Raw genomic sequence first — 60,948 nt, 5'->3', positions numbered from 1 at the left:
GGTTATGCAGTCAACATTACTGATAGCCTTCAGGACTGGGTTAGATACCTGTCTATGAAGAAGGACGAAGGTATTTAAGATACTTGCCTGAGGACCATTTCAGCCCTATGAGTGAAAGATTTGCTTTTGATGTGAAGAGAAAATAAAAAATTAAGCGGGTTTTAATTATGCATAGACTTGTAAAAAAATTCTTACTAGATGAACCCCATCTAGATTTACGATGTATCCCAGATCTTCTAATGACATTTCTTTTCTCTGTAAATGAAAGCTGAATACAGACTCAGCTCCCTGCTTGGGATATTCTTGGACTATGACAAAGTACTGAACTGAACTATGTAGCTGAAATATTATTATTGATAAATTATCCAATTTTCACAGTGTGATGAACCAAAATACAGATGTTTTTAACTCATTGCTGCTTAACAGGTAGCAATTTTGAATATTGTAACAATTATCTAAGAAACTGTGAAATATATTTAATACAGCATACGATTTCTCATTCTTCAGTTGTTAAAGCCTTGTATATTTTCTTTGTAACATAATATGCTATACAGTTGCCATCTCTGGCTACTGTAAAGGAATTTCTCAAAGCACTGCGCAAAATGGTATGATTTAGATTAAAAGTCAGTCCATAAAACTGACTTCAGAAGGACTTGTATCTTTCTTCTCAACAAAAAGAACGTTTGTTTGCAGCAGAACTGCACCATGTAGCTGTTGTGTTTGTTCAGAAGTTTGGCAGTCATTTGATATTGCTTTTTGTTGTATCTATGTCTAAAAGTGTTGACAGGTAGGATCTAGCAAATGAGTTGTGCCAGGTTACAAAGTTAGTACTGACAGCACTTTTCTTTAGAACCTCATGGAGATTCCTGCTTGTACAGCAGAGTTGGCAGCTCTCTGCAAGACCACCAGACTTTGCACTGAAGTCAGTCTCGTTCAGGCGCACGTTTTGTTTAACTTGGTCTGTTGTGGCACAGCAACCTCTGACAGAAGCGTAGTGCTAAACAGGTAGGAACTTAGATGTGACAAAGGCTTGAAACTCTGGAGTTAAAAAAAATTCAAAAGTAAGTATATGGGAACTGGCCTGCAGGAAATACGGTACTTAGCAGCTTACGGCTACTGGTTTAAGTCTCATCTAAGAAAAAAGAAAAGAGGCCTGAAAGGTGCTGCCTTGATCTAAATAGGGGAAGAGCAAGCTGTCTATCTCTGCTGGGTTTCTTTGGTCAGATGTCCACGTCAGAAAGAAAAGACAACCCCCCGGTGATTATTCTTCTGAAATGCCTGCCCACAGCTGAATATAGCTGGGAGCGTTTCCTTTGGCAGTGGCAGATGAGGTCCTTCTGCTCCGCAACACATCTTAAATAACCTGAGGACGACTTCGGTGAACCGCGTGTGAAACGTTTCCGTTACGGACCGAGACCCCGAGTCCCCAGGAGTGACTTCATGATGCCGTTCAGCGGCCTCTACTTTCCATTTTCCACATTACACTGAAAGCCAAACTGCCGTGCAGCCTTGCATCGGCAGTATATTACTTTACCTACGCGGTTTCTGTAGGTGAGTGCGTATAACTGAGCCCCGGGTGCGTTCCCGCTTCAGCACCCCTCTCCTGAGGGGAAGGCCTCCCTCCCCGCCTACGGCGGCTGCGGCGGGACCGCTCCGCCCTCTGCCGGCGGCTCCTCGCGCTGCGCGGCCGACCCCGCCGCGCTTCGGCCATTTCCGCCGGCCACGAAACCACCGCCCAACCCCACGCGCCCGCCTCGGCGCCCGGCCCCGCCCCCTCGGCGGCCTCCCGCCCCGCGTGCCCCTCTCCCTTCCCGCACGCAGGCGCGGCAGAGGCGGCGCCCCGCCCCGCCCCGGGAGGGAGGGGACACAGGACTACACTTCCCAGCATGCACGTTCGGCGCGGGGCAGGGCGGGAAGGGCGGGCGCGGGGCGTAGGAGGGGGAGCGCGGCATGGAGGCGGGCGCGGGGGGCTCGCGCGCCCACCTGGCCGCCCTGGTGCTGGCCCGCGGCGGCAGCAAGGGCATCCGGCTGAAGAACATCAAGCTGCTGGCGGGGGTGCCGCTCATCGGCTGGGTGCTGCGCGCCGCCGTCGACGCCGGCGTCTTCCACAGGTGCGCATGCGCCGCGGAGGGGCTGGGCCGGGCGCCTGTGGCGGCGGGGGGGGGGGACGCGCAAGCCCGGGGCGGGGGGTCCCAGCCCGGGACGGCGGTGCCGAGGGGCGGCCCTGCCTTCCCAGCCGGCTTCTCCGTGACGGGCTCCGAGGCCCGGCGGCGGAGTCCCGGCTGAAGTGCAGCGGGGCGGCTGGTCTCCCCCGGGGCCGCCCGGTGGCCTCGCTGAAACCGCTCCTTCGGGGTCGCGAATGGGGCGGGGGTGTAGTAGGAGAGCCCTGCTGAGGGCGGGGGGGGGGCGGTTAACGTGGCGGCAGGCTGTGGAGCAGGGCCGGGCGTGGTGCCGGGCAGGCGGCGCCCACCCGTGGCTCCGCTCTCCCTTCGTGGGGAGGGTGAGCCGCGGAGAAGGGAAGGAATCGAAGGCTTACGGCAGTTTGAAATTAAAGTTGTTCCCATTCGTGGTTGCGAGCCGCTAGTTGGTGGCGTTTGCCAGTAAGCGTTGACATTTTTACTTAATGAAGTAAAAGGTGGCTGCGTTAAAGGAAACCGCCAGGCTGCAGGAGGTAATCTGCAGAGCATCACCGAATCACTGGGTGACTCGGGCTGTGGTCATCTGGTCCCACCCACTGCGCAAATCTGGGGTCGTTAGGCTTGATCGGGACCGCGGGCATCTCCAAGGATGGAAACCCCGCAGCCTTTCCGGGCACTGGTTCCAGTGACTGATAGCCCTCGTGGTTGAAAAACGTCTTGTGATTCTTCTAATTGGCACTTAGGTTCTTGTGGTATGTGTCTGTGTCCTCTTACTGCGCTCATCCGGGAAAAGTTTCTCTGTTTTTTCTCTACCTGCCCACCAGGTGCTTGAAGACAGCAGTAAAGTCGCCGTCTTGCCTCCTCTTGCTAAGACTGAATCAAGATGGCTCTTTCAGCATCTCCTGGCACGCATGTGCTCCCAGTTCCCAGCCATTGTGCTGGCTCTGTGCTGGCCTTGCTCCAGTTTTTCTTTCTTGTATCGAGGAGCCCACAGCTGGACACAGCACGTGGGAGGCAGTCTCGTAACTGTCAATGGAAGGAAATAATCGCGTGTGCCCATGTGACACAGAACAGAAGCTCAGTTTGTGGCACAGTGCACGAAACTTTGGTAGCAATGATTAGAGCTAGATGGAAACAAATGTGTTTGTGTTAAGAATATGGGCATTACAAATTTCTTTTTTTTCTGCCAGAGCAAAACTGAGAATTTTCCACACACGTACTGATAAACTTAATTAAAACCATTGCGTGGTTAGGATGCACTTGGTATGTGCCATACCTAGGTGCAGGTTCCCAATGCAAACCTACTGTATTATGTTCAGAGCAGGGACTTGATGTAGTCAAGTGGAAATGTAGCCCAGCTAGATTCAGAGGTGGAAGTAAGTGTGAATCTTCTGTAACTCATAGCTGCTGTACCATTATCTATTCTGGAAAATCTTTTTCACTGTATCTGAAAAGTGGAGAAAGCATCGCTGACTTGGTTTTATTTTTAGTAAAGAAGCAGTCAGAAGTGTTTCTTACCTAGATTACTGATAATTACTTAATGCATGTGAATCCATGTTGCTTCATGACCTGTGGTGGACGTGGTGGTTTGAGCAACCTCCTCATTTTGTTTCTGGCATCTGCATTTGCACAACAGGAAGCCAGTTAGGATTATGTAGCCTAACTTTGAGGCATAACAGGTGCATTAGATGGAAGTGTGCTAGGTTTTCTAGTCACCTTTGAAACAGCTGTGCTGACAGGGTAAACATTACACAACAAAACTCTGTTAGTTGAATGGGGAGTGTATATTTAAGCTAACCAGCCTGAAGCAGTTTATGGAAAATACCTCTTTGGCCTTTGTTCACGTGGGTGTGACTTGATGTTGCTGTCGCTGTCATACATATTTTTATTCTGATGATCCCATGATGTCTTTGGATGAAAAAACTTAACTAAAGCACCATTTGCTATGTACAGTGCATTGAGAATGGCAGTGTTACTGAGGAAGAAGAGTTATTTTTCATAGTTTTTGTTTTTATATCTCACATGCTTTTTTGTCACAATGATGGCAGTAACGGCCTCACAATGCTTAGTCAGTGTCTATCATCACATAATATTCAGACTTAGCCCTTTCTTTTGTGTTTATTATCCCTGAACAATCACAATCTTGCTTTACCAGTATTGAAGGTTTTCTGTGCCAAAACATATGTGATTGTAACTTGGAACAGCTCTTTCCCTGGGACTGTATGGAGCCTAATTAACACATTTTAAAACACTTGCAGAATAAGCTAATCTTTTAACTGTGCGGCAATTTTACTTGTTGTCAGTCTTGTTTCTGAATTCTTAAATGATTTTGAATGCCTCATTCAACCCATTCACAATTCATTGGTCTGTTAGCATGCCTAATAAACTGTGATGTGCTGACACTGTATTTTTCTGTTAACACTTCTGAATTTTATGTTGCTTAAGCTTCCTACATGGAAAGTAGATCAAGCACCCTACAGTCTTAAACTGAAATGCAACCCAAGCTTGAGATTTTACAATCTAGTGAATGTGTGTGTTTTATCCCTATTGTTAAAAGTTGCTTGTTGGACTGACAGGGATAGTTTTACTAATGGGAACATAAGAACTAGTTCCTCTCATTGCAAGGTGTAGTACATACATAAGCCAGGGTGTTGTTCAGGTTAGGTTATGGCAGGCAAGTCAGCAATGCTGAGATTTATTCTTTATATTAATTTCTGTCACTGTCTACGAACAGCATATGGGTTTCTACAGACCATGATGAAATTGAGAAGGTTGCAAAGCAGTTTGGTGCTCAAGTTCATCGCAGAAGCCCTGAAGTTTCTCAAGACTCCTCAACTTCTCTAGAAGCTATCAAAGAATTTCTTCATCATCATCATGGTAAATCAGTAATGAAATATGCTGAACGTTTATGTTGTAGCCCCAGAGGGATGATGCACTTATTATTTAGAAAAATAAGTAAAGCCTTTAGTAATTAAAAGCTAAGAAGTTTTTCGGGTTTTTTTGTGGCATCCACTTGTATGACACTTTGCAGTTGTGTGTATTAAAAATGCAAATTGTTTCATAAATGTTTCTCTGTTTTTCTTTAGAGGTTGATATTGTGGGAAATATTCAAGCAACATCTCCCTGTTTACATCCCAGTGATCTTATAAAAGTGGCAGATCTGATCCAGAGGGAGGGGTTTGATTCTGTCTTCTCTGTTGTGAGACGGCATCAATTTAGATGGAGCGAGGTAAAAAAAGGAGGTAATATTTAGCTGTTTCTGGTTACAGTTATACTTAATTTTTTTTTCAAATGGTTTATTTTCATACTCATGGTATTTACATTAGGAAGTGATATCAGAGACAGGGGCTGAGTTCTTTGGAGAGGCATGAGATGGCTTAGAAATTTCTTTTAAGTAGTGCTGTTTTGATATTACTGATCATTGCTCAGCCTTTCTGTAATTGTTTTGTAGAAGTGATAAGGTATTGAAAATTAAAATATTATTAACTTGTCTAGGCTCAAAATAAAGCTCACAAAAACTTTACATGTAAACTTCGGCGTGGTGGGTATTCATGTGTGTAGACATGACACTGAGGCCCTGTCTTAACTAGGAAAGTGTTTGTTCTTACTATGCAGTAGCTAACAAATGACAAATAATGTGAGGTGAAGTCTTACTGAAGATGGGGTGGCAACCTCTTAGCCTGGAGACTTGGGGTTTCTTTCAGCCTGCTAATTTGGCTGCCAACTTATGTCAAATTACAAACCGCCTTTGAGTCAGGAGGACTGAACTCATGTTAATTAGCTCATACAGAAGAATATGACTATTATTCCCAGAGAAAATATGCCTCTCGGCTACAGTTGCTAAGATGACTAAAGACTGAACTCTTTACTCACAAATAAAGATTGTACTTTGTTGTAGCTTTAGAAATACCTTTTGTCCTTGTACAAAGAACTATTCCACACATTATCTGTGTTGGTTTTGTTTCTGTGATTAAAGCAGAAATGTTTGCTGCTTTTTCTAAAACTGGTTAGTTCAGATACTGTCACAACATTATTTTTATTTTTTAAAAGTCAACATGTTACTCGGACATTATGATTATTCTGTTGAGATATAAATTGCTTTGGATGAAAAATTTTTTTATGACTTTACAAAGCATCGTGCTGTAAAAGAGCATGTGAAATAAATGAAGCTTGGTATTAGAGATAAGTTGGAATAAAAGTTAAGCCTTTGTTTAGAATAAACAGATAACTTGAACATGCTCATTTTTCCTCATAAGAGGAGAAGTAACATGACACAGTTTGTTCGTAAAGTATAAGAAGATTATCAAAATCATGGATGGCAGTTTAGGATTCTGTGGATTGCACTTTAGGCAACCAAGTGAAAGTCCACTTCACATCATGAGATGCTAGAATGGACATTTGTGAAAGGTTAAATCTCATTTGGATGTACCATGTGGCTTTCTGAAGTGACTGTGTGCCATCTAGTCTCCATAGGTAGATTATTAAAATAAAAAAGCCTCAAGGCCTACCTAAAAGAGCAAATAATTTATTAGTATAAAATGACATCTGAAGTCTTTTAATGTGGTGAGAGAGAAAGAATCATTCACGAGGAGAATGAGGAACACATTGTGCAAACATTAGCAGCTTTAGGGTAAAAGCAAATGGCCTTTCAGGAGTGTGGTGTTCCAGGTGACAGTGATTCACAGGAGCATTATACAGTTTAGTATTGTACTCCTTTTTTTTTTTTCTTTTTCCTTTTTTTCTTCCAGATGGCTTTGAAGTACTGATTATGTTAAAAGACTTTTATATCTCTTCCTGTGTATTTCTGTTGTTCCTTCTGCATTAAGTTTTAATATTGATGCATCCTGAAAGAGAAAGGTGTCTCTCAATGATTGGAAATGTTTACTTCATTGAGGACAAAGCTCTGGTGTATTTATGAAATGCAAGGTGTGTGTATATATACTAAAGCCTCAGGAGGTTTTGGGTGTTTGAGAATGCCCTCTAACTTCTTCATGGTTACTAGATCATGAGACCTGGTGAATTTTAGCTGCTTTGCACATGTGAATTTGGGTGGTGTAAGGCCAGAAGTCTCTGGTCCCTAGTTCAGTTTCTGCTGCATGCACTACTGGCATTGATAACAATATAGGATCTTACGGGATCATGTTTGTTGAAAGACATTTGTTTGTTTTGTTTGTGGACACTGATTAAACCACTTGTAAAAAGTTCACATAATGCGTATCCTTAAATAGGAAGTATTTTGGGGAAGTGCCAAGATGTTTTCACAGGCAAAATTTCTTCTCGTATGCTCTTTTTTCACCTTCCGGATTTCAGGTTGGTCGTTTCAGCTCTCAGGAGTTCATTCAGGGCATTCCTGGTTTTAGGCGTAGGTAGCTGAATGTTTTTTTCCTGCATTTACCCTCACTGCGAGTCAAACCCCTTTCTGTTGTGTACTAAGAGATAGGGTACGGAAAGAGTATAGTATTTCTTTCACATTGGCAAGGACAGTCTAGAAGAATGTCCCCCCCTACTCCTTTTAGTAAACAGTTTTGGAGCTGACGACTTCTCAGGGGTTTTTTGTTTGGGTTTTTTTTTAAGTTGGAATGAAAAAAATTTCTTTTTCCTCTGCTAGAAATGCAGGGCAGTCCTCCAGTTATTGACAGTCCAAGAAAAAGAAGCGATTCAGTGATTCTTTATAAAGCTAAGCAATGATAGGCAATAACAAAAGAAGTTGGTGACTGATTTGTGTTTTTAATTTTTCAGCAGAAAGCTATTTAAAGGAAGTTAAGTGACTCTGAACAGGGATTCTGGAAAACTTATTTTGTCATTTTTCTCTGTAACAGAAAACAAAATGACAGAGCCCCAAAACCTGAATCCAGCAAAACGGTACCGGAGGCAAGATTGGCCTGGGGAGCTGTATGAAAATGGCTCATTTTATTTTGCCAAGAGACATTTGATTGAGAAGGGCTATTTGCAGGTTAGTGCTTCTGTTTTTCATGCTCTTTAGAATAATGCATCTTTTACTCTTGTTATAGAGTGTTCTAAATTCAATAATGTATTTCTGATGTAGTCAGTATGAAGTAACAGCACTTTGAGCTCAGGACAGTTTGCTTATTTCTAATTTCACAGGGCTAGCTGTAGCTAGGGCGGTTCCAGTAACAACATCCTCCACAGCAAACAAATTTATACAAATAATATTAAGCAGTATATAGCTATGAGCCTAAAACAATACAATATTGAGTTTCACATCAGTTTGCCAGAATGTAAGTGCATATCTTATAATTCATTTTAGTGTTAGTAAGGGTGTGAAACTGACCTTCATGCAGTGTCATAGGCTTCTCATCTAATCTATAAACTTGTATTCTTGGCCAGTTTAGTCTTATGCCAGTTTTGTACTGTAACTTAAACAGTCTTTTTCCCTTTCCTGATGTTTATGTCCCAGTGTAGTAATGCAGAACAAATGTATTTACTTTGGCTTTCACTTTGTTTGTCTACAAGTATAGTCTCTTACTTTTCTCGTGCAAGACAAGTTCTCCATCTTACAGATCATTTCCAGTATTTGTCAGCAGAACTGAAAAAAAAGCCCAGTGTAGATATTTCCATATTTCTAAGGTATGCTAAGTGAATACTGTACTAGGTATGTCAAGAATACCAGGTTCTTACTTCTGTCTTTTCCAGATACCTCACTAATGCAGAGATACTAACTTTAGGTTTCTATGATTTGCACAGACCCATGCAGTGCCAGCTAGTGCTGTATGGACTTGCAAGCATTGATTTGGATAGCACAGTTGTGTTGAATTATACATTTCATGAAGGTTGGGCCACTAACTCTCTGAGGATCAGGGCTTTTAGGTTTTTTTAATTACATTGGGGTATGGTGGATATTTTTCCAATTGAAATTAAGTCTTTGTATAGATAGCAAACAAAAAATAAGCACACTATTACTAAGTAAATGCTAAAGGTATTACTATTTTACTGTATTAAAAGACCTAGTGAAATTAATGTGACGTAATGACTATAATGCATAACGTCTTTCTTACACACTTTCTCTAGCTGTAAAATGAAAATACTTATTAACCATTGCCTATAGAAAGTTCCTTCAAGTGCTTGGTTCTGTGACACTGGCAAAAACATCATTATTGACAGTTCACTTTATATAAAGTTACTGTGACCGCTGCTTAACCAGATACTTAACTTTCATTACATTGTACTAAATTGTACAGGTTTTTATTTGTATTAACCCAAGCAGAAAATTTTAATGGGTTCTATTTCATTTAGGGTGGTAAAATGGCCTACTATGAAATGCGGGCAGAGCACAGTGTGGATATTGATATAGACATTGATTGGCCTATTGCAGAGCAGAGAGTATTGAGGTAAAAGCACTTTTTATTCCTTTATTTCTTTGATATCGCTTATTGTTTCAGAGTACAGTCATGTGAATTCATAATGTATCTAATGTAAGTAATCAGGATCAAAGACAATTGGACAACTTTATTTCCGCCCATCTTTTTTTTCCTATCTCTGTTGAAATCATTTGAATTATCTTTGCTGTATGGTTTTTTTGGTTTTGGGTTGTGTTTTTTTTAAAGTTCAGCTTGTGGAAAAGTGTAAGCCCCACTATACCATAGCAATGTGTTAGCAACATCTCTGGCTTTTCCAGCTGAGTTGTCCTAGGCTTCCATTGTCTGGACCACATTTACTGATGCACATGACTGAGAGTGTTCATGTAGAAGGCATGAACTGATTACATCTTGCTGGCTGCCTTTTCTTTGCAGCTGCTTTGCACCTCTCTAAGGAAATAATGGGTGGGAATGGAATATGTTTTCTGTGCCTTTCTCATCCTTCAGTCCATTTTGGTTTTGTCCCAGATAAATGCTACAGAACATAACCTCTTATCCTAAGGAAATAAATCTCATCCTAATTTTTAAATGGACAACATAACTGAGCTGTCTTTTGGATTGTTCTGGTTTTTTTCTTTGAAGAGGGAGAATATAGTTGGAGAGTGACGATGAGGAGAAAAGACATTAGAAAAAAAGAATTTCAAAGCTGATTCTTCTGTCTGAAGATCACAATTGTATTAGAAATACTTGGTTTTGGAGTGTGCAAAAACCTCCATCCTAAAAAGATAACTTCTTTGTCTAGCTTTGGATATTTCGGCAAAGAGCCATTAAAAGAAGTGAAGCTATTGGTTTGCAGTATTGATGGATGCCTGACAAATGGTCGCATTTATGTGACAGAAGATCAGAAGGAAATGGTCTCCTACGATTATAGAGATATTGTTGGTATTGATCTATTAAAGAAAAAAGGAATCCAGGTAAGTGTTGCTCTGAAATGTGAGGCTTTATATCTGTTGTAATCTGAACACTAAAAGATTCTAAAACTCTGCCGCATGTAAGTTGAAGTTTCTTCAGACTACTTGTGATCAAGCAGCATAAAACATTGGTTCAGGGTTGGGACAAAGGTTGCTCTTGGATCCCTGAGAGGAAAATAAAAGTGGTTTGAGAAAGTTCTCAATCATTCACAGTAGCTATAGCATCTTTCTTTTTTTGTCCTGGAAAAATATGGGAAGAAATTTTTATAGTGTTTTGCTAGCACCAATCATATTGTTCTGTGTACTCTAGACACTCATTATTTAGAAGTCAGCTTTACCAAGTAGGGATATGTTGTAGGGATATGCACCTCTTGGCTATAGAAGAGGAAGAAATAACCAGGCAAATTAGTTGGTTCATCCTAGCTCACCCATGATTGTTACAAAGAGGTGAAGTCAAACCCCAAACACTTTTGTCTGCATAGTTGTTTTAACCATAACTTATGTGCTTTGAAGTTGTAAGAATTCAGTGTAAATGAAAGACTGAAACAACACAGACTGTAACATGGCTACTTTCATTATTAGCATTATTGATTATTATTACTGCTAGTAAATTCTGCTGATCTGAATCTTTGCCTGCATTTATGTAAAATTAACCTTGTGGCTATTTTCTGTTTGTGCTGCCACCTTTGATACAGCTAGAAGAATTTTTGGGGGGGTAAGGACTAAGTACAGATTTAGGCTGCCTTCAAAGAGCCTTAACTCAATTCTGTTACAAATAGAGATAGGCACGGGTAAGGCAAAGGTAGCTATACCCCAGGTAGACTTCTCCAGGTACGTTTTTGGAGTCTCTATTGTAGGACTTTTTTATAACAGGTTAGATGAGACATTTATGACATACTTTGATGCAACTGTTGCTGCCTTGGGGCAGCGAAATGGAGTACATGCGTTTTCAAAACTCCCTCAGCTTCATTTTCTGTAAGCCAAAAGGGGGAGGAAGCTTGTAATAATTGTTTTCTTGCCTGTGGGATCTCATTTCCATACTTGCTGTGACTTGGAATCTTTCATTAAAAACCTCCTGGTCTTTGTGCTGCACTTCAAGTATTTCTAATATATGTTGCTGATGTACTCTTGCTTTGTGCACCACTCCTATTAATTCTGTATTTAAAATCAGTGCCAAGTATTTGTCAGTATTTAAAAGCAGTTAGGGAGGATAAGCTTGTCTACAGCTTGGACAGAAAACTTGGAGGGGTTGTGTCTGAGATTTTTAAAAATCCTGCTGCAATAATCTGGTTTTAGCTTACGTTGTACATGATTTCTGAAATTTCAAATTTGGAATTAACTTCCAAAGATCAATGTGCTGTGCTATTTCAGTCTGTTTAGTATTCTGTTGATGCTCTGAAGTCCTACTGTAAATACAAATGATGTTATTAGGTAGAGGAGTCAAGGAAAATACTTCATAATAATCTACTGCTACAAATACTTCAGAAATCTTCCTTGGGAATTCTCTTATTCCCTACTGTGGCTTAATGAGATGATATTGCACTAGATAGTCAGCATGCCACTGTACTGTGATATCCAGTATTTTATTTGGTACATGTTGCATTTAAAAAGACAAATGTAAATTTCTTTTTCTGAAGCTCAGGGAAGCCTACAGAATGGTGTTTCACTTTCCCAAAGCAACTTGAAGACTGTAATGGGGTTTCAGATGCTAATCACTTCTGCTCTGAGTTTTGATTGAAGAAACCAGTTATTCAATGCTTTTCTGACATCTGTGAGAGCTTCTATGAGCAAAACTTGTATTGTTTTTTTAATAAATCAACTTACATGTCATATTTCTTTGTGTGTAGAATTTACTCTGACTTGACTATATTTTAATAGGTTCGACTGATCTCTGAAAGAGATTGTTCAAAAACACTGTCAGCCATGCAGCTGGGATGTATAGCAAAAGTTAGCGCAACAAATAAATTACAAGTCCTGGAGGACTGGCAAAAAGACATGGGTTTGAGCTGGAAAGAAGTCGCTTACTTAGGTCTGTTCTTTTTTTTTTTTTTCCTTTGGTAGTAAAATTTCATATAGTATACACAAATACAAACTTCATAATGCTGTTCAGCTCCAAAACACTTTGCTCTTTGTTAATACACTAAACTTAATGGGGTTGACGTGCAAATTACAGCACACAATCACCAAAAGCAGCTACATATTTTAAGGCTTGTTAGGGTACAGTCTAAATATTGAAGGCATTGATGAATCGGTGTCTAATTTGATAAGGGAAGTCTTAGCTATTTTTATAATGAGATTTAGGAAAGCTTTTGGTATTGCATAAGCACACAGTTACAGCTCACAATTCTGAACTGATTCAAGTTCATTTCAGATGAATATTGTGTAGATTCCATTTCAGAATGTAAACAAGAAATGGACAGAATTAAAACTGAAAGCCATATGATCCTGTCCAAAACTGTATTTCAGTGACAGCTTAAGTATATAGTCCTGCAAATGCTTATTCAGTTGCTCAAATAATTTTATTACTCTTAAAAGTACTATTCTCTTGCCTGAAGAGTGTGACATGTGATCAGTGTTTACATGTGTCATTAAGATTTTCCAAGAACCAACTCACATGCGCAAAGTGCTGCTGAGCTGCTGAGATGAAAATTGTGGCCAGAATACAAATTTAAAAAAAATAGATTAACATGTACGCAGAAAAATACTGAGTTTGCTCAGTTTTTCCCCTCTGTGATATTTTGCCTTGTCTGTCATCTTTCTCAATAGGAAATGAAGAGTCTGATGTGGAATGCCTGAAGAAAGCTGGCATGAGTGGTGTGCCTGCTGATGCTTGTGCACTTGCTCAGAAGGCTGCTGGTTATATTTGTAAAAGCAATGGTGGCTGTGGAGCTGTCCGGGAGTTTGCGGAACACATATTCCTGTTGTTAGAAAAAGTGAACTCTGCAAGAAAGCAAAAGGAAGAAATTAGTTCAGCAGGAAAGGAAATGGGGGGGAAATGAGAACAGCGGGAGAGGAAGTAAGGGACTAATGAAAAAAAGAGTAACACAGCTGGTCAATCCTGCTTTTCTTCTTCTCCTCTTCCTCTCTCAGTAAGTGTCCCAAAGGATGGCTTATCTTTCAAGTTTTACATTGCAGTAGCGTTAAAAAGATGTTTCTAATTAAAGTCCCACTTTGATTAAGTGCTGATATTCACAATCATATGCTGATAATGATGATCATATTCATGATTATTTTAAAAGCCATTTAAGTGCAATGGAAGGAATTCTACAAAAGGTAGTGTCGCGTAAATCTACTCTTCCTACAGGAATGATGTGTCTTTTATTTCATAATCTGAATATTTTCAGGGATCAATGATTTTGCACAACTTGAGGTTTTAAAAAAAAAAAAAATGCTGTCAGTTTTGCTTATTTGTTTTCTATTTCCTCTATGAAATGTCAACATGATGGTGTAGTTGTGTGTTTGCTTTTTACAGGATTCATCCTTAGTAAGGAAAAGATTTAGCACATGCTGGAGAGGTCAGGTGTAAAATAACTATCAAACTTCTTCCTATAGTTTTAAAAGACAGTGCAGTTACTGTAAAACCAGTTAATATTAGTTAAGAAAAGCACTTAAGCATGTGTTCAGTTTTAAGGTCATAAATATTTAAATGGCATTTGGAATTGTGCCTCTTATCTTTGAATCTGTTTATATTGGGTTTTATTACAGTGCTTAAATTAACATACTCAAATGCTTAGCCAATCAATTTCCCGTTAACTTTGAGATCTTCTCTTTGCAGAAACTCGGTTTCTTTCTATGAAGGCTTTATTACAACCACTAATGAGTGGGAAAAAAAAAACACCACAAAACCAAAAACGCCTTTCATGTTTATTGTATGGAAAAGTACTGCTGTTTAAAAAAAAAAAAAAGTTGTTGTTGATTGTGGGTTTATATAATATATATACAGTCTATTTTTAGCATGTTAATTTAAAGTTGGTGTATATGTATGCTTGTATTTATGGAAAATACAATTTTTACCATGTCTTGATTTAAAGAACTCAGTATCTGTAAAAACTTGTAGAACTGACACTAAAAATATGCATCAGTTTTCAATCCTAGTATTTATCTGTGAGTAAAGTTCTGCCTTGGGTTACACTTAAAAAATAAAAAATACCGGTGGTACACAGGCATTTACTACTGAGGTGAATAATAATGGCTTGTCATTTTGTTTTGTGTTTCTGCTAAATGTACACTCCCAATATAATATCAGCTGATATATTGGCCTCTGATTAACTTTGTGTTTACATCCTTTTACAAAGCAAATGAAATTTTTTTACTACCTATCTACAGCAGCAAGGTTAACAGGTGAATAATTTACTGATCAGCTCTAAGTTATCATTTAAGTATTTCCTTTCAGTGAGGTTTTAGGGTTCTGTGCTGGATAACAGGGGCGCCACATTTTGGACAGAACTATGGACTTTGGTATAGGTAGGTGAGTTATTTTAGTTGTATAGACTATGTGGTAAAGCTTCAGAAGTCCAGATTGGATGAACAATTCAGGTTTGATAATGTCATATAGAATCGGCCAAGTGTTTAGTTACCTCACCTTGTCATCGTCAAGTAACTTGCTGACTTTGATTTCAAGAACAGTTTCCTGTGAATAGATAGCTTTAAACAAGGTGACTGTGATTAACTTGATTCCCATTCCTTTTATGTTAGAGAAAGCAAAAATATGAGTAAGTGCAATTATAATAGAAATATGTGTGACAGTACTGTTTGTAGCTTACTGTTTGAATTAAGAACTCTTCTAATGTTTCAGCTGCTTGCTGAATGTGCTGCATATACCTTGGGTCTCTACCCAAAATTTCTACATCTATCAAAAATAAATGTAGAAACACTTTTGTATGAGTGTTGGTAATGATCAGGAAAAAATGGTAGTTGATATATAAGTGTTTTCACTTTGACAAATTCTTGTTTAGAAAAATGTGCTATAATCTTATATTGGGCATATAGGAAGAATATGAAGAAGAGCAGCCCTAGAGAGTATTTACAATCCCCTGTTTGACGATATGGAAGATCCATGATCCTCTGCCTGAAAGGTTCAGATTTGTGTTGCCCACATTGCAAGGGAAAGTCTTAACTATAAACTAGAGTAGCATGAGGAATATTTTAATTACTCCTCTTGATTTGATAGAAGATTCTCAATCATACAAAGGATTTAGGGGTCACAGAGACAAAGATAGTGATGATAACCCTAACAGTCACCTCAAAGGGGAAATTCCAGGTCCTGGACAAGTTTCAAAAGTATAGCATCTTTTGCCAATGCCTGCTGTTGCAGTACATATCCTGGCACTGTGACTGCTTTTCATTAGAGATGTGTTGTTCATTCAGACTAGATTTAAGTGGTCATTTTTGTTATAGTGGACTAATTTTGGAATAATCTCTTTTGGTCATGTGAGCACTTGCTTTTTACTTTAAATTGCCTAGTACGTTCCAAAAAAGATCTTGGATAATGTGGGCTGCTTTAACACAATTTTGTGAAACTGAAAAAAGTAAACTGTGTAACAATTTGTAATAAGCTATTATGAAAAAATAGCTGGTTACCTGAAATTTGAAATAAACAATTTTCTTTTTAGTCTTTTGAGTAGAGAATGGTTATGGAGTGATTTATGATGAATTTGTGTGCTGTAAATCATACACTTCCAAGTTCATGTGCCACACAAATGGATTATACCTGATGAAGGCAGACAAATTTAATGCCCAAATTAATCACATGCACACACAGTCAGTTACTCCAAATCTTCATCTTGAACTGGTCTTGGAAGCAAATCTTGAGTGTTTTGTGTGTGTGGTTATACGCTCTTACATAAACTTTTTGACTTGCCTGTGTTACATGTTTTCAAATAGCTGGTTTCACAGTGCTGTGCTTTGTGCCTATGTTTGTGAAAAGGTAGTATTCATATCTCTGTTTTCTGAGCTGTCAAAACCAGCCCAGTATTTCTGTGGAAGGATACTCCTTGTAAATTGAGCAGAACGTGTTGAGAATTACTTGGCAGGATAGGATGTTCTCAGAATTCCGTTTTGGTTAGGCCTTGAGATCTCTACTGGTTTTGGCTGTTTGGTGGCTCTTGCCAGGAGACTTGAGGAGAGGGGAGTAGAATAGACATTAACATATTGTCTTTACATTTGCTAACTTTGGCACAAGGGTGGGGGTTAGCCCTTTACCCACTTCTGGCTACATTAATTCATTTTTATCTGATCTTTGTCCTATTCAGTGTATCTTTCCAGTTCTGTGCTATTTCCTGTAAGGTGATCCAACGTGTTCTGACCTTAGTTCATTTCAAATCAATATGAATCATATAAAACTCAGCCTTTTGAGATTGGAGAGATTTTATAATACTTGGTGATTTCAAGTTCTTAATACTTTTAAACCTTGAGCACACATTAGTTAACTAGCTTTTCCAGAGCCCATGTGGGAAGCGGTTTTTTTTTAAATTACATTTTCTACTAGTATTCTCTTCAAACAATATTTCTTGTTTCCAGAAATAACTCCGAATAAGTTTAGTTATACCCATTGGGACTAACTATCCTAAATGACAGCATTATAAGAGCAGTAATAAGGTATGTCCAGTGGAAGAAAAACACTCTATTATGCATGAACCTGTTGCATAAATGAGTTAGAAAAATTTCTCACTAATATCCTTGTCTGAAAAATCCTCGGATGGTAGGTTTGCTTCTCTCTCTTGTTCTTGGGCAGAATTATCTATCCCCGCTTCTGATCCTAGATATGTTTATATATGTGGCTCTGGTTTAACAGATCTTTCCCACTGCTAGAGATACTGGAGGAAAGAGAAACATTTGGGAGTGGTCCAACTCTACAGCTGTCTCCCACACCTCTGTAGCATTACAGACTGCTTCCCCTAAAAGGGTTGCCATTATTTTCTTTTTGCAGATGGAAGGATTTTTTAATTTTTTATAAAAAAGGTGTAAAAGGGTATAAGCATTGAGCAATGTGGAGGCAATGATAACACATTATTCAGGTTAGTAAAGAGCAGGCTGATGAAACTGGGTAGATATACATAATAAGATGAACTTAATAAAAAAACAATCCTAATGTCATATATAAAAAAATACCCATTTCTACTGAGCAGTTATAATCCAGAAAAATATCTATTGGTTTGAAGTGTGTGCTAGCAGCTAAAAAGACAAACTGAATTTTGGGAATTATTAGGAAAAGTGTATGGAACAAAAAAAAAGGATAAAAGTAATTATTCCGCTGTATAAATCAGTGATTTGCATGTATCTTGAATACTGCATGTTTTGTTTCTTACATGTTAAAAAGATTGTAGCACTCAAAAGGTTGTGGGAGGATAAAATGGATGATGAAAGGAAGGAATCGGGTTCGGCATGAGCAATAGCCAAGTAAAAATTCTTCGTTTTGCAAGAAGGATGACTGAAGGGAGTTGTTTTAGATACCTGTAAAACTGAGAGGGACAGGGAGCTAGGGAAGACACTGAAGAAGCTAGCAGTGACCAAAAGCAGATGCCTGAGGAATATAAATTTGCCATGTTCTATTTGGCAGTGCTTTCCAGTTTTCCTGTGGCCTCAAAACATTTGCAGCTCATGGATTTCCAAAGCTGGACATGGCTTACAAACATTTAAAAACCCCAGCACACTTAAAACAGCCTTTGGCCATGTGTTCCACAAATCTGACACCTGATATGGTTCCTCTGGTTCTGAACCTTGGTTTCTTCCTCCAATTTTTTGTATGGGAAACACCCAAGTTGATTTTTATCCTTATTTCACAAAGTACATCAGTGGTTCATTCTAAAATGTCAATGTATAGCTCTGACATGGTGAGGAGCAGGACATGACATTACTATTACCGGTAGGAATTAATCATTTGATCTTAAAAACTCATTGAAAATAGGGCAAAAGTACACACAGAACTGTGTAAGAGTATGATGATATCAGCTGAATCGGCATCCATCTGTCATAGATTCTAATGGTAAATTGCTTGGGAAGTTCTTGGACAAAATGTAATTAAGGTTGGGAGAACATTCAGGAAAATATGTGCTTGTCCTGTTTGTTCACATACTCTTGCAGACAAGTTTCTGGGCTAAACTGACATATATCTGAGCTAACATGGCTACTCTTGAGTTAAATATAGAGGTAGTCTTTCCAGGGATGTAACTTTTAACTAAGCCTGTAGTTGCATGATGTTTTATTGCCTGTACAGTCCATGTGAAAATGTGACTATTTTTATTCTCCCACCTTTTTTTCCTGGTTACATCTTGTCCACGGCAACAGGCTCAAGTTGGAAGGGGATGCATCACCAGTCACTGATCCTTCTGATCAGGGATGCCCAACTGAAGTGTTGCGATTGATTAGGTGAAGCCTGGTCTAAAAAGCTAGAATTGGATGAAGTAATCTGACCTAGACAAATACAGAACACCCCCATTGATTTGACTTAATGAACTTAAAGTTCAAAATGTTTATCATGATCTGCCTTTGGATTCATTCAGTTCTGTGAATGCTGCCATCTCTTAAAGGAGCTTGAGCTACATTTGCACCAGAATGGAGTATGAAAGGGTTTTATGGGCAGTAGTTCTGATGACTCGCAAACAAGCCCTAGTCCTGACTCACCACATCAGTATATCAACATCCTTGTGTCTTTTGTGCACTCTCACTGTAAAAAAACTGTGGGCTGTCTGCAAGCCATGCTGCTTTTTACTACTTGCTCTAGTATGCTTCATACACTGCCAGGTTTTTACTATCATGTCATTGAGCACCTTGCAGCTTGTAGGAGCAAAGCTCACGAAGTTTCTTATTTGTTTGTTTAAAGAAAGCACACATTTGACTTACAATGAAAGCCAAGAGATTTCAGGGCTTTTCAGGGTAAAGTTGCAGGCAGTGCATGGCATTGTAGAGAACAGCGAGCTAACTGGATCTGTGCCTTGCAGTGCCTCTGTACTGGTGCCCCTGCCAAGAAGAGGGGAACTCAAGTCTGGGCTGCTTCAATTAAGCTGCTGTCATTTCATTGATGTCTGAGCTTGGATAGCACAGAGATGTACAAGCTAGCTTTATATTGCATTTCATTTACCTGCCAATGGAGTCCTGCTGTACTTTTTTTTTTTTTTTTTAATTGGGATGTAGGTAAATCCTTAATTTAGCCAGTAGGCAATGCTGTAGACTGATTAATTCCTCATCCCTCTTAAGTAGCTAGGCAACTAACTGCAGTTTGAACAGCACAGTGATACCTACCTGGCTGTTGGATTAGATCTGAGTAGTTTACCAAGGTCACAAATGACAGAGAACAACAAACCACAGTTGTCCTTTGTCTTAGTGAAAAGCCTTGCAGGCAGAAGAGGAAAATCTGCTTTTATTACTCCTAAGCGTCAATATTTGCTTACACATGCATGCCATCATCTGTCCCATCATCCTGTCTCTACTGTGGCTGCTATTAGATTCTGAGTGGTGCAGATTGATCATTCCCAGGTGCATCCTCGCAGACACTGGCAGTCAGAAACGAAGGACTTCATAAGCAGGCTGTGCATCAGGACCGTCCCTAGCTACCCAGAGACAAACCTGCTCCCATCAAACCTGTGTCTGATTCCCTTCAGAGTCTGCTTCTGCTTTTGAGCCCCGCAGCAGCCTGCGAAAATGAATGCCTAATTGTTGTGCAGAGCTTTGCAGTTAGAACACTGCGGTCAATAGATGTCAGTGAAGAACAAACATTTCTGTTCCTTTCAGAGGCAGCGCTGCTTCCCATTTTACTGGCAGAAAGCCTGGATGGCTGCAGAGCCCATGCTGGAGTGGACATGTCTCTGCTGCTAGGGGGTTGCAGTTGTTTCCAAGGTGGCTCTTTCTCCATTTAGCGTTGGCCTGCAGGACCAGTTTGGAGAGAGGCCGAAAGGAGGCAGGGCAATGTAATTTGTGACTTCACGCTTTTCTGTCACCGCGTTTTCCACTCGAGCAGCTGTTGGGTGCTCCCGCTCGCTCCCTGTTGGGGCCGTGAGATGCCACCGCTCCTCTCACCGCTCCTCTCTGCTTGGCCAAGGAGGAGCCTCTTCTGCGGGGGCCTGGGAAAGGCAATGTCTCGCCATGCACGCCCACCGTCTTACACTGTCCTTTCCTACAGTTTATCCTCTGTGGCATGCAGGATGGGTGAACAGATTTGGGAAAAGGGGACAACTGTCTCCTATCAAAGTTATTAGAGAAGTTGCTGCAGAATCGTCTCTTGTGGTTGCTGGTCCCTTGAAAGAAGGTGGGTTGTGGTCACCTGTGAGGCCGGAACTGGTGAAAGAGTGATATGGCCGCTCAGTCCTTTTCCCCCTTTCTGAGCATGGTCTTTCAGCAATCGCCTTCACCCCCACGCTGAGCCTTTTCTGTCAGGCTTGATTCCTCCTGTCCCATGCCCACTGGGTCTTTGCAGCAGGAGTGCCCCTGCCTCCTTGTCAGTGGTCTCTGACTCTCTTTCCTGTCTCATGGGCTGGTCATGAAGCAAGCCCCATGGAAATTCCTTCTGGTCCTCCACGTTTACTTTGCCAGCTGCCAGGTGGTTACAAGTAAACCCTTGTCTTGATCCCCTGAGCATCTCTGCTCTACTTAGACCCAGTGCAGAAACCCACCAACTGATCTCCTTAGTCTTCTCTATTTTCCTATGACTTCTGGCTTCAAAGATTACCAGAACTGGCTCAGATTCCTTCCCCCGCCTGCTCTTCCCCCCTCACTTCTCCAGACTCACTTGCATCTTCTACAAGGTGTTCCTGAAGCTATTCAGAGAGATTTTTTTTTCAACAGTCATTGTTTCCTCCAATAAACTGCTTTAAGCATCAAACTCATTGTATCAGAACTAATGTGACTTAAAGTCAGGTTGCTAGGATGTTCACCTCGGCACCTGTTCTTCTCTGAGAGCTACTTTAGAAGAAGGTTGCGTGATGTTTTCAGGGAAAAGGTCCTTGAAGCAAGGCCTGGAATTTATGTGTTCCTGCCACAAGATTTCTGGCCTCCCAAATGCTCTTTCCCATCTCACCCAAAGGCCAGATAAGCCTGGGTAGCAAGCAAAGCAGGCTAACTTCGACAAGAACAGCTAGAAGCCTCACATCTCAGCTCTGATGGCATAAATGTTTAATGCTGTCCTCTGTAATTAAATCAATCTTGAGAAGAGCCCTTAGGAAGGTAGAATATGTTACCCGAATAGGAAAGCAGTATTGTAACCATTTACATGTAATAGAGGTTGCACAGGGCTTTGTTTCTTCCAAACCTGGCATTGCTGTGGTCTACTTACATTTTGGACCAGTATTTTTGTGTTTTGTAGGGCTGAAATTTCTCTTGCTCGAAAAATTTTAACTGCCATAGAATAAAAGAAAGAAAAATGGAGAGGCGAAGAGACATTTTTATAACATCTTACTATGGAAGTTTTGAAAATTTTTTAATATCTCCATGACCTGCCAAAATGACTTGTGGAGCCAGATTGACAATTCTTTGAAAAATTCAGTTTGAATCCCTCTGCTGCAGTCATAGGAAGGGGAGGGAGAGTAGCAGCGCAGTGGGGAGAGCAAGAGCAAAGAGGATGGACGAAAAGGTAGGCGTAGCAGCTGCTGGGAGACCCTGGTTGCTAGTAGCTGCCATCACATATCGCTATCCTTTAGGAACAGTGCCCAGCCTAGCTTTCTGGACCTCTGACACAGGCAAGTTTTGCTATGCTGTCTGCAGCTGCACTGGGCTCTGCCAGTGCCTAGGCTAGACCTGCTACCCTGCAGTTTTACTAGCAGACGCTGCTTTCTTTTTCAGGCTCTTACTTACTGCCAGCCAGTTGCTGCACTCTACCTCAGGTGTGGCTGCATTGTGTAAAGCTGGAGTAAAGCTGTATTTAAAGCACTTGGAGGTTAAAAATGCTGTGTAAGTGCAAAGTGTTACTGAGAGGAACTTTATTTTAAAAGTCCATTTAACTCTGCAGTGCAGTGCTAGAGGTCAGACAGCTGACAAAACACTCACTACCTTATATTCTAATGCTATCCCTTCAGCCAGTTCAGGACTGTGTGCTTTAACCCCCTCGTTGATCCACATGACATGTCCTCACCCTGCCCCTTCACACACAGTTTCATATTCTGAATATACATATAAATGCTGCTTATAGCAGTCATCTTAATGCAGTTAAACTCGCTTGCAAACTTCATTTGCCCAGGGACCCTTTGGCTTTTTTCCATACTCAGAGGTCGAGAAAAAACAAGTCTTTAAGTAAAATGTTCAAGCATCTTCATTAACTGATCTCTTGCTGTTTATTAATAGTGGAAGAATGACACCTGAAAGGAGGGCAACAGTGTTTCGTGGCATTTTAGAGGGAGAAAGAGTGATTTTAGTGTCAGAAGAGCAAAGCAACGCAAACTTCTGGTTTCCAAATAGGTCATTTGCATAAAACAGTGCTCAGGGCAGCTTCTCCCTTAAATTGCGTTGAATTGGTAAATGGCAAGGACCTGCAGTCAAACAGGCTTTTCTCTCGCTGATCTCCTCAGTGTGTAACTTCTGCATCATTTGTGCAGATGCAAAATCCGTAGGTATTGATGTCAGCTTGCACAAGCAAGGTAAGAAATGAAAGGGTTGTGTGGCAAGTGTGAAGTACGTGACCAGAGAGAGCACTAGTGTTCACTGTAAGTAAGGCCATACCTCAGCTTTTGAGAACCAACACTCCCAGGGATGAGCTTGCCTTACAGATCTGTACCTTCAGAGCACACAGGAGTCAAGGCAGAGTAATCATGCTTGTCTGCATGACTTTCTTTGCGATCAGCTTGTGCTATGTTTTTTCTGCCTGCTGATGCCTTGGAATTGTATGGTTGGGGAGAGCTAGTTTGGGGAGAAGAGTCCTGAAAGCCAGCCTGCAAAGCAGTTTGAAGGTGAGGACAAAAAACACATCATGGAATAAACCTTCACTAGGTTCCGAGAACAGTCCCTAGGATGTGAACACAGACAGCTGATTCTTGGAAAATCTGTCTTATCAGGGCAGGGTAAATAAGTAAGTCGTGTTCAGAGTAAACTGTCTCTGAGTAGTGGTTTGTTTGCCACAGTGGAACTGTTGAATTCTATTGCACAAGGACTGTGAAGTAAAATGGTTCTCATCAAAACACTGGAAACAAGCATTTTGCAGGAAGAAAGTCAAACAGAAAAAAAAAATGTTTACAGTCCCAAATTTATGGTGCAGAAATTTACATGGATTTATATCAGTTTCATGTAAAACACAAACACTATGCAGCACCTAACCCAGAAATAAGTTACATCAAAGAACTATGTATTGTATAAAAAAAAAAAGACATTTTATAAACAAGCTTCACCCCAAATCTTCAAATGTACAGCTGCAGTTTTCAACTTCAGTATCAATAACAAAATCCGATGAGATAGGCACTTTCCAAATCATGGTACATCAGGGAGGGAGCGAGTCTGGGGTCAAATCTTTGGTCATTTTCTTATGATGTGTTTTTAGGCTTTTTATATATTCAGATTCTTATGGGTTTGTGTTTTGTTTTTTTCTTAACATCTTAGGTAAAATTGCTAAATCAGATCTAAGAAGTCCATTTGTATCCCTCTAGAGCAAAAAATAAATAAATTATAAAGTAGATTTGGTTGTAGAAAAATGGGTCTGACACCTGACTCTGTAAAACCATACACATCTGCCCACTGAAAACTGAGTTCAGCTCTGCCATTGTGTCAGAATTTTCCCATCCTCAAAAATCTCATGTTTACAATCCTTTCTATTGGGAAGATTGTAAACTGAATGGGAGCCCCCATTCAGAATTTCCCACCAATTGCTGTATTCGTGTTTATTGATAACTGGATATTGTTCTTCACATGGACTCAAAATTCATAGGTGAGACTTTTTGCCATTTTGCTGAGTTTCATTTTCTCATTAAATATCTCCTCAAACCTTCGATTCTGTTTTGGGGTGAAATGGTTCTTCCAATCACCAACAGCGCCTAGGAGACCAGGAGCAGAAAAAGAACAGTGAGGCTAGCAATATATAGTGCAGAAAATGAATTAAAGGGAGTCCAGTTTTGTTAATGTTGCAGTTGGCACAAATTATTAATATATTATTAGCCATAGTCTCTGTGGTAGGTCATGATCGTGAGTAACTGTTTTTTTGGTCTGGTGAGACTCTGATGGAAGCAGCTGGATCACCATCCATAAAGAGTGTTAAACCCTCAGCCTCAGACTTGGTTAGTGCCAACAACACTAAGTGGTACATGGACAGCAGCATGTTTCCTAGATGGAATTAAAGCTCTCGGTCATTTCATCAGAGAGGCATCTTGCCACACCTTAGATGTGGTATGCAGTTAAAGGTCTCCGCCTGGGCTCTTTCACAGTCAATAGAGGGAAATTATTATTTCCTGGCTTCAGGAAATTCATCTCATCCTAGTCAACATCTAAAACACATCAAATGAATGGTGCCTCAAAATCAGGTATATCTCTCTGTTGACTAAAGAAGACTCCTAAAAAAGGAGCCCAGAGTGACCTGATGGATGAATCCCACCCTCACACCCACTCCTAATCTCTAGGGCTTTCTACGGATGAGATGTCCTTCTACTTAAGTGGGCAGGTAGCTACTTGTAGGTGACCATGCACACTCATGTTCAGTAAAGTGTTTCAACTGTTACCCAGTTGGAGCAAACAGGAAATTGGTTTTTAAACTGACATATTTTAATGAGACAATGCTTACAGTTTCCCCTCATGTGCATCCTCTAAAGACCCTGCATCCCAGAACTGCTGACTAAAACAGCATTCCAGACAACAAGGACAAGAAAAGAGAGCCTGAAGAATAACATCTACCTATAAATCTTCCCTAAACTGCCTGAAGCTAGCTAAGACCCTGGGATTTGCATAGGAACTACTTGGAAGTCAAACTGTTGGGATTTTTCAAATTTTTCAACATAGCTTTGTCAAAGTTCACTGACTTAGAAAAGTGTATCTGAGTTTTTTGGTTGGTTGGTTTTTACTGTCAGATGGTATTTTGGCATTTGCTTCAGCTCACTGGTAAAAACATTCTGAATTAGCAAAATGTACCATTTCCCTATTTATTAATTGAAACAACTCTGAGTTTTAAACTGTCAATTATTGTTCAAAAATTAACTAAGTAAAAATAATCAAAATCCATCTAAACATGGTGGTTTTGATTTACTTATTATCCAAATCCGAGGAAGCTTCTGAAATGTCAGGAGCAAGAAAAGAGCTCCTGCAGGTATTTTAAAGTCACATTTGAGCTAAGCACTGTTGAAGATTTTACCATGGATTCCAGTTTGGCCAAGGTTTGAAGGCTACCTCTAAGGCCATCAGGTGACTGAGTCATCCATTCTTTCATTGTTGTCATGGTCAGCATATTCCTTTTCCAGGAACATTTCAATAAGATAAGAGGTGGTACGGGGGATAAAGGCTACGAGCAGTCTCCTTCGGAAGGAATGTGTCTCGCTCTTTCTCATTCTAGTAAACTAAGTGACCTTCGCAGGTGATATCGAGGGGACATGTTGTAAAAGACTAAGGTGGTCAACTTTTAGATAAAAAAGGACAGATAAAGAGTAATGCTTCATGAACCTTTCCTTTTAGCTCAAAAGCTCCCATGGAGCAATATTAGTCAGACTGTTGTTCAGACGACTCTGTGCTTCTCTAGTATAAGCATGCATTTGCAACCAGAGAACTTACTTAGAAAGTGATTTTTAAGATGGTTTCAAATTGAAGGTGCCTGTCACTGCTTCCCAGGGCTGACCCAAAGCGTCACTACAGCCTGGGAAAGACCTGGACTGTGGCCTCTGGCTGCATTCCCGCTCCTTCTGCTGTGTTAAGCCCGGCCCAGGGAACTTACCTTTTCGGAAAATCAGCCTCCTGTTGGATGTCAGTGCACAAACGGTGTGACTGGGATCGCTGTTTTCCTTCTCTGTGTCGCTTTTCATCTCTGAGAAAGAGGACTTCTTGCAGATGTCTTGGATATCATTGTCACTGACGTTTAAACCCAGGAACAGACTAATTTCCTTTACAATCTTAGGGAGATCCTGAGGTACAAGAAAAATGAAGCTTTTGTATTTCTGAGCTGATTATCAGACTTCTAGTTGATATGAAAATGTTCCTTTTTATTACCTCTCAAGTTTATCACACATTTATTTGCTTTCAAACAAAGCTAGACATGTCATTAGACTGTGTGGATGACAGGTACAGTAAACCTGATTCCCCTCTTACCCAGACTCACAGAAATGAGTAAATGCCAATGATTTGATATCAAATACAGCTACATTGCCATTTTTACTCCTAGTTCAGGCAGTGTTCTCCTGTCTCAGAATTGTTTCACTGGGAATAGAGAAATACTCAAAGCTCGGCTTCTGTGTAAGTAGCTTATTTCATTGAGGTGCTATATCTAGAGATCCAACAAGTGACTCAAGGATCCAAAATGGCTTTTTTATATTCCTTGTAGTGGACTTCCCCAGCCCCCAAATGAACAAAACTGTTTTAATGGAAACACTAGAAAGTGTTTTCTATTCACCCCAAAATTCATTCTCTGAAAGCTAAAGTATTGGTATTTGAGTTTTCTGCATAGTAACTTCATTTCATAAAAACTTTTTTCCTGCCCCCCTAGCCTCTAATTTTCTTCTTTATTGGGAGCACAAGTCCCACGGACCATGAGTAGTTGTGTTGTCTTATGTCCCTTTTTGAAAATTTCACCTGAAATGTCAGGTATAGCAAGTTAATGTGTGGCCCTCAACAGATGTCCTTGGTTGATCTTTCCATAGGACCAATAATGAGGAACTTAAAATTCTTTCTGTAGCCTGGGGAAAATCATGTAATATGTGTCCCAATCCTGCATCTATGAAATGCAACTCTCACAGGATTTGATATTTTATATAACTTGTGCAGTCAGAATCAGCTCACTAATGTAAAGTTCTATGCAAATATAAAATATGCCCAAAGACATACATTCACATTTTCCTTCTTTCTCCTTTTTCATTATAATTTGCTCTTTGATATTTTAATGATGTTAATTTACAAGTAATGCATTCTGAAATAAAAGCAGAGAGTATATTTACCTTCTTCATGTCTTCGTAGAACAAAAACAGGATGTTTTTGTCATTTGCATGTTCTTCCCAACTTAGGAAATGATCAAACCAGGATCCGCAGACAACTGAAGAGAAAGCCCATGCAAAAGAGATTGATATAAACTTTATTCATAAATAACTCTGATGTTAGGTACATCATACATTTAGGGGAATGATCCCTTTGTAACATGTACCCTGTATTCCTCTACACCAGATTCAATTCTTTTTGTGAAGTGACTCAAACTTACAATCCAAAGAGGTGACCATTCTTTTTGGAATTTGTTTTTGTATCAGAGATGAAGATACTGCTCTGAGATATGATTCTGTAGTGGAAACAGCCTCCAAATCTAAGGAAAGGCCAGTAATGAAGGAAAACGTACTGGCCTAACAAAGTCTGAGTATCGCAGCAAATGTCTGCATGTCTGTGGTCACAGCTAGAAATACGATCACTTCACAAGGAAACGAAATAAGGAGTCTGTTAAATGGAGCCCACTGTTAGCTCTGTTTTGTCCCAGCAGAGGGAAATCCATATTATTTTTAAAAGTCAAAGAAGAATTATGTAAAGAAGTTATGTACATACATCGTTCAGCCAACAACACAGATAACGCGGTTTTATAGTTGACTCATAGTACTTGTTTTGTCTGAATGCACCTTTTGGTGAACCATGGGAGGAGAGATAAATTTCAGCTTTCTTTTAAAAAACAAAATTCTGACCTTTCTGGTTGAAAGACAAGATGGACTGCATTGAAAGCTGAGTTGAAAGACTCCTGTAGGTTGATGAGAAGAGGCTTGGACAGAGCAATCACAGCAAGCATTCTCCAGAACTGTGACTTTGCTTTATGACTGCTACCAGAAAAGTATAATACTGTAATGGGCATCATTTTGGTTGCAAACCTTGAGAAGTAATTAAGTATTTTGCTGAATGCTTCAGTCTGTAGCCGTCTCCCGCACACAAAGCACTGTTTAACTGCAAGGCATGCGTGCTCCACAGTGTTCAATTAAATTCTGCTCTCCTGGTCAGCCACACCGGGGATGTGGCCAACGATAGCATAGAATAGCCCTGTTGGCTTCAGGGGTACAGCATACAGCCTCAGAGACTCCAGGGGCAGCATCCCAGCAGTCTCTGTGTGTCCTCACCCTTGTTCTGAACTGAGTTTAACTCTGCAAGAGTACTACAGGATCTGAATCGAGCATCATAACCTTCATAAGTTTCTATTGGGAGCAAAAATGACAAACTCTCTCTCTCAGTATCACCTCTTACATAAATTTCTGTTGTAACCAACGTAGTTATCTTTTTATGCGATGCATAAGCACACAGAAAATAGAAGGTGGCCTCTAGTTTACAGATAAATGGGAGATGCTTTTAAAATTTAATGTAACCCTCTCTTCTTTTTTTCACTATTGTATGCTCGGAGTAGCTACTAAACAAGCCAAGATCCTGCACATCACTGAAGCACGTGCCTTAGGGCTGCTCTGAACTAGGAACACGAGATCTGAGCCAAAGTCCACACAAGCCAGTAGCCGAATTGACTTCTGGAGCTTTGATGTAAGCCCTTGATGAATGCAATGGCCCTTTTCTTTCCAAGTTTTCAGGCTGATCTATCATTGTTGCTGTTATCATCACCATGGTTATACAGCAGAAACACGTGTTCCGAAAGGAGTAATAAAACACTGAAAATGGGAGTGGATAGCTGGAACGTGGTCCTGTTGTCAGCTTCCATGCCACCACTGCTAGTCATAGAAGTCTCGCTCTTGTCCTTGGTCCCTGGACCCCACTACTAAGACGACAGATCGGGCAGACGGTGTGCAGGAGGGCTTTATGGCAGTATCTAGACTCCCTTGGAAGGGCCACCCGCGGCTGTCTTCAGGACGGGAGAAGGCGCTACACCCGCCAGCACAGCTCTCGGCGCAGCCTGGGGATGGTCCCCCCGTGCGCCCCGTTGCCTGTGCTTCACCCAGGTATTGCCGGCTGAGCACCTTCGAACAGAGCCCTTGCCCTACCGGCCCGCCGGCCGAGGACAGGAGCTGGCCGCGGCGAGCCCGGCTGCCCTTACGTCTGCTCGGGAGGAGCTGTATCCGCATACCTCCTCTATCGCAGGGCAAACATGAGTTCTTGGTGGGAAGCAGTCTGTTACTGCGGGTCACAGGGCAAGGTCGGAAATGTTTTAGCACAGGCGAATCCGCGTCAGAATCAACAAATTGTCAGGGGTTTCGGAATGTTTGTCGGAAAAACTGAAATCGGTCGCTTGTCTGTGAGAATATGTTTTTTAACAGAGATGTCAAAGAACAGCAAAACCCCGCAAAGAGCGGTTGTGTTGAAATAATGCAGCCGCTTATCAAAATGTCTCCTTGCAGGGATGAAGATAGCATCCTATTATTTGCTCTTGTTTAGCTTGGCATTAGAATTTATCCTGAAAGAAAACCCCAACTAAAGCCATATGAATAAGTAGTTCAAAAAGGAGTTTTCACACAGTTCACATTTCTTAACTCTTTCTGGCCATAATAAGCTAATGTAAACTGCAAGGAGAAAACATAACATTTATCCTTACCATCTCCTTTTAAGAACAAGTCAAAGAAAGCAGTCCAGGTGTCTACAGTGGGAAGGTTTGGGTTATCTCTGTAGTAATGATACATGGAAACTGCAGTATCTTTTGGATTTCTGCTGATGTAGATCATCTGTAAATGAAGATGATATGGTTACTAATGATAATATCCTTCCTTTATTTTAGAGGAACTCTGCGTATAAATGTAGCATTTTCACAGGCAGTTTGCAGCATCAAAATGCTTTCCTTTAGGAGGTGACCATGCCATTAAGGTAGAAATATATTTGTCCCTGGTTAGGCAGGAGTCAGTAGTGGTTAGTAAACAATTCCATGTGGACAGAGGTGTGTTTCCTGCAGCTGGGTAGTGTTTATGTTTTATGAAAGAGGCTGTGTTCACTTTAACTCGTGAGTCAGTATACTATCTCATAAATCTAACACACAAAACCATTTACTAATATTCACAGGACAGCTGCAAAACATAAATTTTGGCCTTTCGTTCAAATTAGCCTTGTCCCAAAAGTCTGGATCTGAGTAATTCTGAAATTTTGAACTTCTAACCTAAAATCTGATGGCCAAAGCTGATTTTTTTAAAGACCTCCCACATTAGCATGTGAGGAACCCAAAACTGTGGTCTGAATCCGCCTCCCACATTTCAATCCTTATCTGTCTCCCCAATATCTCCTTCACAGGGTCTTCACAAAGCTTCAGTAGGAGGGGCAGAGTATCTCCACTCCCAGAACAGCCTGTAAGGACCCAAGATAACTATTTTCTAAGCAAATGCTCCAGCCACTAGGACGTGGGGCCATGAGAACAACCCCAATCCCTAATAATATATTTCTGATTGAAAGAAGCTGATGTTGTATTTTGTGTGGTGCCTGGTATACAGATCACCCCGTGGGAGCAGTGGGGCAGGAGCAGATCCCAGTCCCTAGCCCAAGTCTCTGCTCACGCTGCCTTCGACTGCTGGTCAGCTGCGTCTCCAAAATTCATAGCAAACCACTTCTGGAAACTGTAAATCATTTGACAATTATTAAGGAACAACAAGTCAAGATAGATACCTAATAGACACAACATATCTTACTGCTTTTATATCTTTTGGCCTTACCTTGCATTTTTTTTTCTTAAAATTTAGAGGTAACATGTTGTAGTCTAAGTGCGTTGGGATGATTCTCTTTGATGAGAGTTTATTCAGTTCCTCCAGTTTGGATATGTCTCCAAATTCAATGGGTGATGTTAGTGTAACTTGAGTATTGTAAAGCTTTGCTGTAACTCCTGCAAGCCAGTGAGTGCCTGCAGAAAAGTAATTTCAAGGAACAAAAAAAAAGAAAAAAAGGAAGATTTGTTATTGAGAAAATATGTGGAACATGCGTTTTGCATATTGAAACAGCTTGCTAGTGCACGAGCAATACTTCTAATCGCCCAGACTCAAGAAACTCTACGTAACTGAATAATCTTGTTGGCTCCAAATGTACAAATACTGGGAAAAGTAGGGCTGTAGCTGAAGTACAAAGTAACTCTGTGAGAAGTGTTAATATTGGTACCAAAACAATCTCATGAGACAAACTGCTTGTCAGCTGAGAGGTTATATTATTTTTATCATTAATTTGAGAATAACCTGGGGTTTTTTTTCCTTATACTAACGAGTCTGTATATTTGGGAAGTACTGATTGAGCTTCTTCTTTGGTGTTCTTCTGTGTGTGAGTCAGGTGGGGGGGAGAGGGAATAAGAAATGAATAAATCTACAGCCAAGAGCCATACAAATAACTTAATACAACTCTTGACTTGCTCATAATTGAATGTAGAAAGTCCTTAGGAAAATCCTTCAAGTACAGATTTTGCTTACAAGAAATAAATATTTATTTGCTTTCCAATATGAAAATACCTGAGATTATTTTCAATTAAAGAATCAAAATTTAGATAAACGACTCATATTTTTTTGTAATTTGAACACTTACTGACAGAATAATATATTCACATACTAAAACATCTTTCCTTGTTTCTTGTACACAGACATTTCCCAAGCAGTTTAAGTGGAAAACATGAAACAAACAATTGACACTTCTTACAATTAACATCTAAAAGTTGAACTTACCAGATTTGGGATAGGAAACCAAAAGGATATCATCTTCTCTAGCATCAAAAGTATCCAAGGATTTTAAAAGTTCTGGAGAAGACCTGATGGTAAAGGGAATCCCCTTAAACATGTGAATGAGTTCTGCCTCACTGGGGCTGGACATGTTTGCTTAAGTCTTGGATTCCTGCAAATCAGGTAACAGTGAAATGACAAGAGGATTTAAGAGTCACTTCTAAGTCAGATGGTTTGAAGTGACAAATTGAGACCAAGCAATACGAACTTCATGCTTATATACTTTGTTACACACCGTGGAGTCCTATCAGATATTGATTTTTCCAGGTAGTTGTTAAAGGCAACTGAAATGTTAGACGTAACTTGATAAATAACTGAAATGCAGAGTCATGAAAAATGCATGTCATTTGTCATTTATTAGCTCTCCAGATAAAGTAATAAGGAGATAGTCAAAATGTATTAATTGTGGAAAATCATTTTTCAATGAAAGCTTGAAAGCTCCACTTTTGTTTACAGTGACCTTAAGAAATGTGAAAGCATCAGATTAAAATAAATAGCTCAGGTTTGAATCAAAACATTTTGGAATGCTTAATATTTTCAATTTTCCTTTCAATGGCCACAAATTAATTTATTCATTTTTACATTCTTTTCCCCAAACATCCCGTGGCTTCACTATTCCTATTGAAAACCTCCTACAATATATTCAGCTGAGGCCCTTCGATATCTTCAACTCAACTTGAGAACCTGCATGCAAATCTTGTTTTAAAATAAAGCAGTCCTTCAGGAATTTCCCAAGTTTCCCAAGGTCCCTATTCTTGTTTTATTGTTTCTGATAACTTAGGTTTGGTCATGGGAGCTGACTACCAAATGTACCTTCCATGACCCATGGTAAGAAGTTAATGATTAGAGATGCCTTTCCAAGAAGGCATCAAGATTACTCACAAGGAGTAAGGACAGTTACCAGCTTCTGTACTTCTTCCTTCTAGTTCAATCTCCAGAAAAGCCAGCATAATAAGACTGATTTTTTCTCCCTTTCTTTTCTTTGCAGTATTGCCAGCCTGCCTGTCAAAGAAAAGTGAAGTCAGCAAGCCCAGATCTTCTCACTTGTGTTCCCTATAAAGTTGCCCTGCAACAGCTACTGTCTGCAAAATCTGCCCTGTGCCGTCAGTAAATTGCAAATTCCAGTTACGCAGGGCCAGGTGGGGGTGAAAATAGTGGAAAATATGCTCTGGAGAGATGTCTCCTATCACCAGGAATGAGAGGAGGCAGGGGAGTCTTCCCAGGAGGTAATCAAGTGGGTCAGTACAAGGGTACCAGAAACACAAGGATGCTGATGCTCAGGTGGGAGTTGGGGGATCTCTCAGTGCTCAGGAGCTCAACATTCTTCTCTTGCTCTCAACCTGAAGACCTAAGCCATCGCTTCTTATTTTAGGGCCTAAATCCTTAAAAATTTATCCTTTGTCAACAGATTTCACTTTGGTTATTTCAGGTATACAAAGTATGTTCGGAGGCATAATGATTGCCCTTTCTCTGTTATTCTGAACAACTCTATTAGTCTGAATACAGAGGTCTTGTAAGTTTTATTTTGCTGTCATCGTTCCAGCCATATGCATTTAGTGCAAGCTAATAAAACTATTACCTTGAACTAGCAAAAAAATCTTGTTGTAAAATGTGTTGCGTATTTACTATGCCTTTACTCTTTCATTTCTTCCTCCACTCCTATTACGTTTTGAGTCAGCACATTTGCCTAATCTAATCACTTGGACCTTAATTAATCATTCACAGATGAAATGGCCAAGGTGTAAAAGAGGTGAAATACAGTAGCAAAGAAAATTCCGATCCTCTTAACTCATCTCAATTGCTTTTTATACTAGCTTCTGTTTTCAGCATGCATAATGTTAATTCAGGGGAATCAAACTGAAATTGGTCCTCCTCGAATGCTGCCTGTATTTGAAAATTAGGACCCCCTGCAAGAGTACGGTATCCTGAATTGCAATAACTTAAGGATAAAGAGAATATTCAGCACCTTGCAGGAGAAAACCCCCTTCTTATAAAGTTATTAGAAAAACTACATTAACTACATTAGCATAAAAAGTACATTATTATAGCTACGTTTATTAGAAAAAAACTACACTTACTACGTTAGCATAAAAAGTACATTGCTATAGCTACATTATACAAAGAGAGCATGAATTTAAAGAATGCCATGCCAAATCCTCCATCCAACTTTAATTTTTTCCTTTATGGGTATTACAACACAGAGTGTAGACTACAGCTGATGCATTTTGAACCAGACGAACTCCAGCATGGCAAGCTAATACTGAAGGATTCCTGTATCTATTGCCTAGATGGCTGCCACAGGCTCTGAGGAGCTTCTCCCAACAGCAGGTTGTCCTTGTCCTGGTCTCTGGCCCTGATATCGGTGCAGATGGAGTGCACACTTTACCAGCAGGTTTCACAGATCCTTGCTATCAGGAAAGCAATGTTAAAACCGGAGTTTGGGGTCTCTCTCTAGTTTGAGGAAAATGCAGCTTGGGAGCTGGACACTGCGCTCCTGGGCTGCTTCAGTCCAGCTCCTTCTGCCTCGGTATCCAACTTACCTTCTCCTTTCTTGATCCTTGTCTGAGTGAGTGACTTCTTTCTGTTACTTTAAATGACTCAACAAATTTGACAGTTTTGTACCTGCCCTGGCACCTTCACTTCACCTGGCACCTTCACCTGGTTACCATTCTCTTCTCTGCTTGATAAAAGACAGTACCATGTACATCTCCTTCAACTGAAGGTTTCTCAACTGAGGCCAATCACGATACTGTTCCCCTCCAAACACATCTCAGGCAGCACGTACTAAAAGAAACGTGACATTGTGGAAAATATGCAGATGAAGTCATATGTTTTGGTTACCTGAGTCAGAATTTGGATGTACATCCACAGGGTTCTGAATGTTTTTAGCTAGCACTATCAAGCATCAGTTTTCTCATTTTTTGAAATGCCCTGAAGCCATGAAATATTTCAATCTTGTCATACTGACTAATGAGTGGAGAGGTAAAACTGACACTGCTGGTCATAAGGTTTTGTTGGTCTAATTCTCCACCAGACACATTGGTCACCTGAAATTAGTAGCACTAATGTCCATAAAGATTGTCCCTGTGCAGCTATGTAAAATTTGTACACAGGCTCTGCAACAGTGATGAAGGAGTGACATCTTCCAAGACTGTTTCAGTGCAGAATACCAAACACAGCTGCTGTTACAAAGCGTGCAAGACTGATCTCCAATACAGAGTTTCAGCCAGGAAATCCACTGTTACAGGTAAGCCGTGTAGTCCCTTCCACAGCTCCAACTTCTCTCCACAGCAATCCACAAAGTCATTTCTGTAAGGGATCACTCCGTCCAACCTTCACTTTCCTGTATTGCAGGATGACATCCCAACTTATTTTAATGTTACAGCTGAAGTGTCTCTTTTAAGTTCATGGTCAGTGACTATTTAATAGAGACAGCCTGCAAAATGTTAAATACAGCATGAGTGCTCAGACTGATTGGGAAATTAGGGCACCTCGGTGCCTAGATGTCAACAGTTTAGGAACCTAACCCTGGGCTTCTATGTGGTTCCAAAAAACCCTCAGTTGCAGGGTTGATGCAGGGCTGTCCACAATACATCAAGACTCAAATGAGCTGTAGTAACTGTCCCTTGGTGCAATGTGAGCTGGTCCCATCTGTCAGGTGGTGTGACTTAGCCAAAACTGCTTCATTGAGATAGGTGTTGCATTGCTTTACACTTCCAACAGCAGTCCTCTGCTTGGTAGGCTTTCTTGCAGTGCCTGGACTCTTGCAGAGAAGCCTCCCTTCATTGTCCCATAGTTCAACACTAATCAAGTACTGTGACTTAACAACACTGATTTCAGAAATCTCTGATTTCATAGATATTGCTATCTGTAGCAGCTATCCCTGCATTTACGTATACTGTGGAGGATGTCAACCGTATGTGCAGAGTCATGTTGCATTTATGGCATGTCAGATTATAAATTTCCTTGACCTTCTTTTATCCTTCTCACAGCAAGTCATTGCCTGAGGATATTTTGTGCCAGATCCACAACTGATACAGCTAATCATAACAGTCCCATTGCTGCCAGCAGAGCTGTGCCCTTTGGGGACCTGGCAGGCAATGCCACGGCTGTGAGGTTACCACTACCTCCCAGCTCCTGCCCTGCAATGGCACAAGATGGCACCTTCAAGGTGTGAACATATATGTAACAAAGACATGGGCAGGGGGGCAAAAAAGAAAAGCAAATGAGGATTTGAACCTTCACTGGAGTAAAAAAGATGCTGCTGCGTACGAGCAGGAGGGCTCAGCCAGGTGAGCGCTCTCCCTGGCAAGTGCTCGTCTGTCAGGGTGGGGTGGCCTGGGGATGTTCCCAGGGTGAGAGGGGAGGTCTTGGAGGGCTGGTTTATTTTCTGCTTATCTTCATTGTCATATCTAATGTGGAGGCTTACTGGGATAGGATTAATTGACAGAAACTACTGAGTCACTCTGTTACTGCTAGTGCACCAGAGCACTTCAAGTGATGACAGTGACTTCATGAGTGACTTGAAATGGTTCCACCTTGTTTTGATTTGTTAGCATAACTATTTAGAAATTGTCCAATATTTTGAAGCACACATACCATAGCAGGTTATAGTATTCTATAGGGAGCCAGATAAATTCCAGCAAAAAAGCCTTTTGAGATGTATGTCCTTCAGAGATCTACACCCTGTGGAGCATCACTCTACACAGAAAAATCAGAGGGAGCAAGTCATGGCGAATGCTGTCCTGTCAGTTCACACACTGCCTTTAAATCCAGCAGCTGGGGAAACCAGCAATTCGGCTAACCAACCACAACCACCCCTGGGAAGGCTTGTGCACCACAACCAGTGGAAGTGTACGAAGGGGAAGAGGAGCGCTTGTGTCCATACACACAGACAGCACCCAGCATGCAGGCTCTGGCACTCTGTGCCAGATCTCCGGTGGGTCCAACCCAAACGAGCGGGGCGATCCTGAGGTAAGAGACAATGCAGTTTGCATTTGAGGGAACTGTCTGGAAACCTTGGGCTCGTGCAAATGCCAGAAGGGAGCCAACCCAGGCCACCAGGGAATGGAGACCTCCAGTTCCCCGAGCTGCACGCGGAGCTTGCCGAGAGCCCCACACAGGACAGCTGATAGCCCCAGAGCACCGTGGCTCATTTCCCCGTGTCCTTGTGACAGCCAAGGGCCAGCTAAGGTGTTGCAGCATAAGTCTGGCGTCCAGGAGCATGCACTTCTGCTCGTGCACTATCCCTCCAGCCAGGCTACTACGACAACTCTACAAGCACCTCTCTTCACCCAGGAGGAAATAAAGCAGCGATCAACCAGTGCAACCCCGGCATTACCTCTCCCTGACCTAAGGAGGCCGACCCACAGGCTCTAGGTCTGCACCCTATCAGTTAGGTGGTACCACTGAGGACATCGACATGGAGATCTGATAGTGGCTCGGCGTCAGGACCTGTATCAGCAGTACAGACCTCATGTTGCAGCGTGGCTCCTATCTGCAGTGGAAAGGTCAGAGGAAATGTCTTGTTCTCAAGAAGGGGCACCTCCACAGCAGCCAAGAGGAGTCTGTGATAAACGCAAACGTGGCATGTGGGGTTATCTTTTGACATTCTATGATTCTGTGACATGGCAGAGGGGTGGGGTTGCTTCCTCATGCCCAAGAGAGATTTGGTTGCCAGCACCCACCACTCCGACTTACAGTCACGTTCCTCAGTCCCATCCAGACCTGCAGACTCCCCCCATAGCAGCGGGCTGAGCCCCACAGCCCCCCGTCAGGATGGCCCCCTCTACCTCTGCCTTGCTCCGCAGCAGAGCTGCACTGCCTTGGTGCTAGCTTCTTTTAAGATCCTAGCTTATCTTAAGGTCCCTTCTTTTGGGGTCCCTTCAGGTGTCTCAGTCACAAGTTATTAGGCATGAGCTGTAAAATGCTACAGGAGAATCAGAAGGTGGTAGAGAGGAAACACAGCACCATGAAGAAAGTTATCTCCTTCCCAGCCAGAGCCAGTACAGCCCTATCTTCCCCAGAACTGTTAATCACTCCTGGACAGACAAATTAATTCCAAAGTCCAAGCGAAAGTTACTTGGCTGCTGTTTATAACAGCTTTCTGTCATTTCTAGTAGCAACAGGAATCAAAACGCAGGCCAGATCCAGACTGGATAAGTGAAATGTGTTTAATGCTGATTCTCTGCTTTTGTGTCCTGCAGCGGCTGTGTAATATTCTACAAACTTTTATATTTCTTCTCTGTTCTTATAAGGTTTTCAGTATGTTCATGCGTTATATGAACTATTAAGCATAGATGTTTTATACAGGAAAAATTTTTTACTTTTGTCTGTAAGTAGAGAATTCCCACTGCACGCTTGTCCTCTCTGGCAGAGTCAGGACATGATTCAGAACAAGGGAAGAACAAATCAGTCATTGTCTGCCACGCAGTGTTTCAGTCTTAATATTGGATGGAGGGAACAGTCTCTTTGAGGTTTTATGTCTATCACAACACTTGCACAAAGCAGGGACAAAGTGGGGAATCTCTGTGGATGTGGGCAGCAGAACACTGTGGGAAGTGGGCTGCTGATTGCCCAGGAGGGGCTAAATCCCTGTCGCACTCAAATATTCCAAGTGTGATCAGGATCCTGCTGAGCTAATGCAGTGCACAAACCGGGACTTGCAGCAGTCTGCCTGTGCTCCCGAGTGTGCACTCTCTATGCTAGGACTACCCAACGTTCATGAAACTGGAAAGCAAGCTGATTTTAGGCCCGTTTAGCTCCTCTCTGAGTTGACACGGTCATGGTTGTAATCCGCAGGTTTAACAGCCCTTGTTCTTTAACAGTTGTTCAAAATTGGGTAGGGACATTGGTTGAATCAAATCAATTAACCACTTTTGTCCAGTTATTAGATTCTGCTTCCGTTTATTAATCTATATTAATAGAATATATACATACATGTAAACACCAAAAGCAGTAGCCATTTTGTGCATTCAAGTTACTGCAGCTTTTTCCCTCAAAAGAGAAGAAAAATCATTTATATTTTCACTTCTTATCTGCTTACAGGATATAGACTGTCTTCCCTTTATGTTGGAAATCTATGCACAGCCCTTCCTTAAGAGTCACACAGATCTGCTCTACATGTCACCAAGACGATCCAAACAAGCTCTCAAAGGCATTGTGCTTGGGCTAGTACAGTCACAGTGCTGAAGATACAGGGCTTGCAAAGAGAGCTCTTTTCTATCCAGCTGATTTGTAATGTTGGTGGGCTGAACATATACGTGCAAAACATATACAATGAACTGCTCTTCAATGTAACGCTGAAGACAAGCCTGGATGTGGTCTTTACTCAGATATGAATGTGAATCAGAAGTGCACCCTTGCAGTGACAAACCGCATATTGGGCTGCATAAGAAAAAGCGTAGCCAGCAGGCTAAGGAAAATGATCGTTCCCCTCTGTGGAGCACTTCTGAGGCTACATCTGGAGTACCGTGTCCAGTTTTGGATCCCCTGGTACAAGAGATGTATTGGCAAACTGGGGCAAGCCCAGCAGAGGACCACTAAGCTGGCCGGGGCTGGAGCACACGATGTACAAAGAGGAACTGGGAAAGCTGGGTCTGTTCAGCCTGGAGGTCAAGGAGGGTCCTTAGTTCTGTCTGCAGCCACCTAGGGGGGTGCTTGGAGAGAAGGTGGGGCCAAACTCTTCTCAAGAGGTGCACAGCAACAAGATGTGTGGCAACAAACACAAAGCTGGACAAGGGACATTCCAGTTACGTATTAGGAAAACATTTTCACCAAGGGAGCGGTCAAACATTGGAACAGGTTTCCAAGAGAGGTTGTGAAATCTCCATCCTTGAAATGATTCAACACTAGAGTGGACAAGGCCCTCAGAAAACTGATCAAACTTGGCATTTTGGTTGCTCTGAGCAGGGGCAGAAATAGCTGCTCTCCTGAGTGTCCTTCCTACCTGGCTTGTTCTGTGGTTCTGTATTTCAGAATTGTGTTGTAGCACCACCGTTGGAACACAATCCCCATTTGCGTAAATCCAAAGCAGGTATTTTCACCTGATGAATGCTGTCTTGATATATATGGTGTTCTGTGGATAGCAAGATAATGTAAACGTAAAACTTCAGTAAAATAAATGCGAGTTAAGATATTGATGGCATAACTGCACTGCAAGATCATATCTTCTGAGCTGGATCTTAAATGTGAAATTTCCACCTAAATAAGCAATGAAAGAACAGTCACCCCAAATCCAACTGGTGTTCCAACTAGGTCAGTTTTTGTTTGCACCAGCAACTGCTTTTTTCTTCAATTTATGAGAGTACCAGAATACGCCAAAAGTTAACTGATGAAGAGTGGAGGTGTCTTTCCCATCACCACTAATGAATGATCATTTTCAGCCCTAAAAATGTTGGGTAAGGCCTCCAAGTTCTTTTAGAATATAATTGAAGAATCATATTTTATATGTAACCACATCACAAAAACTATGATGTAACTTAGCTGAAATAGATATCCTTGTCTTACATGATTAAGAAGTCAGAATCCAATCCAGATTAACTAGGCTGAAAACCTTTTAAGACCGCTGAGCCAACATCCACATCAATTTTTAAATTCGTGGATCCACATTAAGACCTCCTAGATGTCATCCAAGTCCCTAGGCTTAATATCTCACATTGTCTGCGTCTCTGCTTTCAGAGTTATCTTGCCATAAGATATAGTAAAGCCTGTGATTAAGGTGTAATGTGGGGTGATCTATTAGTTCTTTTTTTTTTATTTTACTTGTTGACTCACTAGGTTCCACACTGCATCAGGGCTAGCCAGCTTCAGTAACCTCCATTGACAACAGCAGCATCTTTATTAACTGACTGAGTGCATAATTTCTTCAGATGCACTTTAATCAGCAAACTTTTGCAAAATTCTCTCATGCTGTCAGCTTAATAATAACTTCATGAGCTATTTTATTTTTCTCTGAAGAAAAGCAAATGCTTCTGAAGACCGACAGGTTAAATGCAAAATCGAGCAAATTAGTGCCAGCATTACAGATCTAGAATTCCAGCTGCTTTTCACAAAATTGCCGTCAATTTCCTACATTTTCAGATCATTATTTCTTATACTTGTACCATCCTGTTATTATTATACAAAAAGAAGAAAAAGTAGCTGGCTGAGGGATAAAAAGAAAAGTTAATGGAAGAGAAAAAAGATGCAGTTTATTTCTGCACATTGGATTGCAGTCAAATTCCTAAAATGATCCTTAAAATAAAATAAAATACAGATAGCAAATATAAATATCAAAATACAGACTCATATTTCTTCAAGGTTTCAAGCGTATCCAGCATTTTGCCTGAAATCCATATACTTAATTAAAAAATGTTTCTTCCTTTCTTGCATGAATGTAACTCTAGGCTCTGTACTGTCTTTCATATTCAGAAAATAGGAAATAACATTGAGTTTAGTGGGAGCAGTATGTTTATGCATGGATGGCAGTATCTGGATATTTCATTATTAGGTCTGACTGATGGGAAAAGAATTTGGGGGGGGGGGGGGAAGGATAGAAATAAAAATATTAAATGTTACCAGCTGCAAGAATGTTGCTTTGCAAGAGTTCTTGATGGCTGAATATAAAATGAAATAGTTATGTGCATGACTTCTTTAAATGTGTATGCAGAAGTCACATACATGTAGGAAAGATACAACTTTAGAATGTAGAAATGAATATATGAATATATGAAGTGAATATATGTAAATTTAATCCGGATTTTCTTTTATTCTTAAAATCAGAGAGATCTTCAAATGAATATTTATGATTTATGCAAACATCTTACACAGTTATTAGGTCTATTTCTTTTCTTTAGGGTTGTAAAGTGATTTATCCTGCTGACAGTGAAAGATTTAGCATCAGAGGTCTGCCCTCATTATCAGGCAGCACAATAAGCAGTGACTACATCACTCTCATTTGATGAAGATATATTAAAATCTTCAAGCTTTTTTTCAATTACTTTTGTTGATCTTTTGATGAAATGTGAGAGAGACGTGCAGCAGAAAAGCAATGCAGCCAGCCAATATCACGCACCTTAATGCAGAATTAATGCTCATTAATTTTTGAGACATAAGTCTAGAGGTGTACATTTTGTGCTGGGCATTGTGCCACTGTTTGGTTTTAAATGAGTAGATAACATTTTGATTGATTTGAATTAATCTCTAAATAGCCACTAAATTAGGTTTATGGTATTTATTGATTTGCTTAGTGAACAGAGGCCAGTCCTACCATTAAGGTATATTTCTACTGACCAGCATCAAACAGTGTATAGATATTCCTTCTTTCATGAATGTATAAATTAAAGTGTGGCAAACATTAGGGCTTGAATGCAGTTCCTAATCTCTCAGTTTTGAGCTCTGGAATGTGAAGACCCTGGTTTTAGATAATACTATAAATACAGAATAATATATATACTAAATCTAGTCAGTCTAAAATTCATAAACATGTGTTTATCTTCTGAAGTTGAGCAAATGAAGTTCTCCCTCTGATCTGAAGGTGCCCTTTTAGCTGGCTGACAAGATTTATTACGACTACCTGATGCTGGTAGCTCTCTTACAGTACACCAGTAGACTCGAGCTTTACACCTCAGTCTCAGTCTTAGGTGCGGAGCAGCACAAGGAGCAGCAAACCGGCTTGCCCCAAGCCGTCTGGCACAGGTCGTGGCGGGGAACCGCAGGGCATCTTCCCCCAAGCCTTGTCCTGTCTCGGGGAAAGGGGAGGATGGATCTGTGCAAAGGGACCTGAGCTCTGCCGTGAACGTGCTTCTCAATCAGGTCTGCTCGGTGCTGGTGCAGCTTACAGCCGTGCCAGGCTGAGCTCAGGTCCAGCTGCATATATATCTGTATAGATACAGCCTTGGTCGATACTCCCAGATCTGACGGGCATATCAGCAGGGAGCCTGGTGGCTAACTGGGGGAAACCGGCACTTCTCTCTTGTTCTACAGTAATTTCCCCTCAACATGCACTTCTCCTCCTCCTCCTCCTTCCAGCACTTCTTCCTCCACTCCCTTGCCGTTATGTGCTATTGAGCTATTAGTACTAGTAGTAAAGACATAAAAAAAGCGCTTATCTTTGCTGACTGACACTTCTTGCTGCTGTGTAGGCACATCATAGCCAGCAGCTTACTAGAGGACATCAAATCAAGCCCTTAATAGCTGCTACATCTCTCTTTCTGCTCTTTCCCTTCACTCAACACCTCTGCAAGAAAAAAGACCCCATACTCTTTCTCATGTGAAGGAGGTAATGAGAGGTGCAAGACCCAAAGACACACAAGACGATCGAAACTTGTCTGGAGGTCTCGGAGAGGTGTCTGAGTCCCCGAAGCTAAGTGGCCCAGACTATTTATATGTGGGCAGGTTCAGAGTATGGAATTCTCCCCCAGACCGCAGGGCAATTTCCCGCACGCAGGCTGTGGGCTTCTCTAGATACCAGCACGTGTAGTGTGGGCAATGAAAGTGGATCTGTCTGTCCGCTTTCTAGCCAGGAGACCTCCAGACTTCTGATCAGCAGAGGAAGGGAGAAGAATGGTTTAGCCATGCCCCCCGCTTTGGAGAGATGCTTCCAGTCACTTTCTCACACCCGAGACCCTCCCCACCAGCTCATGCAGGATCCCCCTTCCAGATCCGCCGGTACCTGTCCCCTCACTCTCATGTCCACATCAACCTCAGCCATACCTCTTCTCTTCTACCCTCTGCTTCTGGTTAGCTGCAGCCCTCGTAGTCCCTGGCTACGCTTCTTCTCCTGAACCCTTTGCCAAGAAAAGTTCACCGGTGCAATTTTTACTCTTTAAAATGTACTTCAGGTTTTGCGCATTTGAAGGCATCTGCACCTGACATTTCTTACCCTCTCAAACAATACTGACAGAGGCAGCTTGTGGCTTCCTTTTTTCGGTTTCTACCTGTCACGCTTACGTTAATGTTGTCCACGTGCAGCTTAGATTTGATAACACCACGTAGCCCTTTGGACTATTCAAATCACATGGAAAACAGCCTTCTCAAAACCATCTTAAAGAGTCTTCCTGCACATATGCGGGACAGTGTACTGGTATGTGAGCATTTTGCATAGAAGTATCCAGACAGCTTCACTCTTTTTGAATGTCGCTATATTGGTACTGCCCAAACGTGTAGAGTTAACTATGCAGCAAATAAGAAAATGATTAATGTCTTAGATTTGGGGACCATTTTAAAAACCCAGGAGAATAAGAAACATTCACAAATACTTCGTTTCATTTTTCAAAACAGCAGGACTATATTGGAGAAACGCCTACTTTAAATGACCCCATTTTTGGCTTGTTAGCTTTACTCTACAAGCCATTAATATGCAAGCAAATTTCAAGAGAATGAAGGATTTAAAACAGTTAGAATTGATCTTTATATTGTCTTCCTGTCATACACTGATAATATCAATGATGCTCCATGTGATACAGGGTCACAGGCAGGGTGATTTTGTGCTTGAAAAGAGCAAGACACTTTTAGGACCTGTGTCGCATACAGAACCTAAGTCCTGTGGTCTGGGCTGATTATTTATAGTTTATCACCTACACCCTGCCATGCACAGGAGGCAGTTGAGACCAAGTCACAGGAAAGTCTTAAATGCCTCTGCAACCTGACAGATGATTTACTATACTGGATATATTAATAAACCAGAACTGAGGTCAGCCACATAACAAGACAAATAACAAGATATTTTTACTAGTGATCTCTTAAGGAGTTACAGGAGCACTGAATCCACAATCCACTAACAATACAATTGTTTGCAGCATCTGTTATGCATGAGACAAACAGCCAAAACACTGTCAGGCAAATATTTGCAACTTGGGGTTGGCATAACACAAAATCCTCAAAATAGATGAGATTCTCTGAATGTCCAATCTCTTCCAGCTCCTTCTGAATAGTGTTACACCTGTTGGGACAAATTGTCCTCTCACGTCTGCTTCTGCAACCTTATTATCCTCTCTTGGCCCATTGTGTTTAAACAAACCAAAGAAAAATTGGGAAGTAAAATGAGCATCTCGGCAACATAATTTCTGTGGATTTGCCACAGGTCTCATATGAAATTAGTTTCTGGAGGATGCTGCAGCTGCTACCTAGAAGATCAATCACTTGACTTTCATTAGATTTGACAGCTATAAATGCTTCTAGATGCAGAGTCTGGCAGGCTTAGATTAGTCTCCTTACAAGTGAAACATCATGCATCAATGCAAGCTTAGGATAATTGCCCTAGTCGGCATTTACAGGAGACTAAAAGAAAAATGTTTCATATTTGGGTAAGTGGGTATATTCGGAAAAGAAACAAATAAGGAAAAATAATTTAAATCTTGGAAAGTAAAAATACAAAGATCTGAGTTACTACTTCTGGCATAATAGACCAAAAGGCACCACAGCGAGATCAGACTCAGAAATCCAGATTCCTTGCTCTGGAAAGTTATTCTGCTATTAATTTGTGTTTGTTTTCAGGGGGCTTTGTTTGTTTTCTTGCTTTTCTAAAATACAGTAAAACCTTTTTGAAAAGCCAACTGATTAACTGTACTAGGCACATTTCCAAAGCAGAGGCACCTTCCAAAGCCTATTGAAATCAAAAGAAAGGTCATCATGTATTCATCTGGTCCAATGTAAATATAGATCTGTTCTTCTTTTATTTGGAGACCATCCCATATAATTAGCTGACTCAGACAACCCAGTCCTTTGGGTGCTCAGTCCAAATGGGCTTAGTTCTCTCCCCACAGAATAATATTTACTATGTTGAAAACCATTAGAAAGAGTACAGAACAGCCCAGGACATGCAACTGAGCCAGCTTGAAACATCTTCATTACACAGCCCTTTCTGCAATCCTTTTCCTTGTAGAATTACTATTGAAATGCATGAGAGTGATGAAGGATCTCATGGTTCGGCTTACCAAGCATTAACTGAGGGGGATCTTATTTCCAGTAGGAATCTTTCAAAGCTTTTAACCTTTCTTTCAGGAAAGAATCTAGCAACTGAGTTCTGGGTAATAATAAAAGCTGCAGAGAAAACAAACTTTTTAGTGAAAAAAAAAGAGATAAGTCTTACCCTGGTGTTTTTTCAATATCCTTTCCAAAAAATGAACCATTACAAAATTTTCTCTGCAAAAAAATGCAAACTCCAATCAGTCACTTGCCAACAGCTGGGTCAGGCACTATATTCACATGAACATTGAATAAAGCAAACTCCCTTCTTCAGCTCCATAAAAAATGGTCCAGAGCTTTGTGTTAAGTAGATCAGCCACTCTTTTACATTCTGAGGACATTTATACTGGAAAGTACATGTTTCTGTAGGCCACTTGGGTTTTGATGAGGTGATGTTTTCTAGCAGAAAAAATATCTTCAATTATCTAGCTAGTTCCATTAACATCTCCAGCAGTTCTGTCTGATCACTTTACTTAACAACATTCCCAGCTGTGACAGGTACGTACTCGCACTATTTAGCACAAATGGTACTCACAGCGCTTTGTAAATACTTATCTTGGTGACAAATGAGGGTATTTGGAATTTGGGCCATTAGCTAATCAATCTCTGCACAAATTTGTGGGAAGGTACATGCGTTTTTTTTCTCTCTTGGTGATGTTGTTGTTCATTTTGACCTTTTAGAGCTCATCTCTGATCCCAGAGAAGTCCATGAGTGTCTGTAATTCTCTCTGTGGCCCTGCAATCCCACGGGTGCTATTTCACACAGCTCAGAGGGATGGGATACTGTCACAGGGTAGCTGAGCTTGCTTAAATTAGATGAACTAAGGTGTAGTGAGGTAACAGCAGAAAAAGTCACAGGTGGGATTTACACAGTGGATTTCATGAATAAACATTAAAAATGTGTGGAGTCTTAAAGACATTAGTGCCCAGGTGCCTTCACTAAGTGAAGTCTCATAACAACAGCCCTGGAGAAGAGGCTGCGTGTATTTAGGCACTGACTGAAGGGTGGAACTTCCCTTGTTATTAACCTGTGCTGGGTCTGAGCCACTGATTGAGATGTGCAAATCCATTACTAATCCCTTAAGCTATTCAGTCCTTCTGGGTGTATTTTTGTTTTGTTTTCTAGTCAGATTTTTTGCTTAAGAATTTAGCATCTGTACTTTGGCTTTTCGGGTGTCTCTAGATCAAATCTCTCCCGACCTTCAGAAGCTTGTTTGACAAAATTTTGCAAAAGAATTTCCACTGAGAAAAGAGAGAGAGATGCAATCTTTGAACAGGTGGGAATTTTAGTAGGGATTGTATTCCAAGAAAATGAAAAAAAAAAAAACTATTAAAAATTCAGGTGCAACAGTCTCTACTCCCTAGGTAGTTACCTCTTAAAGATGCCAAGAGGTGCATTAATGAAGGTTTTATGCACTTTATAAAAATATTCACTCCAGACCATAAATAAAATTTAGCCTGAGGATGGGGAAAGGACAGACTCCAGTGGCCTTTCAGGAGCTTAGTTCCATCTCTTTCAGTCTTCACTCTCTGCCCATCATAATGTTCTCTCTCCCTTCTCTAGTATACCCAAGGCAAAGCCAATGTCACCAACACGGAACAGTCACTGCGGCAATCAGAATGCATTGGCAGCAGTGTTTTAAAACAATTATTTGATAGACACTTTGCCAAGAGCTGCCTTCACGTAAGAGGATAAGGCTTATATATATGTGTTGGCCAATTTTTTGTGCCTTTTACTGTAAGCATCCCATGCCTTATTCTGTTATTTTCTTTTGACTTCATTATTGATTTGACTAACCAAGGACTTTGGAACTGCCATATTAATCCTTAAAACACAGCATAATTATTAAATCCCAAATCAAAACCTGTTTCTTGGTCTTAGTTTGCTGTCCCCAGTTGCCATCACTGTAGCTTTTGTGTTCAGCCAAAAGAGAAGAAAAGCCTACTCAAAGACCAAATGTTTCTCTCAGCCAGAAGAAAATTGACCCAAGCTCCAGTTCCCCAAAATGTGCTGGTGCTGAGTTCCAGCAAGGGAAGCTCACCAGAATTTCTTAACCCTATTGGATAAGTTTTTAAATGTATTACGTTTATCTGCCTACCTAATTTTTCTTAGGACTGAGCCATAATGAAGACTAGAAGTGGGGGGAGGATATTTTGACTGATAGAACTGAAGAAAGAATCATGATGATACTGGAGGCGTTAGAGAAAAGTACAGAAAATAAAGAAAAAAGATATTAGAATAGTAACTGGATAAAAGTGTTACTGGCAGAAGATGTGCAGGGAGAAGAAAGAACATGAAAACAGACATGAAACAGAACTGACTACGAAAGAATGACCTGGGGGAAACTATACCTACGAGGAAGAACTAGCCTAATCAGACAGATAGATTAGATTACATTAAAGAGCAGCAAATCTGGACTTGCCATCAATCTCTGCCTCTCATGTAAGCGTTTTGTCTACTTACATGGTACGTTTTGAAGTTAGTATCTTTATTATGTGTGCAGTGGGTAATACTGTAGGGTTCAAATTGCAATTGGAGCTGCTATGTGCAGTTGTGATATATAAATGGCAGAGGGTATAAAACTGACAGTGGGTTTAGGAGGTGTATAAGGAAAAGGGAGAGCAGACAGAGGTGGGCAGGAGTAATGCTTGCAGCAGGCAACATGCTCAGAGGACTTGCAAAATGCCATGAAAATAAAAATTCTGAGATCTGCCCCGCTCTGGCCATAGAGGAGTACAGCGTCAATGATATGAGGGAAGACAAATGTGTGATTCCCATTAACATTACCAAAATACATGCAGCTAAGTCCCCCACTGAGAACTGCAACAGCTGGATCTAACAGCATGGATAATTTACTCTGTCTGATTTCATGTACTTCTGTTTGGTTGACCTGCTAAAAGTTTCTAACTGAAACATCATCTCTGTAAGTAGATGGAACACTTGTGGGCATGAGTGTCAGATGTGTTATTATTCATGCCATATCACTGCTGGAGATAAGTCATTGTAAGCAAAGGAATTACAGCAGGGAGGAATTAGCTCTGCAGTAGTTAAAATATCTATTTATACAGCTGTTTCAGGTAGCTGCACATTATGTAAAATTTCCTAAGTGACGGTGGTGGTGACATTATAGTGAGGAATGAAAGGAACAATACAGGTAATTTAACTGTATCTATGGCTGCAGTCATATTAGTCTCATTAACTAAAGTACAGTGGGATTTTCCTCCATTTTAAAAAAGAGTAAAGACAAAATTATAGAGGAGACCATTTCCTGTTGCAGTTGTCAAACCAACTACAGTAAATAAAACAACACCAATACATCCTTCATGAAGATATGAGCATTTATTTTTCTGGCAAAAATTTAGCTAGGTCAGGGTTTTTCACTTTGGGGGGAAATTGTATATCACAGTAGTAATTTTGAGGAAAAGGATATTGATTTTGTAATCTGTTATTGTGAAAAGGGCCATTTTCAAATGAAGATAAAATAAAGTCCTTCTTCTCCTCACTTCCCTCTATTCACTGCCCAAGCAAAAACCATGGGGAACATTTGAGTTGTTTGCATTTGAGTCAAACAACCCCCCACTCAGCCCTCATGTGCCGCTGTAAAACTGGTAGGTTTAGTAGTCGTCTCAAATGGTTATGAAAAGGTGATTACCTGTTTTTCCCTTTTGAACTACTGTACATACCTGCCCTCTGAACAGGGGCGGCTTTTTTTTCGAGGCACATCGAGAGAGAAGTACCTGCAGTGACAGGGTGTTTTGCTCAGCCTTGTGAAGGTAGTCGAAAGCAGAGATGCACTCCTACAGAAATCCAATTTCTCAGTGCCAGAGCAACCTGGAGGTACCCTGATTGCTGGAAAAGAGACTCTTTCCTCCCCAGCTCTCACCTTGGAGAGGTTTTTGGGAGGGCAATGCCTTCTGGTGCCCTCAGAGCAGCTAAACGGGCATCACAATTCCATCCTGTCTGTGAAACAGCTAGTTGTGCAAGCATCAATGTTTCAAAATCAGGTATGCAGAAATGATCACTCTGGCAGCACTGTATATATAAGTATTGTTTTACTACTGCTGAAGGGAATTTTATCTCCAATGCTTCTGTTTGGTCTAGTAATCAAAGGCTGTGATTTGGATGTAGCAGTATGAGCTAGTAACAACGTGAATGAAGAGGTCTTACAGGTAGAAGTGGTGAGCCAATTCATTGGGGAGATTCATTCTTCTGATAAGGAAGCGATCTGGGGATGCAACACTCCCTGAACTTCTGCCAGCCAGGCTGGGCTGGGGGAGTTAGAAGCATGGGCTTGGTGGCCTGATAGAGCCATGAAATGAAGCCTGTTACCTGCTGCATCTGTGACAGTGCTCTGCCTGTGGGCTTGCCTATTTGGAAAAGCTAACGTTGACTCAGCTGGGCTGTGAATTTACTTAGTTCAGCTTATCCCGAGCTAGCTTCCAGGGTGGACTCTGAAGCTGTACTCAAAGGCTTAGAGGTGTTTAGAGTGAAACATAGGGAATTAGTAGGTAGAAAATTGGAAAAAAACATGTAAAAAAGTTGGGAGAAGTTATTCTGAAGTCAATATACCTGTGGCGGGTCATATTTCTTAGACTTCTGTTACGTCGATATAATCACATCAGCCCCAATTACTGCAAAATAACGTAAAGCCTACCCAAGCAATTTTTCTTCAGGACCCCCAAAGGCATAAACACCACATTCTTCCCAAAGCAGAGCAGAACTCAATATTTTAATTTGAGGCAGCATTAACATTTTCAAAGCAAATTGTAGAGGGAAGAAGCATGTTTCAGCTCCACAGGACAACCCCCACTGCCTGTTTCGAACAAAGGAATTGAAATTCTTTGTTTACAGTTACCATTTTTTGAGTCACATATTTGAGCAGTAGTACTAACATACCCTGGTTTTTTCTCTATCTGCCATTTGAAAGAGGGAAAGGCGTTCTGGCAAACCAAAGCAAGCTACAGACTGCCTCACTTTTGGGGCCATTGATATTAAATTTCTCCCTGTAATTTTGCTACTGTTTGGTTAAACGAGATTCTAATTTTAACAGACATTTCATTATTTTTGTCAAAAGCTTCTTCCTGTCCTTGATACTGCTAACATGTTTAGAGGTCTGCTCTGACTTGAGGAGAGTACATCCAATTCCCCAAAGCTTTTGTTACTGAACAGCAGCCTTCCTCCACCTAGGGCAGGCCTATCTCTCCCCTCCAGAAAGAGGATAAATCCCCTTTTCATTGACAGCATTTCACGGTGCGTGCACCGCTCACCCCCAGGAACCGTCTCAGCACAGAGCGGTGTGCCGCCTCTATGTCTGCAAGACCAGCCAGTTTCTTATGTGCCTCAACACTGCACTTAAATCACAGCACGGCCTCCCCCACCGTATATATAGGCTTTCAGATTTGTCACCTGGCTCACACTGAGGCAGCACAGGGACCAAGAGATGACCACCCGTGCACCAGAGTAACTGTGACAGTCAGCTGTCTAATAGATTAGTGCCACACCCTGAATTTTAGCATGTGTTTTCATCAGATGAAAATGTATCTGTGATATTGTATTATTTCTACCTGAATGTCTAATTTCAGCCCTGTGCTTGTGCAAAGCTTCCTTCTCAAGTAACTTGCATTGGACTAATGCCATTGATTGATAACATTAACAAATGAGCCAAAAAAGGATCAGGCCAGTTGAATTATTCTGTCTGGCATCCAAAGGCATAAACATGCATGTAATATGCTGCTGTTTGCCCAAAACTCTGCACGGCATCATTGTTTCCCAAGCTACCTGTCTCAGAGAAGTGCCTCTCTCAGAAAGCAGGAGCTCAGCTAATGAGATCAGGTGTGAATGACAATCAATTTTCTCCCACTTGAGCACCCCCCGGGCAGAAATTGTGGAGGCTGGGCTTTTGCAAACACATTGTCTTGCCATGGCTACTCCCTACACTAAAGCTTATTGATTTTCTGAGATATCTATATTACCCCTTAGAAATATTCCCTGACTGCCCACACAGCAGATTTCTGCATTGACAGTGAACCTCACTGTGTGCTGTGACGCATCCAGCAAGTGTCAGAGAAGTTGAGGAAATTTCTACTTCGTGTCCATCTGCCTCCTGCAAAGAAAGAAGTGTTGCTTGGAGAGACAAAGATTTTAGCAGGAAATCCACCGGGCATTTAAAGAATTCATTCAAATTCTCTTCTGTGTGATCCCTAAGCAAAATAATAGCAAATTTCATATAGACAGTGTTTTGGCATTTTGCAGGCAGTGGATTGTGTATTGGACTAATGTTCAAGACTCCTGAGTCCAGTTCTCGACTCAGCAGTTGCTGGGTGACCATGACCTTCTCCCTGTTTGCACAGCAGAGGTGAAGAAGGGATATCGGTACAGACCTCCTATGCAATCTAGAGTCAAAAGCCATTACGAAAGATTCAGGTATTGTTCTCTTCAACGCAGTGGTTAATAGCAACATGTTATGTGTTTTCACAGACAGATAAAGTTGAATTTGGGAGGTTATTTTGGGAGGTGGAAGTTTGTTTTGATAACATCAGGGTGAGAGCTTTGCAGTCCTAGCTCCCTTCCCTTTTTTTAACTCCTTCTTCTAGAGCGCTATATGTAATTCAACTAGATGTAGTATTGATCCGGTAAGACACAGAATAAAACCCTAATAAAATAAACAAGTGGAGAGAAGAGAAAGGAAAAAAAGGTGCCTAAAACTGCTTATAAGTGCTTGTTATATTTCTAATGCTTTACAGAGTTCAGCCTTCGGTAACCCAGAGGATAGTCCTGTCCTTCATTCTTTTGCAATTTTTTTCAATGTCCAGGAAAGGATGCATATATTTGACATAAATCAGTTACCTAAATATGATTTTTAGTTAAAGCCAGGCCAAGGTAAGAAGAAACCAACATATATATGAAAAGCAGACAACACAGTTTGCAAACGCTTCTGGAAACACGGGAACAAACAGCCAGGTGCACTGGGGTTCATCTTACCCAACTTTAGTGTCCACCCAAGGGCACCTATGAGCTCGCTCGTTAAGCTCCCTCTGTGATAACGGGGAGCTAGTCTACAAGGTGTGTACAGAGGAGGTCTGACGTAGTCGCTTTCAGCTGACTTTGCCCATGGAAGGACATAGGGACATTTTAGGGATGCAGCTCATGTAATTCAGAAGTCAACAACAGACTGAGATAAATGCTAATTTCTCTTTGCTGACCAGAACAGGAACTTGGGGAACAGTCCAGACAGGGACATCTCTGCCACAGAAGACTATGTTGGGTCAGATAATTACAGTGGGGCCTTCCCATTGGGCTAGGAAACACTTGAACAACACAGTGAAGCCTCTTTATACTTTACCCTTTGTAGTTCATTCACTCCTGAAAAGAACATACAGCCATACCTCACACAGGCAGTGACTTATAAATGGGACATGACCACAGGAAGACACAGCAGTAACCACTCACTAAGGACAAAAAGAAGTCCTCAGCCATGTCTTTGACAAATACTGTGACAGGAACTTCTTGTGCTATGCAGTCTGAATGATGCCTCATGCCACAAGAGTATTCCCAGTTATAAATCCTGCAAACGGGTTGCTCTGTAAACAGACACTGGTGCAAGGTCCTGGTCCAAAGAGGTATTTCATGATGGCAGGTCGCTAACTCATTAAGCATATCTAGTTCCAGCTGACTGCTAATAAGCATTTATAACTAACAAATGCTTTCTTTTTTTTTTTTTTTGAAGTGGCCAATTTGACAGAGAAAGTGCACAAACAGTGCTCTCCCCATCATCTCTGATAAAACTGTTTGATAAATATAATTTACCTCCTCCTGCCTGTGAAGTTGTTGAAAAGGGTCTGACTTTGTCGACAGCAACTGCTGTCCTTGGTTACTGCTGAACAATGTCTGCCGACAACGCAGGAGTTCCTCCTGTGTGCCGGGAAGCAATAACTGGTGTACATTAAGCACAGATTTTAGCTGTGCGTTATTGAAGCAGTACAGTGAGGACTCAGAGGAAAGAGGAATGATTAGCTGAGACAGTTGTGGCAGTGGAGAAAGAAGGGATGTAGCACACAAATCTGTAGGAAATCTGACTTCATGGGTTCTGTTGCTCTTTTGCCCGTTTGTTTTAATCTGCACACCAGCAAGTGAAGAAGTGACGTTGCTAAGGTCAAAGAGAATTAAATTCATTAAGTAGTAGCCCTGACAGTGCTACTGCATCTGCACTATTTCCTTTTGCTGAAATTAAATTCTTTGCAGACAGCAGTAAAACACTTCCTAGAAGAGGCTTTGTCTTAGCCACATTATTATAAAATAATCCTTTAGATCAAGAAAGGTTTCTTATATCTTCTTCTTGACTAGCCTAAAATCCCTGAAGAATTTTCCTTACTCTTCTGTGGGTGGAGACAAGTAGTTAATGACATGATTTTTACCATACATGAAAAAAAGGATAGCCTTGTGCTTAAGGCATGGTAAGAGGAGCTTGTGTTGCAGGTCCTAATTTGTTTCAGAGTTTGCAACATGTAAGAAAAGAGTGAACAGTAAAGGATAGTTATACCAGTTAATTCTGTGTTCTTTTAGTACAATATCTGCACAGTCAATTTCATATTGGAACTATATGCCTGAATGTGTATGAAATGAAATTTTCTTTCTATTATGAATTTATTTAAAAATGAGACATTCAGGATGCACTGCAGGGTTGTGATCAGTCACAGTCATATTATATTGTTTGTGCTCCAGGGCTAAAGGAACATAACTTTAGCTTTCAGGAGATTTCTTATATGATTGCTCATTGAAACTTTTAATTAGCTTCCTGCAAATACATTGGCTTGAAAAGTCTGGGGAAAACTTGTTATCCAGAACTGTGTCCTAGTCTTCCACTTTTCCAGGTCAATTTAAGATTCTCCAGTACCTCTGTCTTGGGCACTGACTAAGCACCAATTCATAGTTTGTGTTGTCTTGTCTGGGGGTCTGGATGCAAGAGGTACAGAAATCTGGCTCTACCACAGCATAGCATAGTGGAAGAGTGGGAAATTAGTGGCATATTCCTTTCTCACATAGAGCCATATTCCTTCAAAAGTTATCTGATGTCTCAAAGAGATTAAAGGTAACCCAAAGGCAATGCTTTCACAAAAGCAGGACCAGCTGCCATGGAAGCCAGGTGTATGGCCTTCATGGGAACAGCGTTCAGTTCCCAAATCCTACAACTGGCAGTGTTTGGCTATCCAGGGTAGCCTCATGAAAGGTGGTACTTTTATAACTGAATCATTAGGAGGGAGAGTGAAAGATCCCAACTAGGAAAGCAATCCACTTATTATGGGAAAAGTGCTGAGAACATCACTTTCTCTAGGTGAAAACAAACACTGCCTGTGTCCATATCCTCTCAGTACTTCTTCTGAGAAGATGAAGAGTCTTGTAACAAGCTTGGTATTGCTGTTTTGCTAAAAGAAATGAGAGGAGACACAGGGGGGAAAAAGCCAAGCACTTAAATAAATTGGAAAAAATTGTTTTCTCAGGAATTGCTCTACTGTTTCTTGACACAACATTATATCACCTTGTTGTTGTTGGCTTCCAAAGCAATTCAGAACACTGTCTGCTCATATTAATTACTAAAGATTCTTAAAAGAAACAATATTTTGTTCCAGAAGTGAAGAAGTCATTAGGATATGAGGAAATCCTGCATTAAATCTGCAGATTAAACATCAGTTCTGGATTAAATTAATTTATGGGCATAAATGAATAGCTTTAATCTTGAAATGAAGGCATGAAACAAAGGCTTGCTGTCACTACATGAACAAAACCAAACTTAAAGCGGTCAGGAAGGAAACAATTTAGGTAAACAATATGGGCAAATTACCTGGCCTGGATCCCAGAAAATCTGAATTCTGTTCCACTATTTACCATGACATTGCTCCATGATTTGGGGTAAGACTCTAGAGTGGGATGTCGATGTAGATTTAGGTGAAGAAGTCCCATTTTAGGCATGGATGCGTCTCCAGCTCTTGGCACAGAAGTCTCTGTCGTCAGTGTTTCCCAGGCATGTATATGTCTGCCTCTGGACATGCCTGACCATCCCCTCAGTAGGCTTTTGCATTCCTCCCTCCATCTGCTGCACATGTTTAGTAAAGCAGGGCATATATCTTATCCTAAAGATAGGTGAGTCCTATACTCTATAGCCTCTGATTCCCCACCTGACAATGCATTTATATATGCAGATATGTAATTTGGGGGAGGTCAGATTTTTTGCACATATCCTGTACATGTTCCCAGGAGTGACGGCACTATCAGTTGAGTCAGTGATGCTGCCTCTGAGTAAGTAGATGAGTAATTGTGGATTGGCAGAGGAGAAGGAGAGCAACACCAATTTATGAGAGGAGTAATCAGTAGAGGCATAAAAGAAGCAGAGAAACAATTATTTCCACACACTACAAGGTGGATATGTAGGATAAAAAGCAGTAATGATTGCCTTGGAAATCCCACTACTTGTTTTTATTCTGGAACTGGAATAAATGAAGTCTCAGTGCATGTGGAAGATACTGGTGGGAACAAAATAGACTGTTTTCTGTCTTTCCCACACTGTTGTTCCCAGGTGGAGATTCTTCTCAGTGTTGTTGAAAACTTTAGATGTTTACACTTCTATTCTTCACCACCACCCAAAACAATCCTCTGTTGTGGAAACCATCTGTCTTGCTAGGAGGATGGAAACACTGACCTGATTCTGTGGCGATGGAGACACTAAGTTTCCTTCCATGGATGCATGACGTTTCATGCAGTTGGAAGGAAACACACAATAATTCTCTGAGCTACCTGCTTTGTTAAGGCAGGTTTTAAAACCGTTAATGTAAGATGAAAATTGATGATTCCATGGAAGGAGGAATCATTCTTAAACTATTCAAACTGGCGTTTCATTTAATACATATTTCTTCCCAGAATACCCACATGACTTGTCTCAAACAGCCAAGCCAATTATTTTCAGAAGAGCCAGAGGTGTCCACTTTTTACAAAATACATTTTCTTAGCTGGCACCATCCTGTTACAGTCCACTGACTGATTTAACAGTGTAGGTTCTTCTGCAGTGAAAATACATTGTAATTTTAGATACACAACAGAGACAGGACTAAAATGGAAGAACATGCATTTCTTTGAAGGCTGTTTGCTAACAGTAATTGCTTTTACTTCCAAGAAATTTGTCAGGAACTCCTCTAGCACTTATCTCGCAGTTCTATATGAAAACTGAAAAACAACTTTCAGAGATAAGTCTTTCAAAACCAGTATGAAATTCATCAAGTAAATTATTCAGTGGTTCATCCAATCTTAACTATTATGTTCAAAGCTGGTGGCAAAGAAATCTTGCTGCAATTTATCACACTTGGAAGACAGGTAAGATGGATCAGCTTTAGAACAGAGACGCCCCAGTCAAATCAAAGCTGATTTTAATGAACACTGTACTTTACTTCTGGATCCAAGTTTTCTAAGGTTCAGGCCTATCTTCAATACTACGTCTATGGAAGTTTCCCTGAACAAAGCCACAGGCTCAAGTCTGGAGCACATGGTGGGCCTGCCCCACTCTTTTTTCATTCCCCTTGCTTTAATTCACAAAACTTAAATGGCCTGGGATAGCTTGTTCTTTGCTAAACACAAGAACACAAGAAATAACACAAGAATTGCACTGAAGGCTAAAAAGAGTATTGGAAAGCCACAGGCACGCACATTACTGGTGGTTTCTGGAAGTCGGTGTCCGTGACTTGTCTCCCTGAGGGCAGTGAGGGGAAGCCCTCGAGCCCGGCCGGAGGAGTGTGGGGCCTTCGAGCGTGCTGGCACTGACTCGTTCTAGCTCTGCCTCTCTGTCCTCCTACACCCTCACCTACCGTCTCACCAGCTAATAAATGGAGGAGGCCTCGTCCTTCAGAAGAAGTGTCCTCAATCAAAGTCTGTGTGAACCTGTACAGGGAACAGCTAATTTTAAAAGCTCTTTGGATGAACACAGGTTGTAAAAATATCCAGTAGCCAGAACCTAAAATACAAATCAGAAGTAGCAACTTGTTAGTAAGGCAAGTTAGTACAGGCACCAACTGGAAGGATATACTCATCCTCACTCAATCCTTAAATCGTGATGTGTTGGCTTTCTGAAAGATACATTTCAATTTAACTGAAATTTGTTGAAGTGCAACAGGGTTCTTTTGCCTAGAAGATAAGATTATTTTCATCTATAGGTGGAAGGAAAGTCTGCAGTTTATGCCATGCAAGAGGGCCAGCTAGCTTAGGGCAACCTCTTACTTGCTTAAAAAACCCCAAACACTCCCTGTATCAGGTCACGTAATGAGAGCATCACGACATGTGGTGCCCAATTACATGACCCCACGTAGGATGCCAGCCCTCTGCCTCCCGCTCTTCTCCTGCAGCGGTGGGAGGGATAGGTTCCCAGAGCTGTGAGAAAGGGACAGAGGAGAAATCTACACCCATATGAAATTGTGGGAAGCTCTGGTATCGGGCTTTAGATGCTGCAACAGTTCCAGACAAGCTGGGTATAGTCACCTTAGACTAGAAAGCTGCTATTTCCCTCTGTGTTTAGAAATCTCTGTGAGCAGTTTCCCTGAAGAAGCAAGGTCAGCTTACTGCTATCAGCAAATGGGACCTTGACCATTCTGCATGAACCAGCCACATCACAACTTGGGAAAGATAACACATTTCCGATCAATCCCTCTCGTTCAGAAGGCCCTTTACTTTTTATCTTGTACACAATGTATAAACAGAGCGAAGCCAAAAGGCTGTCCCCTACATAAGGGTGGACTACGGAGGCATCGAGTTTAATGAGGGACAGAACAAGTGATCACAAATTAAGGGCAGCTGTGCTGAGCTGTGGGTGCTGCATAGATATGAAAACAATGTCCTTGCAAATCCCTATTATCTTGCATCAACAGCAAAATAAACTGCGCTTTTACTTGTTGCCATCTGACAGATATAACTCAATCATAAAAAACTAGCTGATGTACCCATTGAACTGCTATTTTCAAGTTGGAGTTTCTTTCTGTGCTCCTAGGAAAAGCAACATCAGCATAATTTCCTAGACTAATGGCAAAAGTTAATCTAATACACCCCTGTGGGACTCCCATAGTTGTTTCTCTGTATCTTCATTTCTTCATTTGACTAAGTGTGTGGCCCTCCTTCAGGTACGAATAAGTCTGAATTGCAATGGAAAACATGAGTGACATCATTGAATCCTGCCATGTGAGCTTGGGTACGTATAGTATATTTTTCCCCTTGGCCAAGCCATGGCGATGTTTTCCCCTGCATTTTGCAGAAAAGGGGACTGAATATGAGGGTATCTGGAAGGAGGACGAGAAATAGTTGTGGTATGACAAATGACAGGAAATTAAAGAATTGCTTTTATTTCATCTGAAGAACAGAAAATTTCCCCTGTGAAGAAATGTCTTGTTTCAGTATAGTGTAGAAACCCAACAACAAATAACAGACATCAATTAGAATTCTAAAATCATCGCATTTTCTTCAGAAAAAAATCTAAGATTTAAGGTTTCAAGATAGGCTTAAGTCCCACTTCACTAGTAACACATAGGAAATCAGCATTACCCCTGTGGTTTCAGTTCAGTCCATTCCCCTTCTTCTTCTTGCCCTCCTGTAGTAAATTTTCATGCAATGCTGCAGTTCACTGTTAATCAGATATTTTGCTCTGTCCTCTTGTTGGGTGAGACAATTACAGTGCTTTGACTTTTTTTCAACATACAAAGTACTTTCCAGGTCTTACTTTGATTAACAGCTGCCTTCTCCGCTTTTTTTCAGAAGACTAAACCTTGGTGGTTATATTTACTGAGTGGTTTTCCTCATTAATGACTGAAGGACTTTCTCTCCATTGCACAAACAGTTGGGTAGCCGGAGAAGACTAATTGAAAACCAGCCAGGAAGAACCCCGTATGGGAAGGCATTTGCTACCACAGGAAATTAAGAAGCTGGCAGGAGGGACACTGACTTGTTTTGAGATAAAGACCTGTTTATATTCTGAAGTGCAGCTTGACCTAACTGTTTGAAAGCTGCAGTTTTCTGCAAGGGAGAAACGTCAAGAAAAGAGCATTGTTCCATCTTCAGCTTCAAAACTGTGTTTCTGTGCATGGCTACTCTTGTTCAAGAAGCCAAAATCAGAACAAAAGGACTTCTTATTCAAAAACAATGCCTACTGAATAAGCAAAATCTGACATGGCTTTTTCTTGTTTCAGAGACAGTAAATGCTCAAAAGCAAAGCTCTCACGTTTTGAAATGGCCTTTAAATCACTGTGCCCCATTTTTTTCTGCATAAGGTCCATGACACTAAGAAATTGTAGACATATTCTGCAAATCCATATGAACCTCCACATTTTTGCATTTATGATTACCCCATCTGACTAACAATTAAGGAGGCTCAGTACAATTAAAATCTGAATGCAATTAGTGTGTAAAGATGCAGCTGCTATAGGCAACAGTTACATCTTCAAAAAAAAAGCCAAGCCACCTGAATTTTCCCACTGAGGGGCTTCATCCACAGTGTTTATCAATTTGTTACAGTATCTGCAATAATCCTCAGCAGCTGCAAGTACTATGAAAACTGGAAATAAACTGGATAAGCCAAGAGTCTATTGCCAAGAAAACATTGACATGCTTGCATTGCAACAGCATCAAGGTAGATATTTCCTTGCTTTCTTCAAGACTATGTATTGGATCCAGACAGTTTTGGCCCTAAAGCTGAATTAGCCTATGGGGAACCTGAACCTCTGACCATTTGTTCTCCTGTGACGCATTTGATCACCTCCTGGAAGTCTAAGGATATTCCCAACATCCCCTGAGCCTCTCTTTTTCTTCTGTCTGCATCAG

The 60,948-nt window shown here is 41.0% G+C and overlaps 2 protein-coding genes across 2 annotated transcripts; one reads left to right on the top strand and one right to left on the bottom strand.

The window, feature by feature from the left end:
* The first annotated feature begins 1,945 nt into the window (after positions 1 to 1,945).
* CMAS (cytidine monophosphate N-acetylneuraminic acid synthetase) lies at positions 1,946 to 16,036 on the top strand. Its single transcript, XM_075051429.1, has 8 exons — positions 1,946 to 2,111; positions 4,873 to 5,015; positions 5,225 to 5,380; positions 7,958 to 8,091; positions 9,393 to 9,487; positions 10,257 to 10,428; positions 12,304 to 12,454; positions 13,192 to 16,036. The coding sequence occupies exons 1-8, from the start codon at positions 1,951 to 1,953 to the stop codon at positions 13,422 to 13,424; spliced, it is 1,245 nt and encodes a 414-aa protein (XP_074907530.1). The 5' UTR covers positions 1,946 to 1,950; the 3' UTR covers positions 13,425 to 16,036.
* An 8,203-nt stretch (positions 16,037 to 24,239) lies between these two features.
* Positions 24,240 to 32,292, bottom strand: LOC142042006 (sulfotransferase 6B1-like). The gene is made up of 6 exons (XM_075051353.1): positions 32,106 to 32,292; positions 31,119 to 31,303; positions 30,020 to 30,146; positions 27,462 to 27,556; positions 26,249 to 26,435; positions 24,240 to 24,371 (listed from the first exon to the last, which is right to left on the bottom strand). Exons 1-6 carry the CDS (start codon positions 32,248 to 32,250, stop codon positions 24,253 to 24,255), a joined length of 858 nt encoding a protein of 285 aa, XP_074907454.1. The 5' UTR covers positions 32,251 to 32,292; the 3' UTR covers positions 24,240 to 24,252.
* Positions 32,293 to 60,948: the final 28,656 nt, after the last annotated feature.

The sequence above is a fragment of the Buteo buteo genome, chromosome 19, assembly GCF_964188355.1.
Source record: "Buteo buteo chromosome 19, bButBut1.hap1.1, whole genome shotgun sequence".
NCBI classification, from domain to species: domain Eukaryota; kingdom Metazoa; phylum Chordata; class Aves; order Accipitriformes; family Accipitridae; genus Buteo; species Buteo buteo.
Note: the sequence above shows the minus strand (reverse complement) of the source record. Positions and strands in the feature narration are given on the sequence as shown.

What these genes read in the sequence shown, in the direction of transcription:
- CMAS (XM_075051429.1), top strand. Translation starts at nt 1,951, where the DNA reads ATGGAGGCGGGCGCGGGGGGCTCGCGCGCCCACCTGGCCGCCCTGGTG. An exon ending in GAGCGAGGTAAAAAAAGGAG is followed by an intron (nt 5,381 to 7,957) that starts GTAATATTTAGC and finishes TCTCTGTAACAG; the next exon opens with AAAACAAAATGACAGAGCCC. An exon ending in GCAGAGCAGAGAGTATTGAG is followed by an intron (nt 9,488 to 10,256) that starts GTAAAAGCACTT and finishes TTCTTTGTCTAG; the next exon opens with CTTTGGATATTTCGGCAAAG.
- LOC142042006 (XM_075051353.1), bottom strand. Translation starts at nt 32,250, where the DNA reads ATGTCCAGCCCCAGTGAGGCAGAACTCATTCACATGTTTAAGGGGATT. An exon ending in CTTGTTCTTAAAAGGAGATG is followed by an intron (nt 27,557 to 30,019) that starts GTAAGGATAAAT and finishes CTTTCTCTTCAG; the next exon opens with TTGTCTGCGGATCCTGGTTT. An exon ending in TCTACGAAGACATGAAGAAG is followed by an intron (nt 26,436 to 27,461) that starts GTAAATATACTC and finishes CTTGTACCTCAG; the next exon opens with GATCTCCCTAAGATTGTAAA.